The 72,089-nt window shown below is 46.2% G+C and overlaps 3 protein-coding genes across 3 annotated transcripts; 1 reads left to right on the top strand and 2 right to left on the bottom strand.

The window, feature by feature from the left end:
• The first annotated feature begins 14,682 nt into the window (after nucleotides 1–14,682).
• LOC142912344 (uncharacterized) lies at nucleotides 14,683–20,748 on the top strand. Its single transcript, XM_076060516.1, has 3 exons — nucleotides 14,683–14,879; nucleotides 17,246–18,460; nucleotides 20,734–20,748. Exons 2-3 carry the CDS (start codon nucleotides 17,297–17,299, stop codon nucleotides 20,746–20,748), a joined length of 1,179 nt encoding a protein of 392 aa, XP_075916631.1. The 5' UTR covers nucleotides 14,683–14,879; nucleotides 17,246–17,296.
• A 1,217-nt stretch (nucleotides 20,749–21,965) lies between these two features.
• Nucleotides 21,966–25,366, bottom strand: LOC142912378 (uncharacterized). Its single transcript, XM_076060541.1, has one exon. It carries the CDS (start codon nucleotides 25,358–25,360, stop codon nucleotides 23,723–23,725), a length of 1,638 nt encoding a protein of 545 aa, XP_075916656.1. The 5' UTR covers nucleotides 25,361–25,366; the 3' UTR covers nucleotides 21,966–23,722.
• A 13,138-nt stretch (nucleotides 25,367–38,504) lies between these two features.
• On the bottom strand, nucleotides 38,505–42,875 carry LOC142912377 (uncharacterized). Its single transcript, XM_076060540.1, has 3 exons — nucleotides 42,789–42,875; nucleotides 41,689–41,788; nucleotides 38,505–41,557 (listed from the first exon to the last, which is right to left on the bottom strand). Exon 3 carries the CDS (start codon nucleotides 41,541–41,543, stop codon nucleotides 40,614–40,616), a length of 930 nt encoding a protein of 309 aa, XP_075916655.1. The 5' UTR covers nucleotides 41,544–41,557; nucleotides 41,689–41,788; nucleotides 42,789–42,875; the 3' UTR covers nucleotides 38,505–40,613.
• Nucleotides 42,876–72,089: the final 29,214 nt, after the last annotated feature.

The following is a 72,089-nucleotide window of genomic DNA, read 5'->3' as shown; positions in this document are numbered from 1 at the left end:
GACGATGACGATCTGTAGCTCCTGGGCCAACGCCAGGAGCTTCTCCGTCACCATCGCGTCCACCCCTTCGCCGTCCATCCGCGGGAAAGCTGCTTTTGCGAGGGCCAGGAGAGCCGTGCGATACGCCAGCGGTGGCTCCTTCTGGCCCCTGCACCGCTCGTGGAAGAGTTTGCGGCAGTCCGACAATGGCCCGTAGACTATGGTGAGGACCTGGAGCGCCGACTGTAGCGTAGATCGCGTTGATCTGGGAGCTGTGATGAGCGTAGCAAGGGCGTCATCGTCCAGCATGGCCGGTAGCGCACTCAACGCCTCGTTGTCCGTCCAGCCGGCCATCTCTTGATGAGCGAGAAAGCGGCGTTGAAAGGCCCCCCAGTCGCCGCCGTCTGAAACGAACTCCTTCAACACCGGCGTTGTTGAAACGATGGCTTCGTCTCTGAGAGGTGCCGCGCGCCATTTCCGGCCTCTCCACCGGTGTTGGAGGGGCTGGGGACACCCATCAGCGGTCGCGCAGGTGATAACGATGCGCCCGCCGATTGGTCCTGACAGCGGGCGTCCGTTGGTGATGACGTCACCACCGCTGATTGGCCCACAGCGTCCACGTGGAGCTGCGACCCTCCAATCGCCGTGGCGGACACTGTCATGGCGGCAAATCCGAAATCTGGTGGCTGTGTTTCGGCGGGAATGGCCGTTGAACGACGTTCGTCTCTCTGCCGCCTTTGCGCCCGCAGCCCCGCGCGGTTGATTTCCTCCAGCGTGGAAGCCGCGGCATACAGCAGCTCAGCCAGTCGAGAGTGAGCCGCCTGCAACCCGTCCTCCATCGGCGGCCACTCCTCCAGCAGCGGCTGCTGTTGGGGCATCTGGGACATCCCAGGATCGTCGGCCGCGGCCTCTGGCGCAATCCCAGGCGAGCCGTCCTCCTCCTGGGGTTCCTGTGATCGGTTTGTACTCCTTGTGTCCATTTTAAGACCACTTCTGACACCAGTTGTAGTGGGTTCCAGGACACGGAGACGGCAGAATAGAAGCAGCACTATTTATTTAAACCTTAACAAGGGTTACACTAGAAGGGGTAGCGGCCCCTCCACCCGTATAACTCAGGAACACACCCCAGGCTCTCTAGCCTAAGCTCTAGGCTCCCAGTTCCTCCTGGTAGGGCTCTAAGGGAGGCTATCAGATCCGGCCCTGGTTAGGCACAGATCTCGGCACCCTGCCGACCAGACCAGCCCTTAGAAGGACTCTGACTCTGGGGCTCTGGGGCCGCACCACTGGCTTGCTGTGCCGGCCCTGAAAAGGGCAGCGGTCACAGGAGTTCCAGGGTCTCACCTAGCTGGCCTTCTTTCTTCACTGGTTGCTTCAGCCTCGGGCCCCACACTCTGCCCCGAGCTCCCTGGCTCCCCGCACTTTATACCCACTGGAGCCTTAGCGGACGTTGTTGTAGCCACCAAGGTGTGGGTGAACCACACCTTCCCGTGCCATGTGTTTATTCCCCATAGCACCCCTACACATGCTTATATCCAGGTTATCGTATGTTTACTCTTTGGTTCTTTCGGTAAAGTCACGTATGTAAAAATAAAATAAAACAAAAATAAAAACTAAATTAAATCACGACGTTTTGGGCGCAACACAAGCGTCAAATATTGCATTCACTTGCAGAGAGTTGTACCTGTACATGTCCACCCTGAGGCCAATACAGTCTTTTGATTTTGGAGAGCTTTTGTTTTTCTGTGAGGTTTACCTGAAATGGAATTGTGTAAAGTGTTGTGCATTTTTAACGCGAAGCTCTGTGTGTGTGTGTTTTTACGTAAATGTAATCACAGGCCGAGCGATATCAGACTTTTCGTCCTGAGACGGCGGTCTAGAGATTTGATCCAGACGTCTTGTCTCCTTGCACACCTCGAAAGAAGATGAAGCTACGCCTCCCGGTCCTGTTCCTCTCGCTGCTGCTGCTCAGCGTCTCATTGCTGCTGAGCGTCTGGTACATGTACAGCTGGACGGGCTTCCTCGTTCGCGACCTCGATGCACTCGGCAACTCGTCCGTCTTCAGGCCAAAGCTGGAGTCTGCTTCCGATAAAATCAACCACGTGACGCTGTGCGGGCAACGGGGAGCGCTGCAGAACACGTCGATGATGCGCGTGCGCGACACCAAGATATTCTTGGTGTCGGCGTACCACGACCAGCGCGAGGCCGGTAAGAGCACACGCATCATCGGCATCGCCAACCGGTATGAGCCGGACGTGCTCTCCTGCCACTTCTGCTGCCGAGGGCACTCGGAGATCCTGATGGTCACCGCCAGCGCCTACGTCCACTCGGATCACTTTGACTTCCCGTACGGCATGGCCGACTTCCTGTGCACGGAACCGCTGGACTGCGAGCCGGGACACGTGTCCGTCCAGCGCATGCGCACAATACCAGACGAGGAGGAGGCCGAGTGGGTCTTCATGCCCGTGCGAAATCGGCTCTACATGCCCCCCACCTTCACACAGGAATTCAGCGTCTGCATCTCCACGATCTTCGGGAACTACGGCAACGTGCTGCAGTTCGTGCAGGTGATCGAAATGTACCGCATCTTGGGTGCGGGCCGCGTGACGGTATACAACACAAGCTGCAGCTCTGAGCTGAACAAAGTGCTCCTCTACTACATCAAGACCGGCCTCGTCGAGGTCGTTCAGTGGCCCATCACGGACTACGTGCGGGTGTCCAGAGGGTGGCACTACCCCAAGCACCCAGGCGAGCTGCACTACCATGGCCAGATAGCGGCGCTGAACGACTGCGTGTATCGGCACATGTACAGCACGCGCTACCTGGTCCTCATGGACATCGACGAAGTGATCATCCCTTTGAAGCACACAAACTGGAAGGACCTCATGCGGTACTTGAACGACAAGTACGGCGTCGACATTTACACATTCGAAAACCACGTGTTTCCCTACACGGTATCGGAAGAGTTTGGGTCGAAGTTCCAGGCGTGGAACGCCATCCCGGGCGTCAACATCATGCGCCACATTAGACGGGAGCCAAACCAGCCGGAGGTCTTCAACCCGACCAAGATGATCCTGAACCCTCGCGCGGTGCTGCAGACGTCGGTGCACAGTACGCTCAACGCCGCTGGGCATCTCGCAGACGGTGCCCGGAGACACCGCGATCACGCACCACTACCGATCGCCCGAGCAGCCCGACCTGGCGCTCGACTCGCTGGTCGTGGACCTCACGCTGTGGAGATACAATGCCACTCTGATCAGAAATGTCAACAAGGTCCTCAACAGGGTCTTCTGGAATGAGTAGGCACAACGGGCGGCGGTGGCGGCGGCGTTGATTGTCGTCTTGCGTTTTTTGCGGTCTTGCAATTTAAGTTAAACACCGGTGTTTGTGAGTTTTCCGTTTGCGAATGTGGTCAATGTATGGGACATATTTATTTGCTAATCTTATGATTGCGTTTACAGTTAAAATTTGTTATCTTCATTTTTTTCTGCATTTTAATCCACCAGGGCACAATAGGGTTTGTATTGGTATGTCTTATGGAAGCTAGGGAAGTTAACATTGGTTTATTTTAAACCAATCCTAATTATTTCTATTGCTTTTGGGAGTACCACTCGAAATGTTTTCAGGTTAAAACATTTAAAATGTGGCACAAATTTATTTAAATAAATGTTCAGTGTGCATGTTCTACCAGTCTCTAATGAGCTTATTGTTTTCATGACTCATATCCACGGAGAAGAGTCAAATCCCAGAGTGTCAGGATTTTAAAAAGTAAATCCTGTGGTGATAAAAAAAAATGTACATACGATATTAAACTTTTAATTTGAGTGATAATTTGAATGACAGGTGTGTTTTGGGCCAAATGAGCTAGTAAAGACTCACATTAAACATTATAATAGATTCAGTAGGAATATATTTATACATCCAAATGTATATAGTTGTGTATTTGAATATGTAACAACACCAGCTGTTGATACATACAGCTCATTTTAAATTATAAAGCCATGTTAATGTATTCCTAAACAATACATGGAGTTGACATTTCTGAATTGTTGCATTAGATAGTTTCACGATGGATTATTCAGCAGAAATCATCATTATCACGTATTATCAATCTTGCAGACCAGTTTTAAACATATACAGCAAAATGCTATTACTATTCTTTATCTACATATATAATATCACAGATCTGTCCTGTCATTCTGTGACTGTGATTAACGCCCCCGGATTGGTTTAAGTGCGTCACGTGACCCCGAGCAAGCAGCCAACCAGAGGTGCGCCCCCCCCCCCCCCAAACATGTACGCCCCCGGATTGGTTTAAGTGTGTCACGTGACCACGAGCAACCATCCAAGCAGAGATGAGCCCCTCCCAAACATGTACGCCCCCCGATGCTGCCCTGAGGCAGAGCCGTGCTCGGGCCGCTGCTGCCCCGAGGGAGATGGGTGAGGAGACAGGTGAGTGACAGTGAGGAGAAGGGTGAGTGACAGGAGAAGGGTGAGTGAGAGTGAGGAGAAGGGTGAGAGTGAGAAGGGTGAATGAGAGTGAGAATGGTGAGAGTGAGGAGAAGGGTGAGTGAGAGTGAGAATGGTGAGAGTGAGGAAAAGGGTGAGTGACAGGAGAAGAGTGACAGTGAGGAGAAGGGTGAGTGAGCGTGATGAGAAGGGTTAGTGACAGGAGGAGGGTGAGGAGAAAAGTGAGTGAGAGTGGAGACAATATGTAATTTGTACGTGTTTATCTTAGGGATGATCCTTTGGTAGAATACTTCAATACAAAACTTCCATAAATCGTTAACAAGTTTATATGCTTAACCCAGATATCATGGCACTTATGTATTTGTAATGAGAGTGCGCCAGCTACAGGACGACCGGGGGGTTATTGCAGACACGTGCTATGTTGTCTCACATCCAATCAGTAAGGGGGATCCCATCTGGGTGAAAGGTAAATGGGTAGAGCTAGCGGGAAGCCTCGAGAGCCCTCTAGAATGTTCCGAGAGGGGCGTGGCTAGAGGCAGAGCTTAGCACCGCCGAGAGGGATATAAGCAGAAGCAGCAGAGGACTCGGTCGTCGGTGTGTGAAGAGCCCGGGTCCGAACGTCGTCACCACCTGCGCTACCACCCATCGGCCACGTGGCGGGCTCCACCAGCTGAGCCTCCCCTCTCTCCGACACGCCGTCAGCCAGCGGCGAGGCGGAGAGAGAGCGAGTGCCACGGCGGCGGGAGGCAAAGCGTGCGCCGCCGTCCAGAGAGCAAGAGAGAAGCCAGCCGCGAAGGGAGACACGTGCTGTACTGCATCTTGAGAATAAATACAACTGAAGTTTAACCCAGGTCGGAGACGCTGATTACATATTGATAAGTGAATTTTAATAAAACATGCAACTAGTCGTATTCAAAACCTTCTGTATTGTCATGTAACAATGTATCCTTTCACAAAAGTTAACATTTAAAATCATGACGTTTAACAATATTCACATGCAGCGGGTTGGCATTTTTACGTTTCAACTTTCCAGGCACTCGGGTTTGTTAATTCAGAGAGTGAAACAGCAAGGGACATTCTCGTCTCTTTGTCCTGTGTTTGCCCTCGGGTGCAGTGAGTTTATGGTGTTTTGCCATGGGTCCTCCCTTGCTCTCTCAGAAATTCCCTGAGTCACTCCTTGCCCATGGAAGAGTTATTCCTTTATGGCCTTTCATTAACGTTTCACCTTTTGCTACATGAGTTAGGTTTATTCCTGAGAAGCGAAATATTCGACGGCTTTAAGGCCCTCCTCATCTCTGGTTATTCTCATCATGCCCATCTGATCAATGTCTCTTGTATTATGTTTACCCGTTTCTCATTATAGTGCTGTTTTGGCTTCGTCATCTGGTTTTCCCAAGCTTCAGCATGCAGGGAACGCATATTTGTCTCCAAGGAGCCATGATATAAAAAATAGACAATATTACACAATAACATTTTTTTTGGAAGAGGCATATATACAACAGGTGTGGGAGCATGGCGCTGAGGTTTAGGAAACTGTAAGTCCCAGGCTTCTATGGTCTGGCTTTCCCATAAACAAAACGCGAGGAATGGTAATGGTGGTTGCTTACGCCTCAACCGACTATTAACACCAGTGGAGGGATGGTGGCAAGGCTGGTGAGTCAGATGCCTTCTATGACCTGTCACAAGTACTAGCTAAAGTCGCCCCTTGGGATGGAGTCATCCTGTCGGATGACTTTAATACCTGAGTGGGTCATGACACTGGCACCTGGGCCAGAGTGATTGGAAGGCATCGGCCAGAACAGCTCAATAATAACGGTAGGAGGCTGCTAGACTTCTATGCAGCACATTGGGCTTACCAACACGCTGTTCCGGCATCGGCGCATCCACACAGCATCATGGATGCACACTGGGTCCAAGCAGGAACATCTGCTGGACTATATAGTAACAGAACACCGAATGCGAGCCCATGTCCTTGACACCAGGACCTACTGTTGAGGTGATCTGCCCGCTGACCATATGCTTGACATCTGTAAGATTTTCCATTCCGGTGGTGGGTGTCCATCTAGGACACCATTCAAAGCCACAGTGGCCTGGTCTCAGCTAGCTGATGAAAGTTGCAAGTTAGAATGTCATCATCTCTTGCAGGAGAATACAAGTTAGGAAGCAGTAAAGTCAGAACACAGATCAGAACATTTAATTAAATGACTGCGTGTTGTCTTGGTGTGGTTTGGGACTGTTTTGTTGGTGTTTTACTGCCTTGCCCTAGCTTGCGTTCGGTATTGATACATCGGCAGGCATGTATGTACTCATTTAATTTGTACTTAGATACTATATTTATATTCGTACATTTTTAGTGACTTGCATTACTTTTTTCTATTTTGTACTCCTAACAAAATTGTATTGCTTGTTGTAACTTGATCTGCCCCTGCTGGACATTTGTGAAAAAAACCAGAAACCTTCACATTACAGGCATCGCAGAGTCCAATTCCAGTTGTCTCCAGACACTCAGACCGCCACACGCAAGCCCGCACTTTGTTGAAGGAACTGGTTCCCAGAGAGTTGGCTGCAACAATCCAATGCAACCGATTTAACGGGGTTCAGGAGTTACATGAGGTGCATCCGAAGTCAACGCTACATATTGACAGAAATAATTGAATCACGCTCTATTGGGGGGCAGTGGTGCACCAGAATGGGTATGGGATCGATTCCAGACTCGTGTGCTTTTTTAGGTGGGGTTGGCATGTACTCCCCTTGTTCTGCATGAGGGTGAGTGAGCGTGTGAGTGGAGTTGGAATGTACTCCCCTTGTTCTGCATGAGGGTGAGTGAGCTTATGAGTGAGTGGAGTTGGAATGTACTCCCCTTGTTCTGCATGAGGGTGAGTGAGTGAGTGGAGTTGGAATGTACTCCCCTTGTTCTGCATGAGGGTGAGTGAGCGTGTGAGTGAGTGGAGTTGGAATGTACTCCCCTTGTTCTGCATGAGGGTGAGTGAGCGTATGAGTGAGTGGAGTATGAATGTACTCCCCTTGTTCTGCATAAGGGTGAGTGAGCGTGTCAGTGAGTGGAGTTGGAATGTACTCCCCTTGTTCTGCATGAGGGTGAGCGTGTGAGTGAGTGGAGTTGGAATGTACTCCCCTTGTTCTGCATGAGGGTGAGTGAGCGTGTGAGTGAGTGGAGTTGGAATGTACTCCCCTTGTTCTGCATGAGGGTGAGTGAGCGTGTGAGTGAGTGGAGTTGGAATGTACTCCCCTTGTTCTGCATGAGGGTGAGTGAGCTTATGAGTGAGTGGAGTTGGAATGTACTCCCCTTGTTCTGCATGAGGGTGAGTGAGTGAGTGGAGTTGGAATGTACTCCCCTTGTTCTGCATGAGGGTGAGTGAGCGTGTGAGTGAGTGGAGTTGGAATGTACTCCCCTTGTTCTGCATGAGGGTGAGTGAGCGTATGAGTGAGTGGAGTATGAATGTACTCCCCTTGTTCTGCATAAGGGTGAGTGAGCATGTCAGTGAGTGGAGTTGGAATGTACTCCCCTTGTTCTGCATGAGGGTGAGCGTGTGAGTGAGTGGAGTTGGAATGTACTCCCCTTGTTCTGCATGAGGGTGAGTGAGCGTGTGAGTGAGTGGAGTTGGAATGTACTCCCCTTGTTCTGCATGAGGGTGAGTGAGTGAGTGGAGTTGGAATGTACCCTTGTTCTGCATGAGGGTGAGTGAGCGTGTGAGTGAGTGGAGTTGGAATGTACTCCCCTTGTTCTGCATGAGGGTGAGTGAGCGTATGAGTGATGAATGATCCGAGCGTGCTCCCTATTTCAAAGACGATGAGTTGCTCCAGAGGCAGACGCTTCGTGAAACACAAAAGTACCCTTTGACCTGTATCACAAGAACAACGGGTCTCACCCGAGTTCTCTGTACAGTTTACTTCGAAAACACACACACACACTTTGTCCTAACATCACTTATTCAATGTTTGACCCTCAGACAAAATGTTACATGCACGCGCACAATCAGACAAGTATTCATTCTAAATCATTGACGGGCATATTAACAAAATTGAATTTCTGCAGCGAAATTGACTGCATCACGTTACATCGTATTAACAAGAAGTTATTTTACAAATACGCACCGTCTGCTTAACAGTGTATGTACAACGTACGATTGTTGCGTCATTCAAAACGAGTAGGCCGTTGCATGCTAGCATCTGGGTCAAAATGTAGCAAATTCAAAACATTACGCTACAAATAATAGATGAGGGCGCTTCGATGGCAACACAAGCAATCGGCATCAGGTGGGACAAGCACAGCAGCAATAAGAACAAACTGCAGGAGTAGGCGCCTACTACTTCAGCAGTTTCTCTTGCTGTGGTTGTCCCACCTGATGACGATTGTGTGTGTTGTGATCTAAACGCCGTGATCTGTTATGTTTCTACCCACGTGGTGACTTTACCGAAATAACTCAAGAGTGTGGATTCCTGCAGTCACAAAAGCTTCGAATCAAGATTGCCTACAAACTACACAACTGAGATTACGCATCAATCATCGCCCCCTACTGACAGGCTCTTGTCCACATGCAGGCCGGTGCAGGGCCACCACCTTGTGCCACACAGGGGCAGCTGCTACTTGGGGATGCTCTTCGAGTGTTTCAGACGAGATACAAAACTCCGAGTTGCTGAGGCGGTTAAGCAAGCACCATGTAAAAGCAATTATTATAACATAGTGAATGCTTGGGGGCTTATTGGCTCTTGCTCCTGGTTAGAGATCTCCCCAACCCACGGGCCCACAAAGTGTTCAACTTCACATTCTTGTCATTAAAGGCCTGTGACAAAGGTGCATCTATTGGAGCAACATCGTCTCTGGCTTACACATCTACCGGGTCTCCACTTGACTTTGTATTGTCTAGGAGCAAGTCCACCCACACCTCCACTTCCACAAACTGCTCGGAGTTGCCTCACTCTGACTCACAGTCAGAATTCTTCTCCTGCTTCATGATGTGAAGGTCCCATTTTGGAGTTGAATCTTCATCTTCACATTTCACCATCACTTCTTCGCTCTTCACCATCACTTCTTCACTCTTCACCATCACTTCTTCACTCTTCACCATCACTTCTTCACATTTCACCATCACCTCTTCACATTTCACCTTTATACCTTTAAAAGTGTCCAAGCTGGTATTTTATTCTGGTTCTTGTTTCATGAGGGATGGGCTCATTGCGGCACTTTGACTTTCACAAGCTGATTTCAGACTCCGACTCCGCTCCTTGTGATGCTTTTGTGTTCTCTGGTGTACTTGAAGATTTGATGAATCTGCAAACGACTTCCCGCACAGAGTACACTTGAAGGGTTTCTCTCCTGTGTGTGTTCTCTGGTGTTTTACAAGAGCAGATGAACGTGCAAATGCCTTCACGCACACACTGCACTTGAAGGGTTTCTCTCCCGTGTGTGTTCTCTGGTGGGTCTGAAGAACTGATGGCCATGCAAATGCCTTGTTACACACAGTACATTTGAAGGGTTTCTCTCCTGTGTGACTCCTCTGGTGCCGTGTCAGATTTCCAGTACGGTCCGTGCTGTATGCACGCTGGTCGCATTGTTGACTTGTCGTACCGAGCTGCGCTGACTGCCTTTGCTCCATCAGACCAATTCTGCAGAGGAAGCGTCAGCTGCAGACAGAAAAAAAGAATATCCACACCATCTACACGTCAGGCACAGAGGAATGCACACGAGACTTACACGTCTATACTTATTAATATATTCATGATGTAATGAAAAGTTTCTCAAATTCATCAGATTTGATGAACGTGCAAACGCCTTCACGCACAGAGTGCACCTGAAGGGTTTCTCTCCACGGGCTGTTATGGCACACAATGAGAGGGAAAATGTCATAAATATGCCTGAGAGCCTTCATATCATATTCTTAGTTTTTTCGGTAAAGTCACGTTGAAGAGAAACAACAAAATAATAAAATATATATAAAACAATAAAAAAATTCTCACGACATTTCGACCATAACTCAAACGGTCGTCTTCAGGTGTGTTGGTTCGCGTACATTTATTTTTAAACGGGGCATTTATTTATTTATAAAAAAACGTTAGCGCCACGCGCAGCGATTTGGCAGTTTACCCAGGACTAGTCCATCTATATTCTGAAAAGAGGAGGGGGGAGACGAAATTTTGCAATCATTGAAGACTTGGTTCATCAAGGACTAAACACTGAGGTACCCCCCCTGGTGAGACACTGTTTAACCAATACATACTTCACTTGGAATGGAACTTTCTACAAACAAACTGAGGGCACACCAATGGGCTCCCCCCTTTCTCCAGTTATAGCTAACATTTTCATGGAGAAATTTGAGACTGACGCCATCCAGACTGCCACTCTGCGCCCAACCTTATGGAAGAGGTACGTGGATGACACTTTTGTCATCTGGCCACATGGCCGGCCTGCTCTAGACCAATTCTTCGACCACATCAATTCCATACACCCAGCCATCAGATTTACCATGGAAGTCGAAATAGATGGCAAGATACCTTTTTTGGATGTCCTAATTAAAAAGAGACCTGATGGTTCAATGAGCCACTCTGTCTACAGGAAAGCTACCCATACGGATGCTTATCTGAAACCGGATTCCCACCACCATCCATCACAGAAGAATTCTCTCATCAAGACTCTGTATCATAGAGCCCAATGCATATCCGACCAGGAACACATAAGCAGTGAACTCAAGCACGTACACCAAGCTCTTAGGGCTAATGGTTACTCCGACTATACAATCCGCAAAGCTATCACTCAAACCATGAAGAAGAACCCTCTTGAGGAGCCTTTCAAAACCATCACTTTACCCTACATTGCGGGGATCACAAAAAAGATCTCCAAAATCTTGAATAAACACAAGATCCAGGTCCGTTTCAACACATTACATAAAATCCGTGATCTGGTTCCGTCTGTAAAAGATGTGATTCCGGACATACAATACCCTGGTGTCTACAAACTAAGTTGCCTCTGTGGTAGTAGTTACATTGGAGAAACCAAACGCCATGTCTCGGACCGCATTCGTGAACACAAAGCAGACCTTAAACACGGTAGGACCAACACCTCGGCCGTAGCAGATCATTGTTCTAATTCAGTAGGCTCACATGCCATTGACTTTTCCAAGACAGAGGTTCTTTGTAAGCCATCTGGCTTCCATGAGAGATTCGTTCATGAGGCTATCCACATATACAAGCACAGAGACAATTTCAACCGAGAAGATGGATTCTATCTTAACAATCATTGGAAAGATTTGATAAACCATTTCAGTTCTTAATTGATTGTTCACACTTACAGTGGCTTTCAGACAGCATACATTATACAAATTTTCGTCTCCCCCCTCCTCTTTTCAGAATATAGATGGACTAGACCTGGGTAAACTGCCAAATCGCTGCGCGTGGCGTTAACGTTTTTTATAAATAAATAAATGCGCCGTTTAAAAATACATTTATGCGAACCAACACACCTGAAGACGACCGTTTGAGTTATGGTCGAAACGTCGTGATATTTTTTTATTGTTTTATATATATTTTATTATTTTGTTGTTTCTCTTCAACGTGACTTTACCGAAAGAACTAAGAATATGAATTACTGCAGTCACGAAAGCTTTAAATCAAAAGCCTTCGTATCTTCAAGATGAATGTTAACTCAAAACTCTAAGCACACAATTTCGGCTGTCTGACTACAAAAGGAATATTTATGACAGCTCAATTCGGCTGACATAGCAAAGGATGTTGAAAACAATACTATTTGTGTTATGCAGAAATTAATGTTCAATCGCAACTTAGAGGTGTGAATCCAGGCTCAGATGTCCTTAAATGCTGGGATGAACAGTTCCGACTTCAGCTGAATGTGTGTGCTGTGTTCACCTCCAGTTTCCATTCTTATAAAGAGTTCCAGAGGAAAACAAAAATAAACTATTGCTTTGATATAACCTTCGTGTTCAACAGAGTTAATAGACGTTACTGCAAACACAAACTGTATGCTGTCACTGGGTAAACAGGCGGTGGCGTGTCTAGAATCTGGCCACCTTCATCTGCTTGGCATGAATGCTTTCTCACTCCACCAAGTAATTAATTGAGGATCAACGACCATATCCGAGGCTAACTGGAGTTTGCGTGTCACTCTCCGTGGTGAGATGTTAACTACCTCACCTGGTATACAGGAAGTCGTGGGTTCGATCCCGACCCTGACGTCTGCTGTATATTTGGAGTTTGCGCGTCACTCCGTTTAGCATCTTTGACCGATAAGACATTGACACACGTATTCTTGTTGATTTCGGTAAAGTTACGTAGATAGAAAATAACAATAACAGATAATACAATTACATTAAATAAAGAGCACTTGTGTTGCGATCAAAACGACGTGAGTTTTTTGCTTTATTTACAATTATTTGTTCATTTTATTGTTATTTTTATTTAATTTTCTATCTACGTGACTTCACCGAAAGAACCAAGAATATTAATTCCTGCAGTCACCAAAGTTTTAAGTCAAAACATTCACACACGTTGACAAAGCCTCACCTTGTGTTGTTGTGGGCAGGTCGCTTCTGATAACAAGAGCGGTATAGCAGCTCAAGCGGGCTTGGCCTGGTAACAAAAGAAAATAAAAACTGCGTGAATATTTACAATAAAACAAAGTTACAAAGTGGCGAGCCGGGTGAAGACAAAGTAAACTTAAGCGAGATAATTAAAGTGAATGCAATCAGGCGAGGGCAGGAGGCAAGGCCCCGCGTGGCTAGGCCCTGCGTTGTAAAGTTCCAACCTGGACATCGATTCCCATGCTCGCTGCTACTCAACTGACATCCCTACGAGAGAGAGAGAGAGGCTCTACCTTGGTAAACAACAACAACAACCACAACCACCACCACAACAACCACAACCACAATGAGAATTTCTTACCTCGGATTTCAGTGCAGGAAGCGATAGCTTCCTGTTGTTACCTCGTGACGTCAAGCGGCAGCAGGTGACATGACGTCACTTCCGGGGAACGGGACACGCTCCTCCCACAATGAGCTTCTCCGTAAATAAATAAATTAGAGTATGAACAGAATCAGAATCAGAAAGGGTTTTATTCGCCATGTAAGTTCACACCGACACGGAATTTACTTTGGCAGGATGGTGCATACATTCAACATATAGGAATCTAAAATCTTAAATAAGTTTTAAACAAGTCTTACTATAATAAGGGTTAAAAGTCTAACACTAAGGGGCTGAAGTATATAAAATTAAATAAATATCGAATATAAAATAGCTTTAAGATATAATTTAAAAATAAAAAATACAAATAGGTTAACATAGTTAATATCGGCAAGGTGTCATTATGTAGATAACTCAGATTAAGGCCATCAGTCTAACTCCGTACTACAATAAACATTAACATGGCCTAAACCAAAAAAACTTTTCGAAATCACCAAAATAAAAGCCATAAATGCAATGTAACAGTGATCATAGGGAGTGTGACCGAATTTTTTACAATAAACTACATAAATAAATTATAATACCAAAATCTAGAGCCATATTTCAGGCCACTAAATAGCAGTGGCAGCTAGGGGTGTACAACTCCTCTAGAGCAGTTTTGAGTGAAGATCTCATAGGTGGTGATTCAAGTTGCAGTTTATTGGCAATAGCATTCCAGACCCTGGGGTCATGAATAGCAAAGGCCCTTCCTCCAGTTTTTGTACCGCAATAGGGAATGTGAAGCTGGTAAATGAGCGAAGACCTGAGGTCAAATTTGTTCTTTGAAACAGAGAGAAGATCCAGTAGGTAGTCTGCGGAATTTTTTGTAAGTACATCGTGAATAAATAAGATCTGGTGCACAAGCCGTCGAACATTAAGAGATGTTAAGTTTGACCCAATGTAGAGATCACAGTGGTGAGTCTATGGGGCAGTGTTGAGTCTATGGGCAGTGTTGAGTCTATGGGTAGTGTTGAGTCTACGGGCAGTGTTGAGTCTATGGTGCAGTGTTGAGTATATGGGCAATGTTGAGTCTACGGGCAGTGTTGAGTCTACGGGCAGTGCTGAGTCTATTATGGTGCAGTGTTGAGTCTATGGTGCAGTGTTGAGTCTATGGGCAGTGTTGAGTCTATGGACAGTGTTGAGTCTATGGGCAGTGCTGAGTCTATGGGCAGTGTTGAGTCTATGGGCAGTGCTTAGTCTATGGGCAGTGTTTATCAATTCTACAGAATCTGAGCCTCGCTCGCACTGCGTGTTCGCCTATCCGCACTACGGTTTATAAAAGCGCCCTGCTAAGGCCTCACGTGATAACAGCCCCGCCGAGTCGCCTGCCCGTGATTCGAGGCACGGAACGTCGAATCTCCTCCTCCACCACGACCACACGAGGACATTGTTTTGTTTGTAACCTCACCACGAAGGAGGATATAGCTGAAGACCCCCTCCCCAGACACCTACGCAGCGTTGCGCTGGTGAGTGCCGTGTTGAGGCCTATTCCGGGAGTGTCACCGGTCTCGGCTAGATTGCCCAGTCGGCCGAGGCGGCACTTTGGCCGGCTACAGATGCCGCTGTCATGCGATGGTCTCCATAGAGACCTGGAAGATGGTCTCTAGGTTATGTTGTGGGTTAGCAAGCTTCCAAAGGATGCGTGAAGGCTGCCGCTAGGCTTTTGTAACGAATCTTTGCTGCGTGTTTTAAACTTGAATTATTTGCAATGCACGCGGGTCAATGTGCTCTAGAGGAGTTGTACAACCCTAGCTGCCACTGCTATTCAGTGGCCTAAATTATGGCTCTAAATTTTGGTGTTATAATTTATTTATGTAGTTTATTGTTAAAAATTCGGTCACAGTCCCTATGATCACTGTTACATTGGATTTATGGCTTTCATTTTGGTGATTTCGAAAAGTTTTTTTTGTTTTGGCCATGTCTTTGTTTATTGTAGTACGGAGTTAGACTGATGGCTTTAATCTTAGTTGTCTTGTGGTTGTTGTTATTTGACTTGCATCCCACTGGGATTTTTGCACACAGCGTTGGTGTTCGGTGCTATTTCAGGAATATTTTGATTTTTTTTCCCTGTATTTTCTGTTTGCACAGTCACATAATCACTTTAAGATGTTTTCTTGTTCATGTTTTTTGTTTGTTGCGGTTGCACCCGATTCAAGAGCCGAATGGCTCACAGGGCTATACCAAATAAATGAACTATGAACTATGCGTCGCTCAAAGACTTCACTCGAGCGCGTCGTGTTCAAGCTCGCTTTGTCTACCTTAGGAGCTTACAAAGTGCCGCCCAATAATTTACCGTGCGTCTGCCTCTTAGACCCGAGTGAATCGCTTGAACAAGTGCACATTCAGAAGCGTAAACTCTGCGAGTATCTCGTTTTGAATTTTGATATGAAGCTTTCGTGACTGCAGTAATTCATATTCTTAGCTCTTTCGGTAAAGTCACGTTGAAGGGAAACAATAAAATAGTAATATATATATAAAACAATAAAAAATTCGCACGACGTTTCGACCTGATGACGACCGTTTGTGTTATGGTCGAAACGTCGTGATAATTTTTATTGTTTTATATATATATTATTATTTTATTGTTTCCCTTCAACGTGACTTTACCGAAAGAGTTAAGAATATCTCGTTTTATTCATAGACCGTGTTTCCAAGGACAAAAAAATTGCACGTTCTCATTACCAACACATCGACCTGGCTGGTGGTCACAGTTGCCAGGAGCCCCTTTCCCTGTCGGCTTGACATTGTTTTCAACTCAATTGTTTTTTTACACAGCTCTTGGACAGACGTGCGGCAGTGTTGGTTTATACCCTGGAAGGTGCTCTCACTCCAGGGGCTGTTTCATTGATGGGAAAAAAAAAACCTGAGCTGGGGCTGTAATCAATGTTTCTCATTGGTTTTTTTAATATAATTTTATTGTATTTCAACAATAAAATGTCTACATACGTGACTTTACCGAAAAAACCAATGAGTAATTTTATGCAGTCACGAAAGCTTTTATACTTTATTATGTAATCAATGTTGTTTTATTGATCTAGTTTAAAAAATCAGCACGAACATCGGTGCCAAACTAACACGATGTGAGGCGCTAGATTTGAAGCTTTCGTGATGTGCAAGGATTCATAGTCTTTAGCTTTTTTTCGGTAAAGTCGCGCTGGTAAAAAAAATAAAGTTAAACCCAAGTTAAACTTTAGCAGCCTTATAGTTTACAGCAGTATACCCTGCAAGGCAACCAGTTTGTCAGCTTAACTACTGCCTCCTGCCTCTGGTTCTTGTGTGTAACGCTCTTCAACCTGCACACGGCCATCTCTCCGTCCCCAACCCCCTGCAGCATAACAGAAGGCGGCTTAACTTAGCCCCCGCCCCACGGCCCTTCTTGTCTCTCCCCCCCCCCTTAACCTGTATACAATCTCGGGTGTCACTACCACCACCATTACACCACCACTACTACCACCACCACTAGCACCATCACCACCACCACTTCCACCACTTCCACCATTACCACCACTACTACCATACACTACCATCACTACCACCACCATTACCACCACTACTACCAGAAACGCTACCACCACCATTACACCACCACTACTACCACCACCACTAGCACCATCACCACCACCACTTCTACCGCCACTTCCACCATTACCAGCACCACTACTACCATACACTACCATCACTACCATCACCACCACCATTACCAACATCACTACAATCACTGACCACCACCGCTACCACTAATAACACCACCGCTACCGGGATGTTTGCGTGCTGAATGCTGGAATCTGATCCCGCGTCTCCTCCCTCTCCTCCGGCCCTCCCCCCTCACCAGCGGCCTCCCAGACGGCCTCCCCCAGCCCGGGCCCCGGCCCCGACCCCGGCCATGGCCACGGCCGCCCCCTCCGCGAGGGCTCGCTCCTCCTGGCCCATCCGGGTGCCCAAGCGCTCCGCGGAAGACGCCGGAGGAGGAGGAGCCGAGTCCCACGCGGCGCCCTCCAAGGTCGCTCGCCCGCTCCACGACGACGACGCTGGGGGGCCGGGGCCCGCGCCGGGGCCTCCCCGCCACGACCGTCATCTTCGTCGCCCCGTGACGTTCCGGGCTCTCGAGGGGGGGCGCCGCTGCCGGGAGACTCCGGCGGCGGCGGCGCCCCCCCAGGAGAGCTCCCGCGGCGGCGGCGGCGGCGGCGCCCGGCCGACGCCGGGAATCGGCCCGAGGGTCGCCCCGAAGCGCGGAGACGGCGGCGGAGAGTCGGGGCCGGCGCTCGGTGCCGACAAGTCGGCGGGCAAGGAGGAGGCGGAGGAGGCGGAGAGACGCAGGGAGGCCGCGGTTGGACCGCGTGCGGCGTGGAAGAGACACTTCGACTTTTGGTGGCAGGGCGTGGGCATGAGGGCGAGCAGCAGGAGGGGCGGAGGAGGAGGAGGAGGCGGAGCGAGAGGAGAAGGAGGGGAAGAGGAGGCCGAGGCGGTGATGAAGGCGGAGGAGGAAGAGGAGGAGGAGGTTTTGGCCGGGCGGTCGCCGCTAAGCAAGCGGCGGGAGGTGGCGGCGGCGGCGGATTGCCCGGCGGGACCGAATCCCGATCCCTGCCCGGGCTCCTCTACCTGCCGTGCTCCTCCGCCTCCTCCGCCTCCTCCGTCTCCTCCGTCGCCGCCGGCTCCTCTTCCGCCGCCGCCGCCGCCGGCGGTCGCGGGCAAGCGGCGCTCGGCCCCGCGTGGGGCGACGTTCCACTTCTCCTCGCTGATGCCGCGGCCGCTGGCTGAGCCGCCGCCGCCCACCGAGAGGCGCCGGGGTCGCGCCCTGGAGAAGCAGCGGCAGCGACGGAAACAAATTCAGCAACAATACCGGCAGCAGAGAGCGTCGTCATCGTCGTTCAGCTGTTGGTCGTTCTCGGACGCATCGTCGTCGTCGTCTTCATCATCATCATCGTCATCGCCGGAGGAGGTGGTGGAGGGGGACGAGGCGAAGGAGCGGAGGGACGACGAGGAGGAGGTGGTGGTGGAGGGTGACGAGGTGAAGGAGCGGAGGGACGATGAGGAGGAGGAGGGGGAGGTGGTGGTGGAGGATGACGAGGTGAAGGAGCGGAGGGACGACGAGGAGGAGGAGGGGGAAGTGGTGGTGGAGGGTAACGAGGTGAAGGAGCGGAGGGATGAGGAGAAGGTGGTGGTGGAGGGTGACGAGGCGAAGGAGCGGAGGGACGAGGAGGAGGAGGTGGTGGTGGATGACGAGGTGAAGGAGCGGAGGGACGACGAGGAGGAGGAGGTGGTGGTGGAGGGTAACGAGGTGAAGGAGCGGAGGGACGAGGAGGAGGAGGTGGTGGTGGAGGGTGACGAGGCGAAGGAGCGGAGGGACGAGGAGGAGGAGGGGGAGGTGGTGGTGGAGGGTGACGAGGTGAAGGAGCGGACGGACGACGAGGAGGAGGAGGTGGTGGTGGAGGGTGACGAGGTGAAGGAGCGGAGGGACGAGGAGGAGGAGGTGGTGGAGTCTACGGGGGGCGTCCGCAGGCTGCTGCTGAAGTTTCGCGCCAGCCGCCTGCAGCCGAGCGTCGACAGAGCACGAGACGAGGAGGAGGCGGCGGACAACGAGGAGGAGGAGAACGAGGAGGAGGAGAGGAAGACGAGGAGGAGGAAGAAGAAGAAGAGGAGGAGGAGGAGGGGACTACGGAGATCACGCAGTGCAGCCGATGATGGCGACTGCAAGTCGGGCGACGGGGTGGAGGAGGAGGAGAGGGTGGCGAGTCTCAAGAGGGTGGAGGAGTGCCGGATTCTCAAGCAGATAGACGACATCATGGCTGAGATACACCAGCTGGAGGGGAGATGCAGGGTGAGGAGGAGCAGATGAGGTGTAGGGTGGTGAGGAGGGGCTGGGTGGTGAGGTGTAGGGTGGTGAGGAGGGGCTGGGTGGTGAGGTGTAGGGTGGTGAGGAGGAGCAGATGAGGTGTAGGGTGGTGAGGAGGGGCTGGGTGGTGAGGTGTAGGGTGGTGAGGTGGGACTGGGTGGTGGGTCTTCCTCTGGATTTGGAAACTCGACAGATATAACATCGATTTGGATTGGATGATTTTTTTCTTTCAGCCAGATTAAAATATGAGCGTGGGGAAGTCATCTACATCATTAGACCTCCTTTGGCAGTACCAAAATATAATAATAGGGGTTTTTCCCCTTTTTTCTGGCAACAAACTGAAACCTTTTTACAAGGATTCATATTACAGCATTAACCACAATACCTGCAGTCAAAATGCAAGCAAAAAACACGCACTATGATAATATATATGTGGAATTGTCCTTGAAACCGCTTGTTCCACACCAAGGGACGGCTTTCTTGAGAGCCTCGACCCAATTGGTGCTCGACCAGAGGACGCCAAAAGGTTTCAGTTTTCTTGCCACAAAAAAAGGGGAAACCCCTATGATGTGGAAGTCCTCGTTTCTGCCACTCAGTTGAGTACATCCAGCATCGTTTCTCCAAAAAACACGACTCTCAGTGAATGCTCTCGATGAATTTGACTTGCTTTTGTCTGAACACCCTGGCTGTGAAGTCGTATCGACGGCTGGGTGTCTGGCCGAATGAAAGTTATTATTATTTTTGTTTTATCTCAGGCCAAGCTGGATTACATGTAAAGGTAATAAATAAGTCGGGGACATCCATACGCTTGAACGTATGACATGGCACCTTGAGCATATTTGTGCATGCGTCTAGGGCTTCCTGTGAACGTAGCAGACGCCTGGATGCTACAAGGGGGGGGGGGGATGATGTAACGCCATTGTTGGGCTGTATGCGTATTACCACGGGAGCTGACCTGTAATAGCGGACATGTGTCAGCAGGGGGTGGTGTACAGACCAGGTGTGACGAACAGGGCCCCCAGACCCCAAGATGGGGGGGGGGGGCTGGGGGATGTTCCAGGGCCCCCTAGAGAGTTCCAGAAGGCTTGGCCAGGGGCGGAGAGACCCTGGAACGGGGATAAAAGCCGGACCCCTGAACGGGTTTGGCGGTCCTCGTCCACCTGAAGCTCTGAAGAAGTCTCTGAGCGCTACCCTGAAGACCCTGAAGACCCTGAAGCGAAGAGCCCAGTGACCCTGGCTAGGGTCGGGTTCAGACATAACCAGTGTAGGGTTAGCGCTAGAACCAGAGTAAGGGCACCGTAGTGTGGAGGGACTGCCTCCTGAGGTTATCGGCTGTGAGGGGTCGTCACCCCTCTGTGCTGTGGTTCCCTTGTTGAATAAACGTGTTGCCTCCAGCGAACCGTCTCGCCTCGTCTTGGACCCATTACCACTACCTGTGGTAATGAAACCTCTTGTCGCAAAAAATTAGCGTCGTGCGAACGTGAAAGGTGTTAACGAAGTAAAAATAAATTTTGATTTTAAGCTTTCGTGACTGCTAGGAATTCATGTTCTTGGTTCTTTCGGTAAAGTCACCACGTAGAAGGGAAATAATACAATAATAAAAATATAAAACAATACAATTCTCACGACGTTTCAACTGCAACACAAGCAATCGTCGTCAGGTGTGAAAACCACAACAAGAAAAATAATAAAAATATAAAATAAAAATTCTCACAACGTTTCGACTGCAACACAAGCATTCATCATCAGGTGTGAAAACCACAGCAAGAAAATTTGAAAAAAGTGGCGTTTTTTTAACGTTAGCACCACGGAGAGCGATTTGACAGTCATTCAGATGGACGAGCCCATCTATGTTCGGGATAGAGGAGGGGGGAGACGAAAATAATGGATGCGGTCTGAAAGCCACCATAAGTGTGAACAATCATTTAAGACCCGAAATGGTTTATCAAATCCTTCCAATGATTGCTAAGCCAGAATTCCTTCCTCTCGGTTGAAATTGTCTCTGTGTATATGTGGATAGCCTCATGAACGAATCTCTCATGGTAGCCAGATGGATTGCAAAGAACCTCCGTCTTGGAGAAGTCAATGTTATGTGAGCCTACTGAATAATAACAGTGATCTGCCACGGCCAAGGTGTTGGTCCTACCGTTTTTTAGGTCTGCATTCTGTTCACGAATGAGGTCCGAGACATGGCGTTTAGTTTCTCCAATGTAACTACTACCACAGAGGCAACTTAGTTTGTAGACGCCAGGGTACTGTATGTCCGGAATCACATCTTTTACAGACGGAACCAGATCACGGATTTTATGTAATGTGTTGAAACGGAACTGGATCTTGTCTTTAGTCAAGATTTTGGAGATCTCTTTTGTGATCCCCGCAATGTAGGGTAAAGTGATGGTTTTGAAAGTCTCCTCAAGAGGGTCCTTCTTCATGGTTGGAGTGATAGCTTTGCGGATTGTGTAGTCGGAGTAACCATTAGCCTTAAGAGCTTGGTGTACGTGCTTGAGTTCACTGGCTATGTGTTCCTGGTCGGATATGCATTGGGCTCTATGGTGCAGAGTCTTGATGAGGGAATTCTTCTGGGATGGATGGTGGTGGGAATCCGGTTTCAGGTAAGCATCCGTATGGGTAGCTTTCCCGTAGACAGAGTGGCTCATTGAACCATCATTTTTTTTACCAATTCCACTTTACAGTAAAATTGTAGACACGGCACAATATATACTTCTGAATCTTTATTTTTACCAACATTTAAAAAAAATATTCTCCGTTAAGGCAAAATTCTGAAATATTGGATTTTTTACCAAGCCTTGTGAATTCACCTTGTATCTGAACAAGTTAAATTTGTGCAAATATTTGTTTTCAAACGTAAAAATAACAAAGACATTGCTTACAAATATCAGCTCTATGTTTTCAAGTAAATACATTTTGGGTAGTGAATAAATTATAGTCTAAATAAGCTACACATGACGAATTGTAGGCAATTATAGTTATAATCAAATACATTTTTAAACAATCACGTGGTCCCTGTAGTCGCCGTTAGAGACAATCTGCTTGAAACAGTTTATCAACATATATACGAATACATTGATTCGAATAAGCAGAGTTAATTTCCTATTTATGGCATGCCAGTTATGTGTCAGTTTTCAATATCAACATCACCTTATAAAAGAATAACATTTAAAATACGCACAGAGAAGTATTCATTCGTAATTATTGACAGGCATATTAACAAAATTGAATTACTGCAGTGAAATATACTGCATCAGGTTACATCGTATTAAGAAGCTATTTTAAAAATACGCACCGCCTGCTTAACAGTGTATGTACAACAAACTATTGTAGTGTCATTCAAAACGAGTAGGCCATTGCATGCTTGCATCTGGGTCAAAATGTAGCAAATTCTAAACATTGCCAACAAATAATAGATCACGGAGTTTAGATCGCAACACAAACAATCGTCATCAGGTGGGACAACCACAGCAGCAAGACAAAACTGCTGAAGTAGGCGCCTACTTCAGCGTCTTCTTCTTGCTGTGGTTGTCCCACCTGATGACGATTGCTTGTGTTGTGATATAAACGCCGTGATCTGTTATGTTTCTACCCACGTGGTGACTTTACCGAAATAACTTGAGAGTGTGGATTCCTGCAGTCACAAAAGCTTCGAATCAAGATTGCCGACAAACTACACAACTGAGATGATGCATCAATCATCGCCCCCTACTGACAGGCTCTTGTCCACATGCAGGCCGGTGCAGGGCCACCACCTTGTGCCACACAGGGGCAGCTGCTACCTGGGGATGCTCTTCGAGCATCTCAGACGAGATACGAAACTCCGAGTTGCCGAGGCGATTAAGCAAGCACCATGTAAAAGCAATTATCATTAGAACATCGTGAATGCTTGGGAGCGTATTGGCTCTCGCTCCTGGTCAGAGATTGACCCAACCCACAGGTCCACAAAGACTGGCCGCTCGCTCTTACTCTGCAGGTTAAACCTAGGAATTGAGTGTTCAACTTCACATTCTTGTCATTAAAGGCCTGTGACAAAGGTGCATCTATTGGAGCGACATCGTCTCTGGCTTACACATCTACCGGGTCTCCACTTGACTTTGTATTGTCTAGGAAGTCCACCCACACCTCCACTTCCACAAACTGCTGAGAGTTGCCTCGCTCTGCCTCACAGTCAGAATTCTCCTCCTGCTTCACGTTGCCTCCATCGATTAGAAGGTCCCATTTTGGAGTTGAATCTTCATCTTCACATTTCACCTTCACTTCTTCACATTTCACCATCACTTCTTCACATTTCACCTTCACTTCTTCGCTCTTCACCATCACTTCTTCCCTCTTCACCATCACCTCTTCATATTTCACCTCGATACCTTTAAAAGTGTCCAAGCTGGAATTTTCTTCCGGTTCTTGTTTAATGAGGGATGGGCTCATGGTGGCACTTTGACTTTCACAAGTGGATTTCAGACTCCACTACTTGCAGATCTTCTGATGCTTCTGTGTTCTCTGGTGTACTTGAAGATTTGATGAATCTGAAAACGCCTTCCCACACACACTGCACTTGAAGGGTTTCTCTCCCGTGTGTGTTCTCTGGTGTACTACAAGAGATGAACGTGCAAATGCCTTCACGCACACACTGCACTTGAAGGGTTTCTCTCCTGTGTGTGTTCTCTGGTGTTCTACAAGAAGAGATGAACGTGGAAACGCCTTCAAGCACACACTGCACTTGAAGGGTTTCTCTCCTGTGTGTGTCCTCTGGTGTATTACAAGAGCAGATGAATATGCAAACGCCTTTCCACACACACTGCACTTGAAGGGTTTCTCTCCTGTGTGTGTTCTCTGGTGTGCTACAAGAGTACATGAATGTGCAAACGCCTTCACACACACACTGCACTTGAAGGGTTTCTCTCCCGTGTGTGTTCTCTGGTGTGTTACAAGAGCAGATGACCGTGAAAATGCCTTCCCACACACACTGCACTTGAAGGGTTTCTCTCCCGTGTGTGTTCTCTGGTGTTCTACAAGAAGAGATGAACGTGGAAACGCCTTCAAGCACACACTGCACTTGAAGGGTTTCTCTCCTGTGTGTGTCCTCTGGTGTATTACAAGAGCAGATGAATCTGCAAACGCCTTCCCACACACACTGCACTTGAAGGGTTTCTCTCCCGTGTGTGTTCTCTGGTGTACTACAAGAGATGAACGTGCAAATGCCTTCACGCACACACTGCACTTGAAGGGTTTCTCTCCTGTGTGTGTTCTCTGGTGTTCTACAAGAAGAGATGAACGTGGAAACGCCTTCAAGCACACACTGCACTTGAAGGGTTTCTCTCCTGTGTGTGTCCTCTGGTGTATTACAAGAGCAGATGAATATGCAAACGCCTTTCCACACACACTGCACTTGAAGGGTTTCTCTCCTGTGTGTGTTCTCTGGTGTGCTACAAGAGTACATGAATGTGCAAACGCCTTCACACACACACTGCACTTGAAGGGTTTCTCTCCCGTGTGTGTTCTCTGGTGTGTTACAAGAGCAGATGACCGTGAAAATGCCTTCCCACACACACTGCACTTGAAGGGTTTCTCTCCCGTGTGTGTTCTCTGGTGTTCTACAAGAAGAGATGAACGTGGAAACGCCTTCAAGCACACACTGCACTTGAAGGGTTTCTCTCCTGTGTGTGTCCTCTGGTGTATTACAAGAGCAGATGAATATGCAAACGCCTTTCCACACACACTGCACTTGAAGGGTTTCTCTCCTGTGTGTGTTCTCTGGTGTGCTACAAGAGTACATGAATGTGCAAACGCCTTCACACACACACTGCACTTGAAGGGTTTCTCTCCCGTGTGTGTTCTCTGGTGTGTTACAAGAGCAGATGACCGTGAAAATGCCTTCCCACACACACTGCACTTGAAGGGTTTCTCTCCCGTGTGTGTTCTCTGGTGTGCTACAAGAGTAGATGAATCTGCAAACGCCTTCCCACACACACTGCACTTGAAGGGTTTCTCTCCTGTGTGAGTTCTCTTGTGCCGTGTCAAATCTCCAGTCCGATCCGTGCTGTATGCACACCAGTCGCATTGTTGACTTGTCCTACCGAGCTGCGCTGAGTGCATTTGCTCCATCAGACCAATTCTGCAGAGGAAGCGTCAGAGGAAGCGTCAGCTGCAGACAGAAAAAAATAATATCCACACCATCTACACGTCAGTATCGATGCACAGAGGAAAGCATACATACACAGTAACACGTGTGTCTATACTTATTCATATATTCATGATATAGTGGAAAAGTGTCCCAAATTCATCACATGGGCTGTTATGGCACACAATGAGAGGGCAAATGGTTATAAACATGCCTGGAAGCCCTCGTATCTTCAAAATGAATGTTCACCAAAAACTCCGAGCACACAATTATAGCTGTCTGGCTACAAAAGGAATATTTATGAGAGCTAAATTCAGCTGACATAGCAAAGGGTGTTGAAAACAATACTATTTGTGTTAGGCAGAAATTCATAAATTAATGTTCAATCGCAACTTAGAGGTGTGAATCCAGGCTCAGATGTCCTTGAATGCTGGGATGAACAGTTCCGACTTCAGCTGCATGTGCGTGCTGTGTTCACCTCCTGTTTCCATTCTTACAAAGAGTTCCAGAGGAAAACAAAAGTAAACTATTGTTTTGATATAACCTCCGTGTTCAATAGAGTTGATAGACTTTACTGCAAACACAAACTTGACACTGTCACACACTGGCGGTGGCGTGTCCAGAATCATACCTGGCCACCTTCATCTGCTCAGCATTAATGCTTCCTCACTACACCAAGTAATTAATCGAGGATCAACGAACATAGCCGAGGCTAACTGGAGTTTGCGTGTCTCTCTCCGTGGTGAGATGTTAACTACCTCACCTGGTGTACAGGAAGTCGTGGGTTTGATCCCGACCGTGACGCCTGCTGTATATTTGGAGTTTGCACATCTCTCCGTATAGCGTCTTTGACCGATAGACATTGACACACGTATTCTTGTTTCTTTCAGCAAAGTTACGTAGACAGAAAATAACAATAACAGATAATACAATTACATTAAATTAAGACCACTTGTGTTGCGATCAAAACGACGTCAGTTTTTTTAGCTTTATTTACAATTTTTAAAATTATTTTTATTTTCTGTTATTTTCATTAAATTTTCTATCTATGTGACTTTACCGAAAGAACCAAAAATATTAATTCCTGCAGTCACCAAAGTTTTAAGTCAAAACATTCACACACGTTGACAAAGCCTCACCTTGTGTTGTTGTGGGCAGGTCGCTTCTGATAACAAGAGCGGTATAGCAGCTCAAGCGGGCTTGGCCTTGTGAAAAATATAAAAACTGCGTGAATATTTACAACAAAACAAAGCTACAAAGTGGCGATCCGGGTGAAGGCAAATTAAACTTAAAGCGAGATAATTAAAGTGAATGCAATCAGGCGAGGGCAGGAGGCAAGGCCCCGCGTGGCTAGGCCCCGCGTTGTAAAGTTCCAACTTGGACATCGATTCCCATGCTCGCTGCTACTCAACTGACATCCCTACGAGAGAGAGAGGCTCTACCTTGGTAAACAACAACAACAACCACCACCACCACAACGACCACCACGATGAGAATTTCTCACCTCGGATTTCAGTGCAAGCGCACACACGGCAGCTTCCTGTTACCTAGCGACAGCAGGAAGTAGTATGACGTCACTTCCCTACCACAAGCGGCTCTGTAACTGAATAAATTATGTTAATGAAGCCTATCCATATATCGAGGGATGGGGGCGTGGGCGCTGAACCCATCGCAACAAACTTGCGACGGCTTTAACGGACACATTATGTTAATGAGCCACCAGTCACTGGGCGTATCTTTGCCCAAATAAGGATTGGCACTGGAACGATAACGGCAGTGACCCACGCGGAGGTGACGTCACGTTCAAGAGCGCGATGGACGGATGAATACCTTGGTGACATGACGTCACTAGCGAGGTACACCTCCCCCTGGCGTTTCACGCCGATGAAGTAATGCTGAGTGGTGACGTCACAAGCGGGGTTGGAGTTTAAGTTGATTTAGATTCATTTTCATTGCTCCCTCCCTTGGGTGCGTGGGCTCAGCTACAACAACGTGGACACTTTTGTGTATACACTGTGTGTGTGTGTACACTGTGTGTGTACACTGTGTGTATAAACTGTGTGTGTGTGTGTACACTGTGTGTGTGTGTACACTGTGTGTGTGTGTGGACAGTGTGTGTGTACACTGTGTATATACTGTGTGTACACTGTGTGTACGTATATACACTGTATGTACATACACACTGTGTATACACTGTGTGTGTGTACACTGTGTGTGTGTGTACACTGTATGTATAAACTGTGTGTTTGTGTACACTGTGTGTGTGTACAGTGTCTGTGTGTACACAATGTGTGTGTGTACACTCTGTGTGTATACACACAGTGTGTATACACACAGTGTACACACAGTGTACACTGTGTCCGGCAAAACAACCCCCTACCTCCTCGCGGTGCCGGACGGGCAACTCTGTCGTGGACAGCGCTGTGGGGGGAGATCCAATTTTGATTGGCTCCTCTCCTCATGGCATATGTGTCCACCACAGGGGCTAAACGGGGGCTCTGGACGGGTGCGAGGGGCTGGTAACCCCTCCACCTTCAATTAATTACCACGAAACCACGAATTAAACTGAAATATGTAACAACTAAGCTTGTACCGGAGGCCCCGGGGGGCCAGGCGTCTATGACGTCTCCTGGCCAAACCCCAATTGGCGGAGCCAGGAGATTGAATACCTACACTCGGGGCTACTCCAGAAACAACGAAAAGCCACTACGGGTGGCCACGTGGAATGTTCGAACGCTCACTGCAGAGGAGAGGCTGCCACTCCTCTGTCGGGAGCTGGACCGGTACCGCCTGGATCTATGCGGCATTCAGGAGGTCCGGTGGACCGGCTCTGGCTCCTGCCACCATGAGGGATGGACAGTCCTCTACTCGGGGCAGCAGACTGCCAAACAACAGGGTGTGGCTCTTCTTTTGAACAAAAGAATGAAGGGGGCGTGGGAGCGTGGCGGTGAGGTGTGGGAAGCTGTAAGCCCCAGGCTACTTTGCGCTAGCCTTCCCATCAACCGGAGGCGAGGAATGGTGGTCGTGGTTACTTATGCCCCCACCGAAGATGAACATCCGTGGAGGGATGCAGGCAAAGCCGATGAGTCAGATGCCTTCTATGACCTCCAGTCACAGGTGCTGGCTAAAGTGGCCCCTCGGGATAGAGTCATCATGTTGGGTGACTTTAATGCCCGAGTTGGTCATGATACTGGCACCTGGTCTGGAGTGATTGGAGGGCATGGGCCAGATCAGCTCAATAACAACGGTAGGAGGCTGCTAGATTTTTGTGCAGCCCATGGGCTTGTAATTACCAACACGCTGTTCCGGCATCGGCGCATCCACACAACATCATGGATGCATGCCGGGTCTAAGCAAGAACATCTGCTGGACTACATAGTGACGGACCAGCGAATGCGAGCCCATGTCCTTGACACCAGGACTTACCGTGGAGATGATCTGCCCTCTGACCATCGACTAGTCATCTGTAAGATGCGCCTGCCATTCTTCCACTCCGGTGGTGGGTGTACACCCAGGACCCCATTCCAACCTAAAGTGGCCTGGTCTCAGTTATCTGATGAAAGTTGCAAGCGAGAATTTCATCATCGCTTGCGGCTGGGATTGGCATCGTCCCCGACTCCTCCTGATGTCGAGGGTAAATGGGCGAGGTTTAGGACTGTGACTCATGCAGCTGCAATGGCTGCTTTGGGTACGCGGTCCAGACCTCCCCAGACACCCTGGATGACAGAGGAGTTGTTCAGGATGGTTGAGAAAAAGCGACAGGCCCACTGTCATCGGCTACAGAATCCCACGTCAGAGAATGAGGAGGCTTACCGCAGCCTTCGCTCGGAGGTTCGGAGAGCCGTGAGGCGCTGCAAGGATGGGTGGTGGTCGCGGGTTGCTGAGGAGATGGAGTCTGCCTCAGTGGCCCGTGATCACAAATCTCTATTTAACTCCATCAAAAAAGTAACCTGCAGCGCCACACCTATTACCATCATTAGGGGAAAAAACGGTGATCCAATTTCCGACCCCCAGGAACAGGTTCGCAGATTTGCTGAGCATTTCTGTGAGGTCCTGGGGGAGGGAAAATCCGTCAGCCATGAAAACATCGTGGCACAAAGTGAGGATGACCCTGCTGAGGCTGCAGTGCCTCAAATATTGGATGAAGTCACCCCCTGTGAGTGGCTGGCTGAGGTGCCATCTGCTGAGGAAGTATTGGAGGCGATCCGGAGTCTGAGACCAGGAAAGGCAGCGGGCAGAGATGATCTCCCAAGCGAAATGCTGAGGGAGGGTGGCGTTTGTGCACAGACTGCTCTATATGACATCATAACAACAGTCTGGACCACTGGACGGGTTCCGCAGGATTGGAAGGATGCCCTGGTGGTCCCCCTTTTTAAGAAGGGGGACCGCACAGATTGTAACAACTACAGGGGCATCTCACTCCTCAGTGTGCCGGGAAAGGTCCTGGCAAGGATTATTCAGCATCGCCTTGCCAGGCACGCTGAGGAGAGGCTTGCGGAGCCCCAATGCGGTTTCAGGAAAGGGCGGTCCTGCACAGATGCCATATTTTCTGTCCGTCTGCTACAGCAGAGGTGTAGGGAATTCCAACAAGACCTACATCTCTGCTTTATTGACCTGGTCAAGGCCTATAATACCATCAGTAGGCCTGGGCTCTGGGTCGTTCTTCGTGCTTTTGGAGTACCTGACCCTCTGCTCACGATCATTAAGGACCTTCATGATGGTGAGCGGGCCCGGGTAAAACTACGTGGCCGGGAGTCAGAGTCATTCCCTGTACACCTTGGGGTGCGACAGGGATGTCCTCTGGCTCCCACATTATTTAACATCTATTTTGACCACGTAGTTCGTGAAGCCTTCAATAGCTGTACCGGGGGAATCTCCATATGGTACAGATATAATGGGAGGCTAATCGATGCCCGGGTGCGGTCAAGGGATGGCTCCCTATTGCTCAACCACGTTATGTATGCTGATGATTTGGTAATAGCTGCTCAGTCAGAGGAGGAGTTGGAGACGCTGCTGCTGAGACTGGAGCGTGCCACTAAGAGGTGGGGCCTTACCATCAGCCCCACCAAAACTAAGCACCTGCCTGGGTATTTTGTACCATCGGACACTCCACCCCCACAACTCCCAATCGGTGATGGGGCAGTTGTGGAGAGAGTGGAGAGTTTCCCATACCTGGGCAGTGTGCTTATGACTGGCTGAAGTTTAACAGCAGAGGTCTCACTCCGAATCAGTCGAGCGGCAATATCTTTTCATCGGTTGCGTAACGCTGTGTGGAAGCTACCTGGTCTGTCGCTCCGCACTAAGCTTCAGGTCTTCTCGGCCACGGTCATTCCCTCCCTTCTCTACGCTTGCGAAACGTGGACCCCCCTAATGGAACATCTTCGCCGGTTAGAAACATTTAGGCTGGCCTGCCTACGATCCATCCTGGGTTTAACCAGGCTGGATTGTGTGAGGAGCTCACAAATCCTTGAAAGATCTGGGCAGGGTCCCATCGGTGAGCTCCTCCGGCAGGCAAGGCTGCGATGGCTGGGTCATGTAGCCCGCATGCCCAGCCACCGCATGCCGAAACAGCTTTTGTTTGGCCGGATTGAGGGGGCTAAGCGGGCGCGGCACGGGCTAGAGAAGAGATGGAGTGATGTGGTACAGGAGGACGTGGAGCTGAGTGGACTTGCCGATGACTGGTACCAGCGGTGTCAAGATCGGCCTCTGTGGAGGAGGCTCGTGAAGGATGCTACTGGGCAGTTGGAGGCAGTCGCCCTCCAACAACAACGGAGGGCGGAGGAGCGACGCTCACAACAGCGAGCGGAGCGCCGGGTGGCTAAAGCACAGCAGGTTGGCACAGTAGGGGGCATAGGTGGTGCATCAGCCAGTCATCTCAGTCAGTCGACCCGTGGCACCTGGGTCTGCCCCGTGACCTCCTGCCAGCGGGCGTTCGACACTTCACGTGGCCTCAGGGTGCACATAGCCTGGCACAAGCGTCGTGGTGACGTCACCGCCACTTAGTGGCGAATGGCGGTTGTTGTTGTTGTTGTATACACTGTGTATACAATGTGTGTGTGTACACTGTGTGTGTGTGTGTACACTGTGTGTATGCACTGTGTGTGTGTACACTGTGTGTGTACACTGTGTGTGTGTGTACACTGTGTGTGTACACTCTGTGTGTGTACACTGAGTGTGTGTAGGTGTTCACGCCACGTCCCTTTCTCTGTGTGTGTACACTCTGTGTGTGTGTACACTGAGTGTGTGTAGGTGTTCACGCCACGTCCCTTTCTCTGTGTGTGTGTACACTCTGTGTGTGTGTACACTGAGTGTGTGTAGGTGTTCACGCCACGTCCCTTTCTCTGTGTGTGTGTACACTCTGTGTGTGTGTACACTGAGTGTGTGTAGGTGTTCACGCCACGTCCCTTTCTCTGTCACCATTTTAATTCTGGGCCAAAGAGGTCCCGCAAACGTAAACATTTTCTGTTTAAAATGTAACACGAACATAACAATGAATTATATTCTTGGTTCTTTCGGTAAAGTCACGTTGAAGGGAAACAATAAAAAATATATAAAACAATAAAATTCTCACGACGTTTCGACTATAACACAAGCAGTCATCATCAGGTGTGAAAACCAACGGCAAGAAACATTTGAAAGTAGTGGCGGCTTGTATTTATTTATAAACGTTAGCATCATGGAGAGCGATTTGGCAGTCATTCAGAAAGACGAGTCCATCTATGTTCTGAAAAGAGGAGGGGGAGACGAAAAATTAATGTATGCTGTCTGAAAGCCACCGTAAGCGTGAACAATCAATTAAGACCCGAAATGATTTATCAAATCCTTCCAATGATTGCTAAGCCAGAATCCATCTTCTCGGTTGAAATTGTCTCTGTGTTTGTATATGTGGATAGCCTCAGGAATTGGCTAAACCCGCCGGCCGTGGCCACAAATTTTACAGATGAATTTAACTTGTTTCAATTAATAAATGTCCCCACAAGACCCAACCTAAAAAATCCGGAACAGTCAACTCTGCTTGATGTCCTATTGACAAATGCCCCTCACAATTTTGCACTGACTGGTGTTCTGGGTAATAACCTTAGTGATCACTCCTTCATTTTTGGTGTGAGATCATCAACCAGACCCAAAGCCCCCCTAAAATTGTTGAGAAGCACTCTTTGAGGCACTTCAGCACTCAGGCATTTACAAATGATGTGCTTCACTCGGATATTGATAAGGTCTGTGATATCCCCAACCTGACTACGGCTTGGGAGACTTTCAGGTACACGTTTCTCCAAATTCTTAACAAACATGCTCCGTTGGTTAGATTTAAAACTAAAGGCAACCGCCCACCATGGTATGATCCTTTGATTACAAAGCTCATGAAAACTAGGGACAAGGCTTGGGCATGTGCTCAGAAAAGTGATTTGGTAAATGACTGGCTAGAATACAGAATTTTAAGGAATAGATGCGTAAAAAAATATGGCATGCAAAAAATGCCTATTTTTCCTCCACGCTCCTGGAATCACATGGAAATGCCAGGATTTTTTGGAAAACAATCAAATCTATCGAAAAGGCATCCAAAACAGAAAATCTGCCCGTTGAGCTTCACCGAAATGGGGAATATTTTTCAGATCCCAAAAAAATACTTGACAATTTTAACCTTTTTTGATTTAAAGCTTTCTTGACTGCAGTAATTCATATTCTTACTTTTTTCGGTAAAGTCACGTTGAAGAGAAACAACAAAATAATAAAATATATATAAAATAAAAAAATTCTCACGACGTTTCGACCATAACTCAAACGGTCATCTTCAGGTGTGTTGGTTTGTATAAATGTATTTTTAAACGGCGCATTTATTTATTTATAAAAAACGTTAGCGTCACGCGCAGCGATTTGGCAGTTTACCCAGGACTAGTCCATCTATATTTTGAAAAGAGGAGGGGGGAGACGAATTTTTTTTAGAATGTATGCTGTCTGAAAGCCACTGTAAGCGTGAACAATCAATTAAGAACTGAAATGGTTTATCAAATCTTTCCAATGATTGCTAAGATAGAATCCATCTTCTCGGTTGAAATTATATCTGTGCTTGTATATGTGGATAGCCTCATGAACGAATCTCTCATGGAAGCCAGATGGCTTACAAAGAACCTCTGTCTTGGAAAAGTCAATGGCATGTGAGCCTACTGAATTATAACAGTGATCTGCCACGGCCGAGGTGTTGGTCCTACCGTGTTTAAGGTCTGCTTTGTGTTCATGAATGCGGTCCAAGACATTGTGTTTGGTTTCTCCAATGTAACTACTACCACAGAGGCAACTTAGTTTATAGACACCAGGGCACTGTATGTCCGGAATCACATCTTTTACAGACGGAACCAGATCACGGATTTTATGTAATGTGTTGAAACGGACCTGGATCTTGTGTTTATTCAAGATTTTGGAGATCTTTTTTGTGATCCCCGCAATGTAGGGTAAAGTGATGGTTTTGAAAGGCTCCTCAAGAGGGTCCTTCTTCATGGTTTGAGTGATAGCTTTGCGGATGGTATAGTCGGAGTAACCATTAGCCTTAAGAGCTTGGTGTACGTGCTTGAGTTCACTGCCTATGTGTTCCTGGTCGGATATGCATTGGGCTCTATGGTACAGAGTCTTGATGAGAGAATTCTTCTGTGATGGATGGTGGTGGGAATCCGGTTTCATATAAGCATCCGTATGGGTAGCTTTCCTGTAGACAGAGTGGCTCATTGAGCCATCAGGTCTCTTTTTAATTAGGACATCCAAAAAAGGTAGCTTGCCATCCTTTTCGACTTCCATGGTAAATCTGATGGCTGGGTGTATAGAATTTATGTGGTCGAAGAATTGGTCTAGAGCAGGCCGGCCATGTGGTCAGATGACAAAAGTGTCATCCACGTACCTCTCCCATAAGGTTGGGCGCAGAGTGGCAGTCTGGATGGCGTCAGTCTCAAATCTCTCCATGAAAATGTTAGCTATAATGGGAGATAGGGGGGAGCCCATTGGGGTGCCCTCAGTTTGTTTGTAGAACGTTCCGTTCCAAGTGAAGTATGTATTGGTTAAACAGTGTCTCACCAGGGGGGGTACCTCAGTGTTTAGTCCTTGATGAATAAAGTCTTCAATGATTGCGATGGTGTCAGGTACAGGAACTGACTGGTGTAGCTAGCCTGGTGGTCACCACCTGGCTAGCTACACTAGTCACGTGATAACTAGTGTAGCTAGCCTGGTGGTCACCACCTGGCTAGCTACACTAGTCACGTGATAACTAGTGCAGTTAGCCAGACACAGATACAACAGGGGATACAGAGATAGACGGGGGGAGCACACTAATTGTGTTTTGACCGACCGTCGTGTTGCGTTATATGGTTTCCAAATTTTGCTAAACCTTGTTCGATTTAGTGTGCTCCGCGGTTATGTCTCCTCTCTCTTTAGCTCTTCTGTACCTGATGATTGCTTGTGTTGCAATCGAAACGTCGTACGCTATTATGGAATTTTTTATTACTTATTTCTATGTGACTTTACCGAAAAAAACTAAGAATAATTCCTGCAGTCACGATATCTCCAAATTCAAGTGATCGACATAGGCGAGGCCATAACCGATTCAGACAATCGTCACTGGTCTTTGCCGTGAGCGGGGAATCCAACTGGTTGGCCGGCTTCGTGGCGAAGTGTGTTCATCACGACACTACCGCTTCCCACATTTACACACTCACGCAAAGACAAATATCCCGCAGCACCTGCCCCGAGCACCTTAACAGACTGTTGGGGCAGGTACTGTTAGTGAGCACCTGCCCCGAGCACATTAACAGACTGTTGGGGCAGGTGCTGTTAGCGAGCACCTGCCCCGAGCACCTTAACAGACTGTTGGGGCAGGTGCTGTTAGCGAGCACCTGCCCCGAGCACCTTAACAGACTGTTGGGGCAGGTGCTGTTAGCGAGCACCTGCCCCGAGCACCTTAACAGACTGTTGGGGCAGGTGCTGTTAGCGAGCACCTGTGCAGGCCAGCACGGCTTGGTGAATGAGTTCTTGTGTGCGTGAGAACTTGAGAGGGTGGGTAGGTGGTTTTGTGAGCGATTGATTGGTATAAATAAATATTCTGATGAATTTGCAACTTGGTATCTGAATTCAATATTTGGACGGCAGAACATGTATTTACATTCGTATTCATGCGTGTCATGTATGAAGTGTATTTGTTGGGGTGTGTGTGTGTGCACCTTCTACCACGAGAGCACAGATGCCACAGACACCGCGCAGCTGTTAATTGTTTTGCGGGGAGTAGATGATAATTTTTGCTGTACGGAGGAACTGCTTGATATGATGAGCCTAAAAGGCACAACGACGGGTAGAGATATTTTTGAAGCTGTGTCAGAGGCAGTTGAAAAGATGGGGCTTAAATGGGACAAGCTCTGTGGAGTAACAACGGATGGAGCTCCGGCCATGACGGGCGAGCGCAAAGGAATGGCATCGATGGTGTGCGCCAAGGTAAAAGAGAGCGGAGGTGAGGCTGTTAGGATGCACTGTATAATCCACCAAGAAGCAGTGTGTGCCAAGACTGTCCAGCTGGGCGATGTGATGAACCATGTTGTAAAAACTGTCAACATAATTCAAGCTAGAGGTCTGTACCACAGAGAATTTCAAGCTTTCCTGTCTGATGTGGATGCTGAATACGGGGACGTACTCTACCACTCTGATGTGCGCTGGCTCAGCCGCAGCTCTGTGCTGCAGCAGTTTTATTCGCTGAGATCAGAAATCGACCAGTTTTTGAAAGAGAAGGGCCGGCCTCTTCATGAACTGAGTGACCCTCTGTGGCTGGCAGACCTGGCATTTTTAGTTGATCTTACTCATCATCTGAATACACTGAACAAGAACCTACAAGGCAAAGAACACCTGTATGCGCACATGAAAGCCTTCTGTGTAAAGCTCCGCCTGTTTGAGACACAACTACGAAGCTTTAATGCTGCACACTTCCCTGCGCTGTCTGAAATCAAGTCTGCTTTTCCAAAGGGCGACCTTTCTGCTAAAAAGGAGAAATATCTGTCTGTGATTGTACCTCTCGTGACAGAATTCAACCAGCGTTTCCAAGATTTTTCTGTCATTGAAAAACAAATCAAGCTGTTCTCGACCCCCTTCCTGGTGGATGCAGAAGAAGTGGAAGAGTCTGCAGTTAGAACTGATTGAAATGCAATGTGATGATTCTCTGAAGAGTCAACATCAGCTTCTCTCCCTCCCTGACTTCTATCAGAGTTTGGATAATGCCAAGTTTCCTCTGATGAGACGCCACGCAAAAAAATGATGAGCCTGTTCGGCTCAACATACATATGTGAACAAACATTTTCTCTGTTAAATCAGAACAAAAGCCATCTCTGTCAAGTCCTTCGTGTCTAAACCACCAAACTTTCTCCTGACATGTCAGCCAGCCTTCAATCCAAAGGACAGCATCACTGCTCCCACTGAGTGCAATTTTCTTCACATTATAGGTGAGTTAGAAATACACACAGTATTCATGTGTCAACATGTCACCTCTAGTGTGTGGCCCGGCCTTTTGTTTATTTTTCTGTATTTGGCCCTCACTAAAAAAACTTTGGACACCCCTGGTGTAGTGTATAGTAGTGTAGAGTATAGTGTAGTGTATAGTGTAGTGTATAGTGTAGTTTATAGTGTAGTGTATAGTGTAGTGTATAGTAGTGTATAGTGTAGTGTATAGTGTAGTGTATAGTGTAGTGTATAGTGTAGTGTATAGTAGTGTAGTGTATAGTAGTGTAGTGTATAGTGTAGTGTATAGTTTAGTATACTAGTTATCACGTGACTAGTGTAGCTAGCCAGGTGGTGACCACACTAGTGTGTGCATCTCCACTCGTCCGTGTTTGCAAGTAAGCGCTTGTGTGTGTATGTGCACCCGCGTGTTTGTTCGTGTCTGTATGTACGCACACTGTTGCACATGGTTCGCTCGTGTGGGTGTGTAGTGGAACGCACTGCTCATGAAAACATTGCCTCGTTACGCGGTAAATGATGCGGCACAACAGGAGGGAACTGCAGGGATGAGGCTCTTCGCTCTTGGTGCTGTGAATTAAAACAGCGCCAGGGCAGAGAGTCCTGATCCCTACAGCTCGTAGCTGTGACGGAGCGAGAGTGATCAGCGGACAGCCACCATGGTTGCCAGGTAAGGGGAGACTTCACCCGGAACTCGCCTCCACACGTGTTCCCCGTGAACATTGTCGCAATAAACGTACGATCAGGAATCTTTAAAATATCCGACCTTTGTTGTTCCGCAAGAATGTTAACGCTCAAACTCGTATCGAACTCTTCATGAATTCACTTGGTCAAACAGTTCAGGTACTCGGCAAAGCATTTCACCACCCGGTATGCAACAGTTAAACAATCTACTCCAAATCAACACCGAAATGTCAAATTATCATCCACCATTGACTTCCACATCGATGGAAGCCATTTGCCATGACGTCCAAGCCATTAAACACCGGAACAACGAACGTGCCATTCAAGTACATCTTGAAACCCACTATCTGAAGAAGTTTGTATTAAACAATAACTAAATAATAGAAACACGTTTACAATACTGAGCGAAGTTATAGTCACGGACTTTTTCCAACTTTAGCTCAACAGGACCACAAAAGCTCAGATATGTGGTGCATAATAAATTAATCAATCTGATTGAAATCATCAACTGGCTAAACACTTTTCGATTTCAACATCACCTTATAAAAGAATAACATTTTAAATATAAGCACACAACTTTATCTATCTGTGATGAGCGCTGCACTTTCCGTTGTTTTCATGCAGGGGGTGCTGCAAACCGACGCACCCCCTGCATGGACAACGGAGGTGCAGGGACAGACGTTTGATTACGTTGGAATCGATCTGCAGACGGCCGTCTTCTCGCACGGCCAGCTCCGTGTCGCCTTATCTCGATCCCGCAATCCCAAACAGGTGAAAGTCCGCATCGAACCGAACCCCCGGCAAGGCCGTCTACTTAACGTTGAGAGAAAATTCACACGAAATGTCCTTTTCAATGAAGTCTTCCAGATGTAAATTGAAACAAGCTTTTAATGAAGAAATAAAATCATCTAATTCAAAACACAACACAATTCAAAGATGTTTCATTTTAAAACTTCAAAACGGAGCATGGGGTACTTGCGTGAATGCGTCCTTCATGTGCAAATGTTGTGACTTTCCTGGCCTGAAGGCCGTCAATGTGTTGGACCATAAAATGGTGCACAGCGTCTCAACAACAGCAGTGGGGTTTGCTTCAACCGATGGTCACGAACATCCAGACGTGAATCAGCAAGGTGCATTTCTAGTCCCAGTTAGACAAAATCGACGTCAACACTTAAGACAAAACTACAATTCGTGTTGTAGAGAATGTACCTCCTCCTATATACGTGTAACTTTCAAGTGGTATGCCTTGTAACTGATGAATGATCCGAGCGTGCTCCCTATTTCAAAGACGATGAGTTGCTCCAGAGGCAGACGCTTCGTGAAACACAAAAGTACCCTTTGACTTGTATCACAAGAACAACGGGTCTCACCTGACTTCTCTGTACAGGTTACTTCCAAAACACACACACACACACTTTGTCCTAACATCACTTATTCAATGTTTGACCCTCAGACAAAATGTTACATGCACGCGCACAATCAGACACGTATTCATTCTAAATAATTGACGGGCATATTAACAACATTGAATTACTGCAGCGAAATTGACTGCATCACGTTACATCGTATTAAGAAGTTATTTTACAAACACGCACCGTCTGCTTAACAGTGTATGTACAACGTACTATTGTTGCGTCATTCAAAACGAGTAGGCCGTTGCATGCTGGCGTCTGGGTCAAAATGTATCAAATTCTAAACATTGCGCTACAAATAATAGATCACGGCGTTTCGATAACAACACAAGCAATCGTCATCAGGTGGGACAAGCACAGCAGCAAGAAGAAGAAACTGCTGGAGTAGTAGGCGCCTACTACTTCAGCAGTTTCTCTTGCTGTGGTTGTCCCACCTGATGACGATTGCTTGTGTTGTGATCTAAACGCCGTGATCTGTTATGTTTCTACCCACGTGGCGACTTTACCGAAATAACTAAAGAGTGTGGATTCCTGCAGTCACGAAAGCTTCGAATCAAGATTGCCTACAAACTACACAACTGAGATGACGCATCAATCATCGCCCCCTACTGACAGGCTCTTGTCCACATGCAGGCCGGTGCAGGGCCACCACCCTGTGCCACACAGGGGCAGCTGCAACTTGGGGATGCTATTCGAGCGTTTCAGACGAGGTACGACACAAAACTCCGAGTTGCCGAGGCGATTAAGCGAGCAAAGCGTAAAAGCAATTATCATGAGAACATCGTGAATGCTTGGGAGCTTATTGGCTCTCGCTCCTGGTGAGAGATTGACCCAACCCACAGGTCCACAAAGACTGGCCACTCTTACTCTGCAGGTTGAACCTAGGAAATCAGTGTTCAACTTCATATTCTTGTCATTAAAGGCCTGTGACAAAGGTGCATCTATTGTAGCGACATCGTCTCTGGCTTACACATCTACCGGGTCACCACTTGACTTTGTATTGTCTAGGAGGAAGTCCACGCACACCTCCACTTCCACAAACTGCTGGGAGTTGCCTCGCTCTGCCTCACAATCAGAATTCTCCTCCTGCTTTACGTTGCCTCCATCGATGTGAAGGTCCAATTTTGGAGTTGAATCTTCATCTTCACATTTTACCTTCACTTCTTCGCTCTTCACCATCACTTCTTCCCTCTTCACCATCACCTCTTCACATTTCACCATCACCTCTTCACATTTCACCATCACCTCTTCACATTTCACCTCGATACCTTTAAAAGTGTCCAAGCAGGGAGTTTCTTCTGGTTCGTGTTTCATGAGGGGTGGGCGAATTGCGGCACTTTGACTTTCACAAGCTGATTTCAGACTGCACTCCTTATGGATCTTCTGATGCTTCTGTGTTCTCTGGTGTACTTGAAGATTTGATGAATGTGCAAATGCCTTCCCGCACACACTGCACTTGAAGGGTTTCTCTCCCGTGTGTGTACTCTGGTGTGTTTTAAGAGCAGATGAATCTGAAAATGTCTTCCTACACACACTGCACTTGAAGGGTTTCTCTCCCGTGTGTGTTCTCTGGTGTGTTTTAAGAGCAGATGACTGTGAAAATGCCTTCCCACACACACTGCACCTGAAGGGTTTCTCTCCTGTGTGTGTTCTCTGGTGTTTTTTAAGAGTAGATGAATCTGAAAATGCCTTCCCACACACAGTGCACTTGAAGGGTTTCTCTCCCGTGTGTGTTCTCTGGTGTTTTTTTAAGAGTAGATGAATCTGAAAATGCCTTTCCACACACAGCGCACTTGAAGGGTTTCTCTCCTGTGTGTGTTCTCTGGTGTGTTTTAAGAGCAAATGACTCTGAACATGTCTTCGAACAAACACTGCACTTGAAGGGTTTCTCTCCCGTGCGTGTTCCCTGGTGTCTTTGAAGATGAGATGAATCTAAAAATGCCTTTCCACACACACTGCACTTGAAGGGTTTCTCTCCTGTGTGTGTTCTCTGGTGTTTTTTAAGAGTAGATGAATCTGAAAATGCCTTCCCACACACACTGCACTTGAAGGGTTTCTCTCCCGTGTGTGTTCTCTGGTGAGTTTTAAGAGCAAATGAATCTGAAAATGTCTTCCCACACACAGTGCATTTGAAGGGTTTCTCTCCTGTGTGTGTTCTCTGGTGTCTTTGAAGATGAGATGAATCTGAAAATGCCTTTCCACACACACTGCACTTGAAGGGTTTCTCTCCTGTGTGTGTTCTCTGGTGTGTTTTAAGAGTAGATGAATCTGAAAATGTCTTCCCACAAACAGTGCATTTGAAGGGTTTCTCTCCCGTGTGTGTTCTCTGGTGTACTTTAAGAGCAGATGACTGTGAAAATGCCTTCCCACACACAGTGCACTTGAAGGGTTTCTCTCCTGTGTGTGTTCTCTGGTGGGTCTCAAGAACTGATGGCCATGCAAATGCCTTGTCACACACAGTGCACTTGAAGGGTTTCTCTCCTGTGCGAGTTCTCTGGTGCTGTGTCAAATTTACAGTCCGATCCGTGCTGTGTGCACGCTGGTCGCATTGTTGACTTGTCGTACCGAGCTGTGCTGAGTGCATTTGCTCCATCAGACCAGCGTCAGCTGCAGACAGAAAATAAGAATATCCACACCATCTACACGTCAGTATCGAGCCATGGAGGAATTAATATATACAGTCACACGTGACTTACACGTCTATATTCATTCATATATTCATGACTAGCTGTACTAACCGGCTTTGCCCGGGACTTGGATCCATCACGTCCGGCCGCCTTTGTCTCCCCAGTGGCGATGTTCACACCGCAACAGTTACTCGTTTGAGGCTGAGTCGACCTAGGGGAGGCCCAGAAGCGGTTCAAATAATCGTCACCGGTGGTGGCCGTGAGCGGGAATCGAACTCAGGTCGCCGGGTTCGTAGTGCGGTGTAGCGCTAACCGATACACTACAATGAGTTACTCTTCCACACACACACACACAGATACACACACAGACACACAGACACACACAGACACACACACACACAGACACACACACAGACACACACACACAGATACACACAGACACACAGACACACACACACATACACACACACAGATACACACACAGACAAACACACAGACAATGCTAACCGCTACACTACAATGCGTTCCTCTTCCACATGCGAGGGTCACGTGACAGATTTGACGTCACAGCTCACTTGCCGTGCAAAAAATCTATACATTATTGAGCTCCCCTCCCCCCCTAAAAAAAACACAAAAGTGTATTTGGATAATGTTTGCACGGTGTACAGTCTGGAAAGTACCCACATGGCAAATTTCCAGTTTGTTGCATGTCGGGAAGTACGCTAAACATTTTGAACAGACAACACACACAATCACAACTTTGCCTTTTATATAAATTTGGAGATGCAGTGAAAAACTTTCCCAAAATTCATCACGCGGTTTCAGTTTTTTGATTTTCAGTTTTATTTATTTTGGTTATAGTCCCGTGAGCCATTCGGCTCTTGAATCGGGTGCAACCACAACAAGCAACAAAACAAAAACACGACCAAGAAAAACATCTTACAGTCACTATGTGTGACTGTGCAAACAGCACTGTCATGGCACGCAATGAGAGGGCAAATGTCATAAATATTCCTGTAAGCCCTCGCATCTTCAACATTAATGTTGCCATAGAAACGTTGTGGGGTTTTTTGCTTCATTTAAAAAAAAGAAAAATTATCTGTTATTTTATTTTCTATCTACGTGACTTGACCAAAAGAACCAAGAATATTAATTCCTGCAGTCACCAAAGTTTTAAGTCAAAACATTCACACACGTTGACAAAGCCTCACCTTGTGTTGTTGTGGACAGGTCGCTTCTGATAACAAGAGCGGTATAGCAGCTCAAGCGGGCTTGGCCTGCTAACAAAAGAAAATAAAAACTGCGTGAATATTTACAATAAAACAAAGTTACAAAGTGGCGAGCCTGGTGAAGACAAAATTAAACTTAAGCGAGATAATTAAAGTGAATGCAATCAGGCGAGGGCAGGAGGCAAGGCCCCGCGTGGCTAGGCCCCGCGTTGTAAAGTTCCAACCTGGACATCGATTCCCATGCTCGCTGCTACTCAACTGACATCCCTGAGAGAGAGAGGCTCTACCTTGGTAAACAACAACAACCACCACAACAACAACCACCACCACCACAACGATGAGAATTTCTCACCTCGGATTTCAGTGCCAGCGCGCACACGGCAGCTTCCTGTTGCCTCGCGACAGCAGGAAGTAGTATGACGTCACTTCCCTCCCACGAGCGGCTCTGTAACTGAATAAATTATATTTTGATTTAAAGCTTTCGTGACTGCAGTAATTCATATTCTTAGTTTTTTCGGTAAAGTCACGTTGAAGGGAAACAACAAAATAATAAAATATATATAAAACAATAAAAAATTCTCACGACGTTTCGACCATAACTCAAACGGTCATCTTCAGGTGTGTTGGTTTGCATAAATTTATTTTTAAACGGCGCATTTATTTATTTATAAAAAACGTTAGCGCCACGCGCAACGATTTGGCAGTTTATTTAGGACTAGTCCATCTATATTCTGAAAAGAGGAGGGGGGAGACGAAATTTTTTGTCTGAAATCCTGCGTCCTTTCACTGGAAAGACCACCTCTGCGGTACAAAATTCTACTCACCTGGTATCGACAATCAAGGGTATTTCCCTGTCCCCAGACGACCTGCTTGTCAGTTTTGATGTAGTTTCCTTATTCACCAAGGTTCCTGTACCTGACACCATTGCAATCATTGAAGACTTGGTTCATCAAGGACTAAACACTGAGGTACCCCCCCTGGTGAGACACTGTTTAACCAATACATACTTCACTTGGAATGGAACTTTCTACAAACAAACTGAGGGCACCCCAATGGGCTCCCCCCTTTCTCCAGTTATAGCTAACATTTTCATGGAGAAATTTGAGACTGACGCGTGGATTGTCTCGGAGGAAGTCCACCCACACCTCGACTTCCACAAACTGCTGGGAGTTGCCTCACTCTGCCTCACAGTCAGAATTCTCCTCCTGCTTCACGTTGCCTCCATCGATGTGAAGGTCCCATTTTGGAGTTGAATCTTCATCTTCACATTTCACCTTCACTTCTTCCCTCTTCACAATCACCTCTTCCCTCTTCACCATCACTTCTTCCCTCTTCACCATCACCTCTTCATATTTCACCTCGATAACTTTAAAAGTGTCCAAGCTGGGATTTTCTTCCGGTTCTTGTTTCATGAGGGATGGGCTTATTGTGGCACTTTGACTTTCACAAGCTGATTTCAGACTCCACTCCTTGTGGATCTTCTGATGCTTCTGTGTTCTCTGGTGTACTTGAAGATGTGGTTGCTGTGCAAACGCCTTCCCGCACGGAGTGCACCTGAAGGGTTTCTCTCCCGTGTGTGTTCTCTGGTGAATTACAAGAGGAGATGACTGTGCAAACGCCTTCCCACACACACTGCACTTGAAGGGTTTCTATCCCGTGTGTGTTCTCTGGTGTATTACAAGAGCAGGTGACCGTGAAAATGCTTTCCCACACACACTGCACTTGAAGGGTTTCTCTCCCATGTGTGTTTTCTGGTGTTCTACAAGAGTAGATGATTGTGCAAACGCCTTCCCACACACACTGCACCTGAAGGGTTTCTCTCCTGTGTGTGTTCTCTGGTGTTCTACAAGATTAGATGACTGTGCAAACGCCTTCCCACACACAATGCACTTGAAGGGTTTCTCTCCCGTGTGTGTTCTCTGGTGTGCTACAAGAGCAGATGAATGTGCAAACGCCTTCCCACACACACTGCACTTGAAGGGTTTCTCTCCTGTGTGAGTTCTCTGGTGCCGTGTCAAATCTCCAGTACGATCCGTGCTGTATGCACACTGGTCGCATTGTTGACTTGTCATACCGAGCTGCGCTGAGTGCCTTTGCTCCATCAGACCAATTCTGCAGAGGAAGCGTCAGAGGAAGCGTCAGCGGCAGACAGAAAAAAATAATATCCACACCATCTACACGTCAGTATCGAGGCACAGAGGAAAGCATATATGCACAGTAACACGTGACTTACACGTCTATACTTATTCATATATTCATGATATAGTGGAAAAGTGTCCCAAATTCATCACACGGGCTGTTATGGCACACAATGAGAGGGCAAATGGTTATAAACATGCCTGGAAGCCCTCGTATCTTCAAAATGAATGTTCACCAAAAACTCCGAGCACACAATTTCAGCTGGCTGGCAACAAAAGGAATATTTATGAAAGCTAAATTCAGCTGACATAGCAAAGGGTGTTTAAAATAATACTACTTGTGTTCGGCAGAAATGCATAAATTAATGTTCAATCGCAACTCAGAGGTGTGAAGCCAGGCACAGATGTCCTTGAATGCTGGGATGAACAGATCCGACTTCAGCTGCACGTGTGTGCTGTGTTAACTTCCTGACTCCATTCTTACAAAGAGTTGCAGAGGAAAACAAAAATAAACTACTGTTTTGATATAACCTCCGTGCTCAATAGAGTTAATAGACTTTACTGCAAACACAAACTTGACACTGTCACACACTCAGAGGCGGAGCCAGGATTTTCAGGTAGGGGGGGCAACCCCTCCAGCAATGACATGATAGGAGTTGTTAGTAAGTAAGGAGTTGCTACTAAGGAGTTATTAGTAAGTAATGACTTGTCCCTTGCTTTTTATTCGACGCGTGTGATCGGCATTGCGCTCGCTGAAGGTGTTTGCCTTCAGGGAAGTCGTGTACTGTATACGCAAATGCGCAAAATTCTGTGAGTCACTTACAACTGCTTTGCCGTTACTTATTGCCAATTATGGACTCGGACTGTTGTCCTCTCATAGAGTCCCTGGCACGTAATAATATGCCACACGGTGGCAGTGGGGGACGCAAAATGCTGCTTTATATATATGAAAGGGAAATGTGTGGATACGTGTGTCTGTTCGAAATGTTTAGCATACTTCCCAACGTGCCACACACTTGAAATATGGCATGTGGGTATGTTCCATACTGTACACAATGTAAAAAATATAGAAAGTCTTTTAATCAAAGAAACTGAGTAAAATTGTGAAATGTAATGCAATGCAACACAGAGAGTCGGTCAACACACAATAAACGCATAGCCTGGTAGATTACTTTCTTACAAAGATTGCTCAACTAAGTGAGATAATTGAAGCAAACGCGATCAGGCGAGGGCAGGAGGCAAGGCCCCTCGTGGCTAGGCCCCGCGCTGTAAAGTTCCAACCTGGACATCGATTCCCATGCTCGCTGCTACTCAACTGACATCCCTACGAGAGAGAGCGAGGCTCTACCTTGGTAAACAACAACAACAACCACAACAACCACCACCACAACCGCGATGAGAATTTCTCACCGCGGATTTCAGTTCACGCGCGGAGCGGCAGATTCCTGTTACCTCGTGACGTCACGCGGCAGCAGGAGGTGACGTCACTTGAGTGGTACAAGAACACTCCCCTCCCGCAACGAGTGGGACCTAATTTAAATAAATTATGTTAATGAGCCCGGCCCATACGTGGAGGGATGGGGCGTGGGTGCTGAAACCCTTCGCAAAAAACTCGCGAGGGCCTTCACGAATATATTATGTTAATGAGCCGCCAGTCACCGGGCGTAGCTTTGCCCAAATAAGGAGTGTACTTGAACAGATAACGGAAGTGAACCAGGCAGAGGTGACGTCACGCTCAAGGGCGCGGTAGACGGGGTGGGGTGAATACCTTGGTGACATGACGTCACTAGCGAGGGACACCTCCCCCTGGCGTTTCACGCCGATGAGGTGATGCTGAGTAGTGACGTCACAGAGCGGTGTTGGAGTTTAAGTTGATTTACATTCATTTTCAATTGCTCCCTCCCTTGAACTCAGCAACAACAACGTGGACATTGCATCCCACTGGGATTTTTAGCACACAGCGTTGGTGTACGGTGCTTTTTTCAGGAATATTTTGTTGTTTTTTTTCATGGATTTTCTGTTTGCAGAGTCACACACAAAGTAGTCACTTTAAGATGTGTTTCTTGTTCGTGTTTGTTGTGGTTGCACTTGATTCAAGAGCCGAATGGCTCACAGGGGTATACCAAAATATATAAACTGAAATTATTGTGTACACTGTGTGTGTACACTGTGTGTGTACACTGTATGTGTACACTGTGTGTGTGTACACTGTGTGTACACGTACACACTGTGTGTACACTGTGTGTGTACACTGTGTGTGTACACACACTGTGTGTGTGTGCACTGTGTGTGTGTGTACACTGTGTGTGTACACGTACACTGTGTGTGTGTACACTGTGTGTGTACAGTGTGTGTGTGTACACTGTGTGTGTGTGTGCACTGTGTGTGTACACTGTGTGTGTGTGTGCACTGTGTGTGCACACTGTGTGTGTGTACACTGTGTGTACTGTGTGTACACTGTGTGTGTGTACACTGTGTGTGTACACTGTGTGTACACTGTGTACACTGTGTGTGTGTACACTGTGTGTGTGTACGCTGTGTGTGTGTACACTGTTTGTGTGTGTGTGTACACTGTGTGTGTGTGTACACTGTGGGGGGCAGTCATCTCAGTCGACCAATGGGCATCTTTTCATCAATTTATTACTTTCCAATTTTTCTTATCTACGTGACTTTACCGAAAGAAGCAAGACTGTAAATGTTAACGAGCTGCACCACGCTGTGTGGGAGCTGCCTGGCCTGTCGCTCCGCACGAAGCTGCGTGGAGCCTCTGCGTGAAAGTTCTGCGCCGGTGAGAAACTCTCTCAGTCTGACCCCCACCCCCATGCCTCCACGCAGATTGAGGCGAGCCGAGTGGTGGCGCATTCTGTTTTGACTCAAAACGTTCGCGACTGCAGGAATTAACGTTCTTGGTTCTTTCCGTCAAGTCACGTAAATTAAAAAAATGTTACATTGAAGAAAAAAAGAAATTGACGATTTAAATAATAAAAATAAACGCGTTTTTTCCTTTCTTTTTGTTTTCTATTTACGTGACTTTACCGAAAGAACCAAGAATGTGGTAGCACATTCTCTATTTATTGCAGAGGTTCAAGGTTAAAATCCGACAGGAACACCTGGCTACCCCAGCAACATTCACCACAATATGCGCAGTCTGCTAAACGGCAGATGTAAAATATAACGTTGTGTCATTCACAACGCACAGGTCATTGCATGTTGGTCTCACGGTAAAAATTGGGGTAATTCCAAACATTATCGAGAAACTCCACAACGGAGAAACGCACCCCATGTACCAACGACGGAGGCGCAGGGACAGACGCTCGATTACGTTGGAATCGATCTGCAGATGGCCAGCAGCTCCGTGTCGCCTTATCTCGATCCTGCAATCCCAAACAGGTGAAAGTCCGCATCGAACCGAACCCCCGGCAAGGCCGTCTACTTAACGACGAGAGAAAATTCACACGAAATGTCCTTCTCAACGAAGCCTTCCGGGTGTAAAATGAACTTTTAAGCTTTTAATAAAGAAATAACAATCATCTAATTCAAAACACAACACGATTCAAAGATGTTTCATTTTAAAACTTCAAACCGGAGCACTGGGTGCTTGCGTGAATGCGTCCTTCGTGTGCAAATGTTGTGACTTTCCTGGCCTGAAGGCCGTCAATGTGTTGGACCATTATTGGTGCACAGTGTCTCAACAACAGCAGTGGGGTTTGCTTCAACCGATAGGTACGAACATCCAGACGTGAATCAGCAAGGAGCATTTCTAGTCCCAGTTAGACAAAATCTACATCAACACGTAAGACAAAACTATAATTCGTGTTGTAGAGAATGTACCTCCTCCTATACGTGTAACTTTCAAGTGGTATGCCTTGTAAATGATGAATGATCCGAGCGTGCTCCCTATTTCAAAGACAATGAGTTGCTCCAGAGGCAGACGCTTCGTGGAACACAAAAACACTGTTTGACCTGTATCACAAGAACAACGGGTATCACCTGAGTTCTCTGTACAGGTTAGTTCCAAACACACACACACACTTTGTCCTAACATCACTTATTCAATGTTTGACCCTTATAGATCAAATGTTACAAGAATGCACAAAACCAGACAAGTATTCATTCTAAATTATTGACAGGCATATTAACAAAATTGGATTACTGCAGTGAAATATACTGCATCACGTTACATCGTATTAACAAGCTTTTAAAAAAAAGCTGCAGTCTGCTTCACAGTGTATGTAAAACATAATGTTGTGTCATTCAAAATGAGTAGGCCATTGCATGCTGGCATCTGAGTGAAAATTGAGCAAATTCTAAACATTACCTACAAACTACAGAACTGAGATGACACATCAATCATCGCCCCCTACTGACAGGCTCTTGTCCACATGCAGGCCAAGGCAGGGCCACAACCTTGTGCCACACAGGGGCAGCTGCTACTTGGGGATGCTCTTCGAGCGTTTGAGATACAAAACTCCGAGTTGCTGGGGCAATTAAGCAAGCACCATGTAAAAGCAATTATTATGATAACATAGTGAATGCTTGGGGGCTTATTGTCTCTCGCTCCTGGTTAAAGATCTACCCAACCCACGGGCCCACAAAGTGTTCAACTTTGCATTCTTGTGATTAAAGGCCTGTCACAAAGGTGCATCTATTGGGGCAACATCGTCTCTGGCTTACACATCTACCGGGTCTCCACTTGACTTTGTATTGTCTAGGAGCAAGTCCACCCACACCTCCACTTCCACAAACTGCTGGGAGTTGCCTCACTCTGACTCACAGTCAGAATTCACCTCCTGCTTCACGATGTGAAGGTCCCATTTTGGAGTTGAATCTTCATCTTCACATTTCACCTTCACTTCTTCGCTCATCACTTCTTCACATTTCACTATCACCTCTTCATATTTCACCTTGATACCTTTAAAAGTGTCCAAGCTGGGATTTTCGTCCGGTTCTTTTTTCATGAGGGATGGGCTTATTGCGGCACTTTGACTTTCACAAGCTGATTTCAGACTCCGACTCCGCTCCTTGTAATGCTTTTGTGTTCTCTGGTGTCTTCGAAGATTTGATGAATCTGCAAACGGCTTCCCGCACGGAGTACACTTGTAGGGTTTCTCTCCCGTGTGTTCTCTGGTGTTTTACAAGAGCATATGACTGTGCAAACGCCTGCATGCACACACTGCACTTGAAGGGTTTCTCTCCAGTGTGCGTTCTTTCGTGTACTTTAAGATTTGGTGAAACTGTAAACGCCTTCCCGCACAGAGTGCACCTGAAAGGTTTCTCTCCCGTGTGTGTTCTCTGGTGTTTTACAAGATCAGATGAATGTGCAAATGCCTTCACGCACACACTGCACTTGAAGGATTTCTCTCCCGTGTGTGTTCTCTGGTGTGTTACAAGATAACATGAATCTGAAAAGGCCTTGCCGCACAGAGTACATTTGAAGGGTTTCTCTCCTGTGTGAGTTCTCTGGTGCCGTGTCAAATTTCCAGTCCGGTCCATGCTGTATGCACACTGGTCGCATTGTTGACTTGTCGTACCGAGCTGCGCTGAGTGCCTTTGCTCCATCAGAACAATTCTGCAGAGGAAGCGTCAGCTGCAGACATAAAAAAAGAATATCCACACCATCTACACGTCAGGCACAGATGAATGCACACGTGACTTACACGTCTATACTTATTAATATATTCATGATGTAGTGAAAAAGTTTCCCTAATTCATCAGATTTGATGAATCTGCAATCACCTTCCCGCACAGAATGCACCTGAAGGGTTTCTCTCCACGAGCTGTTAGGGCACACAATGAGAGGGAAAATGTCATTAATATGCCTGGAAGCCTTCATATCTTCAAGATGAATGTTAACCCAAAACTCTAAGCAAACAATTTCGGCTGTGGTTACAAAAGGAATATTTATGAGAGCTAAATTCAGCTGACATAGCAAAGGGTGTTGAAAACAATACTATTTGTGTTATGCATAAATTAATGTTCAATCGCAACTTAAGAGATGTGAATCCAGGCTCAGATGTCCTTGAATGCTGGGATGAACAGTTCCGAATTCAGCTGCATGTGTGTGCTGTGTTCACCTCCTGTTTCCATTCTTACAAAGAGTTCCAGAGGAAAATAAACTATTGTTTTGATATAACCTCCATGTTCAACAGAGTTAATAGACTTTACTGCAAACACAAACTTGACACTGTCACACACTGCCATGAGTAAACAGGTGGTGGTGTGACCAGAACCATGCCTGGCCACCTTCATCTGCTCAGCATTAATTCTTCCTCACTTCACCAAGTAATGAATCGAGGATCATCAACATAGCCGAGGCTATCCGTGTCTCTGTCTCTCTCCCCGTGGTGAAGGTGTTCCCCTCCACACATTCAGAGTCAACAGCGGCACGCGCTTAGCGTCTTTGATCGATAGATACATTGACACACGTATTGTTGGTTCTTTCAGTAAAGTCACGTAGATAGAAAATAAAAATAACAGATTAAATTTAATAAGATAAAGACCATTTGTGTTGCGATCGAAACGTCGTGGGTTTATTACTTTATTTTAAAAAAAATATTTTTCATTTATTTTTGTTATTTTATTTTCTATCTACGCGACTTTACCGAAAGAACCAAGAATATTAATTCCTGCAGTCACCAAAGTTTTAAGTCAAAACATTCACACACGTTGACAAAGCCTCACCTTGTGTTGTTGTGGGCAGGTCGCTTCTGATAACAAGAGCGGTATAGCAGCTCAAGCGGGCTTGGCCTGCTAACAAAAGAAAATAAAAACTGCGTGAATATTTACAATAAAACAAAGTTACAAAGTGGCGAGCCGGGTGAAGAGAAATTAAACTTAAGAGAGATAATTAAAGTGAATGCAATCAGGCGAGGGCAGGAGGCAAGGCCCCGCGTGGCTAGGCCCCGCGTTGTAAAGTTCCAACCTGGACATCGATTCCCATGCTCGCTGCTACTCAACTGACATCCCTACGAGAGAGAGGCTCTACCTTGGTAAACAACAACAACAACCACCACCACAACAACCACCACCACTACCATGATAATTTCTCACCTCGGATTTCAGTGCAAGCGCGGATCAGCAGCCTCCTGTTACCTGGCGACGTCACGCGTGTAAGCAGGTAACATGACGTCACTTCCGGGGTAAGAGACACGCCCCTCCCACAATGAGCTGCTCTGTAACTGAACAAATTATATTTTTTGATTTAAAGCTTTCGTGACTGCAGTAATTCATATTCTTAGTTTTTTCGGTAAAGTCACGTAAAGTCACGTTGAACAAATTATGTTAATGAGTCCGGGCCAAATGTCGAGAGATGGGGCGTGGCAGCTGAACCCGTCGCAATAAACTCGCGACGGCTTCAACGGACACATTATGTTAATGAACCGCGAGTCACTGGGCGTAGCTTTGCCCAAATAAGGATTGCCACTGGATTGATATCTGCAGTGACCCAAGCGGAGGTGACGTCACGCTCAAGAGCGCTGTGGACGGGGTTGGGAGAGTGTGAATACCTTGGTGACATGACGTCACTAGCGAGGTACACCTCTTGCAGGCACTTCATGCCGATGAGGTCATGCTGAGTGGTGACGTCACAGAGCGGGGATGCAATTTAAGTTGATTTAGATTCATTTTCCATTGCCCCCTCTCTTGGGTGCGTGAACTCAGCAACAACAACGTGGACATCATTGTGTGTACAGTGTGTGTGTGTACCTACACACTGTGTGTGTGTAGTGGGGGGCAATGGCGGTGCATTGGCCAGTCATCTCAGTCAGTCGACCCTCATAGGCCAAATCGCTTCTGAAAAATAAGTTAATAGCAGCTCACTGGGCTTTGCCTGGTAGGATGGGGATGGTTTAGTTGCGTGCGTGTGTGTGTTTGGGCGATTTATTTACCATTTTTGTACTTTGCACTACCATCACGTATTCTACTTTGTGTTGTTTTAACGTTCTCACCCCGTGCGCCTACTGGACATCTGTGAAAAAGAGCTTCATAGCTCATCGGATTTCTCCAGTGTAAAACATTCTGCTTCCGAGGTGCTCACTAACGGGCACTTGCTCCAACAGTCTGTTAAAGGTTACCACGGGGGGGATCTGCTTCTTTTGTTGCCCGGGCTAATGCTACGTTAATTCCCGATGCTTCAGACACATTGCACACGAGGTTTCTTTGCTAGTGGGAGTCATCAAGTGAGTACCTCCCAGTCAAGCGTCTCAGCCGTGCCGCTGCAAACTGCAAGGGAGGTCCCCCCCCCCCACGAGACTTGCAGGTCAATTCATCGCGGTGTGGCACGATATTTGTTGCGATATTTCATATTTGTTCATGCGTGTTTGATTTTCGCGAATGTGTATTGCGTGCACATATTTGGAATACGGTTCGTTTTTCGAGAGAGAGTGAGAGGAAAATATAAAATGACGTATTTAATTTGTTGTTGATAGCTGAGGATATATTTGACGCGGTTTGTTGGCGGAAATTAAAAACTCTAACTGATGTAGCAGAGCAACACTGAGTGTACGGCGTCTCGCTGCACGTGGTCTGTGCCCGCCAGACCAGAGACACGTGACTAGTGTAGCTAGCCAGGTGGTGACCACCAGGCTAGCTACACTAGTTATCACGTGACTGGTGTAGCTAGCCAGGTGGTGACCACCAGGCTAGCTACACTAGTTATCACGTGACTAGTGTAGCTAGCCAGGTGGTGACCACCAGGCTAGCCACACTAGTTATCACGTGACTAGTGTAGCTAGCCAGGTGGTGACCACCAGGCTAACTGCACTAGTTATCACGTGACTAGTGTAGCTAGCCAGGTGGTGACCACCAGGCTAGCTACACTAGTTATCACGTGACTAGTGTAGCTAGCCAGGTGGTGACCACCAGGCTAGCTACACTAGTTATCACGTGACTAGTGTAGCTAGCCAGGTGGTGACCACCAGGCTAGCTACACTAGTTATCACGTGACTAGTGTAGCTAGCCAGGTGGTGACCACCAGGCTAGCTACACTAGTTATCACGTGACTAGTGTATCTTGCCAGGTGGTGACCACCAGGCTAGCTACACCAGTCAGTTCCTGTACCTGACACCATCGCAATCATTGAAGACTTTATTCATCAAGGACTAAACACTGAGGTACCCCCCCTGGTGAGACACTGTTTAACCAATACATACTTCACTTGGAACGGAACGTTCTACAAACAAACTGAGGGCACCCCAATGGGCTCCCCCCTATCTCCCATTATAGCTAACATTTTCATGGAGAGATTTGAGACTGACGCCATCCAGACTGCCACTCTGCGCCCAACCTTATGGGAGAGGTACGTGGATGACACTTTTGTCATCTGACCACATGGCCGGCCTGCTCTAGACCAATTCTTCGACCACATAAATTCCATACACCCAGCCATCAGATTTACCATGGAAGTCGAAAAGGATGGCAAGCTACCTTTTTTGGATGTCCTAATTAAAAAGAGACCTGATGGCTCAATGAGCCACTCTGTCTACAGGAAAGCTACCCATACGGATGCTTATATGAAACCGGATTCCCACCACCATCCATCACAGAAGAATTCTCTCATCAAGACTCTGTACCATAGAGCCCAATGCATATCCGACCAGGAACACATAGGCAGTGAACTCAAGCACGTACACCAAGCTCTTAAGGCTAATGGTTACTCCGACTATACCATCCGCAAAGCTATCACTCAAACCATGAAGAAGGACCCTCTTGAGGAGCCTTTTAAAACCATCACTTTACCCTACATTGCGGGGATCACAAAAAAGATCTCCAAAATCTTGAATAAACACAAGATCCAGGTCCGTTTCAACACATTACATAAAATCCGTGATCTGGTTCCGTCTGTAAAAGATGTGATTCCGGACATACAGTGCCCTGGTGTCTATAAACTAAGTTGCCTCTGTGGTAGTAGTTACATTGGAGAAACCAAACACAATGTCTTGGACCGCATTCATGAACACAAAGCAGACCTTAAACACGGTAGGACCAACACCTCGGCCGTGGCAGATCACTGTTATAATTCAGTAGGCTCACATGACATTGACTTTTCCAAGACAGAGGTTCTTTGTAAGCCATCTGGCTACCATGAGAGATTCGTTCATGAGGCTATCCACATATACAAGCACAGAGACAATTTCAACTGAAAAGATGGATTCTAGCTTAGCAATCATTGGAAAGATTTGATTAACCATTTCAGGTCTTAATTGATTGTTCACGCTTACGGTGGCTTTCAGACAGCATACATTAATTTTTCGTCTCCCCCCTCCTCTTTTCAGAACATAGATGGACTCGTCCTTCTAAATAAACTGACAAATCGCTGCGCGTGGCGCTGACGCTTTTTAAATAAATAAATGCGCTGTTTGAAAATAAATAAATTTATGCAAACCAACACACCTGATGACGACCGTTTGTGTTATGGTCGAAACGTCGTGAGAATTTTTATTGTTTTATATATATTTTATTATTTTATTGTTTCCCTTCAACTTGACTTTACCGAAAGAGCTAAGAATAAGAATTACTGCAGTCACGAAAGCTTTAAATCAAAATTTAACCCCCAACCTTAGCCAAAACATATATTTGTTTAATTGTCTACTTGACCTCCGCCCTTCCTCTCTTACCTAAGTTTGGTTCTTCTAATCATATTTACAGGTGTATGGAACCAGAACGCTTTTGGAACTCACAGGAATACCTCTGACGCATGAACAAATCAGCTCCAGAGCAGATTTGTGCTCCCAAAAGGAAATAATGAAAATGAGATGTGTGTGTGCGCTTGTCCAATCAAATTCCCCAGGAGTTTAAAAGCGATAACTTTAAGTCATAGATCGATAGTCATTAGAAGTGCAGTAGTAAACACAAGTTTAGAACACGGTGGCAGCCAATCATCCCACTGCTAATGTACCAAGGGTAGGTTATATCACACATATATAAGCATGCCAACCTTGGATGGTACATTACAACTCAACTATTACAACTATTTATTATTTTACCAGGTAAGGCCCAGTGAGCTATATAGCTCTATTTCAGAAGCGACCTTGCTATCTCAAATTAAAGCTCAACGAATTAAGATTGTACGTGCAAATTTGTAGCAGCCAAAAACTAAACATTAATCTTGCCTTTTTAAAGCTTTCGTGACTGCAGGAATTCATCTTCTTGGTTCTTTCAGTAAAGTCACCACGTAGAATGGAAGTAAAATAATAAAATAAAACATAATAAAATAAAATTCTCACGACGTTTCGGCCACAACACAAGTAGCCTTCCTCAGGTGAAGAAACAGAACTGTCGGGAAGACAGCGCTTAAGTTAATGTTTTATTTTTATTATTTTATTATTTTATTCCCATTCTAGGTGACTTTACCGACAGAACCAAGAAGATTAATCTCGCCATCCCGATTGCTTGGGTTGCCGATTGAAAGCGTCCCAAACATTACGAATAACGCCTGGCCTACGTAACATCGGCACCAACGTCACGTGGCAATATGCCCGCAGGAGCTCATCGTTCAAACAGGCGTCTGGCTTTAACGAAAGACTCCTTGAAAACAAAGCTCCATGAGCGTCCCGGTCTCATGACGGTTCCCATTGCGCACACGGACAGCTGCTCTTCCGCTCCGGTGCTGGACGAAGGCCTCCCCATGCCGCACGATGCGCGAGGTTTCAGCGAGTAGCCTGCACCGCGCGGGACGCCGGTTTGTGTCGCCGTGTTGAAGGCCAGGAGCGTAGACACGGGTTAAGTTCAGGTCATTACGAGACCTCCTTAGCCAGTAGCAAGATACGCCTTTTGGTGTCGTCTGGTCCAACACCAGTGGAGACTGGGCTCTAAGAAATGCCGTCTCGGGCGTGGACCAATAAACTTCAAGGACAGTGCCAATATCATTATCAGAGTTGTCTCTTTTTCGTTTGCATTTTGACTGCTTGTGTTGTGGTTATTGCAAACATGATCCCCTTGTATAAAGGTGTCAGTTTTGGTGCCAGATAAAAGGGTAAAACCTATTACTAAGTTCAGTTCAGTTTATTTAGTGTAGCCCTGTGAGCCATCAACAAACACAAAAACAAAAATAAGAACCCATAAAACCATCTTATTACAATGGGGGAATTGTAATAAAAATAATTGCCATTTTTAATGCGCAATTCGTCCAGGGATCACGCTACAACAATGGATTCTACGACATGTAATTGCTCGTTATTTGGCCACACTGCATTGGCAGTGTGGCAGTGACACAATCGTGTGACGTGTTGCTTTCTTGTTAATGGCTCGACACGGGGCTGCGACGTGACTGTGCGGGACGTGTCACGTGACGGCAACACAATCGCGTATCCGTGACGGCCCGTGTGTTCCAATGACACACGGGCCTTGTTAGACTGATGGCCGTAATCTTGGTTGTCGTTGTTGTTGTTGTTTGACTTGCATCCCACTGGGATTTTTGCACACAGCGTTGGTGGTGTACGGTGCTATCTCAGGAATATTTTGATGTTTTTTTTTCCTGGATTTTCTGTTTTCACAGTCGCACATAGTCACTTTAAAATGTTTTCTTGTTCACGTTTTTGTTTTTTTGTTTGTTGCGGTTGCACCCGATTCAAGAGCCGAATGGCTCACAGGGCTATACCAAATAAATGAACTATGAACACTCACTCACTCCACTCACTCCACTCACTCACTCCACTCACTCACTCACTCCACTAACTCACTCCACTCACTCCACCCACTCACTCCACTCACTCACTCCACTCACTCACTCCACTCACTACACTCACTACACTCACTCACTCTACTCCCCCCCCCCCTCCCCCCGGTGCTGGTCCGTCATGGTCCCCACCCGCTCCTGGTCCATCATGGCCCATGCACCTCCTACGTACATCGTGCTCATTGTTATGCTAATTCCTTTGTCAAAGCGTTTTGCTTCCTCCCACACAGCTTAAAGGACACGACCTGGGCTTGGCTGATTTCACTCCAACGCTGTCCTCATGACAGCACGGTCCCTTCACCTAACACTGTGTGTGGAAGGGGATGCACGGACGATGCTGAAGTAAATCGGAGTGTCCGAGTTGGTGGAGCACGGAGAGAATTACTGTGTGTACGGAACGATGGAATAAAAGTGATGGCGGAAAAAGAGACGGTTGTCGTCCGAGTGAATTCACGGCACTACATTTAGTAAAACTTTTATAACATCACAAAATATACAACCTCAATCCAGATTGTATGTTACATTTCCATATTTAGTAAAACTTTTATAACATCACAAAATATACAACCTCAATCCAGATTGTATGTTACATTTTTATATTTAGTAAAACTTTTATAACATCACAAAATATACGTCAATCCAGATTGTATGTTACATTTTCATATTTAGTAAAACTTTTATAACATCACAAAATACACAACGCCAATCCAGATTGTATGTTACATTTCCACATTTAGTAAAACTTTTATAAGATCACAAAATATACAACGTCAATCCAGATTGTATGTTACATTTCCATATTTAGTAAAACTTTTATAACATCACAAAATATTCAACCTCAATCCAGATTGTATGTTGCATTTCCATATTTATTAAAACTTTTATAAAATCACAAAATATACAACACCAATCCAGATTGTATGTTACATTTCCATATTTATTAAAACTTTTATAACATCACAAAATACACAACGCCAATCCAGATTGTACGTTTCATTTCCATATTTAGTAAAATTTTTATAACATCACAAAATAAACAACGCCAATCCAGATTGTATGTTACATTTCCATATTTATTAAAACTTTTATAACATCACAAAATACACAACCTCAATCCAGATTGTATGTTACATTGCCATATTTATTAAAACTTTTATAAAATCACAAAATATACAACACCAATCCAGATTGTATGTTACATTTCCATATTTATTAAAACTTTTATAACATCACAAAATACACAACGCCAATCCAGATTGTATGTTTCATTTCCATATTTAGTAAAACTTTTATAACATCACAAAATATACAACCTCAATCCAGTTTGTATGTTACATTTCCATATTTAGTAAAACGTTTATAACATCACAAAATATACAACCTCAATCCAGATTGTATGTTTCATTTCCATATTTAGTTAAACTTTTATAACATCACAAAATAAACAACGCCAATCCAGATTGTATGTTACATTTCCATATTTATTAAAACTTTATTAACATCACAAAATACACAACCTCAATCCAGATTGTATGTTACATTGCCATATTTATTAAAACTTTTATAAAATCACAAAATATACAACACCAATCCAGATTGTATGTTACATTTCCATATTTATTAAAACTTTTATAACATCACAAAATACACAACGCCAATCCAGATTGTATGTTTCATTTCCATATTTAGTAAAACTTTTATAACATCACAAAATATACAACCTCAATCCAGTTTGTATGTTACATTTCCATATTTAGTAAAACTTTTATAACATCACAAAATATACATCTCAATCCAGATTGTATGTTTCATTTCCATATTTAGTTAAACTTTTATAACATCACAAAATAAACAACGCCAATACAGATTGTATGTTACATTTCCATATTTAGTAAAACTTTTATAACATCACAAAATATTCAACCTCAATCCAGATTGTATGTTACATTTCCATATTTATTAAAACTTTTATAAAATCACAAAATATACAACACCAATCCAGATTGTATGTTACATTTCCATATTTGTTAAAACTTTTATAACATCACAAAATACACAACGCCAATCCAGATTGTATGTTACATTTCCATATTTAGTAAAACTTTTATAACATCACAAAATATACGTCAATCCAGATTGTATGTTTCATTTCCATATTTAGTAAAACTTTTATAACATCACAAAATAAACAACGCCAATCCAGATTGTATGTTACATTTCCATATTTAGTAAAACTTTTATAAGATCACAAAATATACGTCAATCCAGATTGTATGTTACATTTCCATATTTAGTAAAACTTTTATAAAATCACAAAATATACAACACCAATCCAGATTGTATGTTACATTTCCATATTTATTAAAACTTTTATAACATCACAAAATACACAACGCCAATCCAGATTGTATGTTACATTTCCATATTTAGTAAAACTTTTATAACATCACAAAATATACGTCAATCCAGATTGTATGTTACATTTTCATATTTAGTAAAACTTTTATAACATCACAAAATACACAACGCCAATCCAGATTGTATGTTACATTTCCACATTTAGTAAAACTTTTATAAGATCACAAAATATACGTCAATCCAGATTGTATGTTACATTTCCATATTTAGTAAAACTTTTATAAAATCACAAAATATACAACACCAATCCAGATTGTATGTTACATTTCCATATTTATTAAAACTTTTATAACATCACAAAATACACAACGCCAATCCAGATTGTATGTTTCATTTCCATATTTAGTAAAACTTTTATAACATCACAAAATAAACAACGCCAATCCAGATTGTATGTTACATTTCCATATTTAGTAAAACTTTTATAACATCACAAAATACACAACCTCAATCCAGATTGTATGTTACATTTCCATATTTAGTAAAACTTTTATAACATCACAAAATATTCAACCTCAATCCAGATTGTATGTTACATTTCCATATTTATTAAAACTTTTATAAAATCACAAAATATACAACACCAATCCAGATTGTATGTTACATTTCCATATTGATTAAAACTTTTATAACATCACAAAATACACAACGCCAATCCAGATTGTATGTTTCATTTCCATATTTAGTAAAACTTTTATAACATCACAAAATATACAACCTCAATCCAGTTTGTATGTTACATTTCCATATTTAGTAAAACTTTTATAACATCACAAAATATACAACCTCAATCCAGATTGTATGTTACATTTCCATTTTTAGTAAAACTTTTATAACATCACAAAATACACAACCCCAATCCAGATTGTACGTTACATTTCCATATTTAGTAAAACTTTTATAACATCACAAAATATTCAACGCCAATCCAGATTGTATGTTACATTTCCATATTTAGTAAAACTTTTATAATATCACAAAATATACAACGTCAATCCAGATTGTATGTTACATTTCCAAATTTAGTAAAACTTTTATAACATCACAAAATATACAACCTCAATCCAGATTGTATGTTTCATTTCCATATTTGGTTAAACTTTTATAACATCACAAAATATACAACCTCAATCCAGATTGTATGTTACATTTCCATATTTAGTACAACTTTTATAACATCACAAAATATTCAACCTCAATCCAGATTGTATGTTACATTTCCATATTTAGTAAAACTTTAATAACATCACAACACGTACCACACTCCAGGCTTGTTGACACCCCAGGCTGTACACGTTACATCTTCACGTTGTGTGGTGAGCGCCGTGTCCTGGCCATGGCAGGAACCACCTGACAATCCCACACCACCCAATGGGGGTGAGTCAGCTGTGGGTAAATCACCTGGGGGGGTAAGTCACCTGGGAGGGGGGTGAGTCAGCTGTGGGGGGTGAGTCAGCTGGGGGGGGTGAGTCAGCTGTGGGGGATGAGTCAGCTGTGGGGGGTGAGTCAGCTGGGGGGGGGGGTGAATCAGCTGTGGGGGTGAGTCAGCTGAGGGGGGTGAGTCAGCTGTGGGGGGTGAGTCAGCTGGGGGGGGTGAGTCAGCTGTGGGGGGTGAGTCAGCTGGGGGGGGTGAGTCAGCTGTGGGGGGTGAGTCAGCTGGGGGGGGTGAGTCAGCTGTGGGGGTGAGTCAGCTGGGGGGGTGAGTCACCTGGGGGTTGAGTCAGCTGGGGGGGGTGAGTCAGCTGTGGGGGTGAGTCAGCTGTGGGGGGTGAGTCAGCTGTGGGGGGTGAGTCAGCTGGGGGGGTGAGTCAGCTGGGGGGGGTGAGTCACCTGGGGGGGGTGAGTCAGCTGGGGGGGTGAGTCAGCTGTAGGTAAATCACCTGGCGTGGTTGAGTCAGCTGTGGGGGTGAGTCAGCTGTGGGGGGTGAGTCAGCTGGGGGGGTGAGTCAGCTGAGGGGGGTGAGTCAGCTGGGGGGGTGAGTCAGCTGAGGGGGGTGAGTCAGCTGGGGGGAGGTGAGTCACCTGTAGGTAAATCACCTGGCGTGGTTGAGTCAGCTGTGGGGGTGAGTCAGCTGGGGGGGGTGAGTCACCTGGGGGTTGAGTCAGCTGGGGGGGTGAGTCAGCTGGGGGGGTGAGTCAGCTGGGGGGGTGAGTCAGCTGTAGGTAAATCACCTGGCGTGGTTGAGTCAGCTGGGGGGCGTGAGTCAGCTGTGGGGGGTGAGTCAGCTGTGGGGGGTGAGTCAGCTGGGGGGGGTGAGTCAGCTGTGGGGGGTGGATCACCCAGTGGTACTGGATCTGGGGGTTCATCATCCAGGGGTGACTCAGCTGCTGAGCCAGCTGTGGGCGGCTCACAAGCTGGGGGTGACTGACAGGAGCCTGGCGATACACCGCCTGGGAGCGACTCCCCCAGGGGGGGAGATTGACCCCAGGTTGAGTCAGGCCGCGTTGACTCCTCACCGGGCGGTGAGTTAGCTGGGAGGGGAGTGGGGACAGAGGGGACAGAGAGAGAAGATGAACATCAGGTAGGTCACCACCACACTCACCACCACACTCACCACCACACTCACCACCACCACACTCACCACCACCACACTCACCACCACCACCACACTCACCACCACCACACTCACCACCTGCTTCTGCTGTTGGCGCTCTCCTTCTTGTCCTCCCACGGTGGTGGTGGCCCCCAACCCCCCCACCTCCTCTAGCTCCTCCTCCTTCACCTCCTCCTTCATCTCCTCCTTCACCTCCTCCTTCATCTCCTCCAGCTCCTTCACCTCCTCCTCTTCCAGCTTCTTCACCTCCTCCTTCACCTCCTCCTTCATCTTCTCCAGCTCCTTCACCTCCTCCTCCTCCAGCTGCTTTACCTCCTCCAGCTCCTCCACCTCTTCCACCCCCTCCTCCTCCACCTCCTCCTTCACCTCCTCCTTCATCTCCTCCTTCACCTCCTCCTTCATCTCCTCCAGCTCCTTCACCTCCTCCTCCTCCAGCTGCTTCACCTCCTCCAGCTCCTCCACCTCCTCCACCCCCTCCTCCTCCACCTCCTCCTTCATCTCCTCCTTCACCTCCTCCTTCACCTCCTCCTCCTCCTCTTCCAGCTCCTTCTTCTTCACCTCCTCCTTCATCTTCTCCAGCTCCTCCACCTCCTCCACCCCCTCCTCCTCCACCTCCTCCTTCACCTCCTCCTTCATCTCCTCCTTCACCTCCTCCTTCATCTCCTCCAGCTCCTTCACCTCCTCCTCTTCCAGCTCCTTCTTCTTCACCTCCTCCTTCATCTTCTCCAGCTCCTTCACCTTCTCCTTCACCTCCTCCTCCTCCAGCTGCTTCACCTCCTCCAGATCCTTCACCTCCTCCCACGTCTCCCCCCTGCACCTGCTGGTGTCTCTGTAGCACGTCACCGATCGTGGCACCACCATAGACACCAAATAGCCACCACCAGAGACACCTCCGCTATAGCTATCACCATGGACACCACCATAGACACCTCCGCTATAGCTACCACCATAGCCACCACCAGAGACACCTCCGCTATAGCTACCACCATAGACACCACCAGAGACACCTCCGCTATAGCTACCACCATAGCCACCACCATAGCCACCTCCGCTATAGCCACCACCAGAGATACCTCCGCTATAGCTACCACCATAGCCACCACCATAGACACCACCATAGACACCTCCACTATAGCTACCACCATAGCCACCACCATAGACACCTCCGCTATAGCAACCACCACCACTGCCATCATAGCGCCACCAGGCCCCCTCTCTGGCAAGTGCACACCACCCTCCCCAACCAGCCCACATCCACGCCCAAGCTTCTTCACCTCCTCCAGATCCTTCACCTCCTCCTTCACCTCCTCCAGATCCTTCACCTCCTTCCACGTATCCCCTCTGCACCTGCTGGGGTCTCTGTAGCACGTCACAGATCGTGGCACCACCACCTCCACCACCACCATAGACACCTCCACTATAGCCACCTCCACCACCACCTCCACCACCATAGCCACCACCATAGCCACCACCACCACTGCCATCATAGTGCCACCAGGCCCCCTCTCTGGTAAGTCCATGCCACCCTCCCCAACCAGCCCACATCCTCGCCCAAGCTTCTTCACCACCTCCACCACCTCCACCACCTCCTCCACCACCTCCACCACCTCCACCACCTCCTCCTCCTCCCCTTCCTCTCCGATGGTCGCCACCTCCGGCCCTCCTCATCTCCTCCTCCATCCTCGTGGTCCGAGGGGCACCTGGGAGCGAGACAGAGAGATACAGACTTCAAACATTCAGTAGCAGCAGCAGAAGGTGTCGCCAGGGTCGGGATCGAACCCACGGACCTCTGTAGACCAGGCGAGGGAGTTAACATCTCCTAGCCAACCGCGTGGCGAGGATCTCTCACATTGCTACATTTTAAGTTGTCGTGACGTAAAAGGTAAAAAAACAACGAGCCTACTTTTTTCCTACCTTTTACCTTACCACAATACAATCACTCTATCTACCTTTTACCCTTCAGCAGGTAAGGAAAAAGGTTAAAAACAACGAGCCTACCTTTTCCCTACCTTTTACCTTACCACAATACAATCACTCTACCTACCTTTTACCCTTCAGCAGGTAAGGTTAAAGGTTAAAAACAACGAGCCTACCTTTACCCGACCTTTTACGCTTACCCTATACAAATGACTCCATTACAGGGTAGTAATTACTGGGGTACTACTACACATGCAGGTACACGCTAGGTAGAGTGCTTTATTCATATAGAATACTCTCAATGATACTTGAATTTGGAGCTTTCGTGACTGCAGGAATTATATTTAGTGTGCTCCCACGTTTCTCTCTCTCTGTATCCCCTGTTGTATCTGTATCTGTACATATATCTGCGGTTACGTGTCTCCTCGCTCTCGTAAATTTAGCTCTTCTGTACCTGATGATGATTGCTTGTGTTGCAATCGAAACGTCATACACTATTATCTTATTTTATTATTTCTACGTGACTTTACCGGAAAAACCAAAGAATACTCTCACTGATTCCAATTGTACACGCTTTCTTTTAACTCACTCTGTCTGTCGTTGTATCTTCAAATCTTGTAACTCAATTTTAACCCACTTCCCAATGTGGTATCGACTGCAAACTCGGTATACTTATGTCATACTGATGACAATACCATATTCTATCATTAAAATAAACATATATCTTAAACATTATTTTGTACATGTTATGTTTCGGCTTGCGTCTAATTGCCCACGGCCCCTTACGTCGTGGCGAGCTCGGGCCCACTGCCCGGAGTCGTGGTGGAGTTCTCATAGTTAGTTCATAATTTCATTTATTTTGGTATAGCCCTGTGAGCCATTCGGCTCTTGAATCGGGTGCAACCGCAACAAACACAAAAAAACATGAACAAGAAAACATCTTAAAGTGACTTTGTGTGACTGTGCAAACAGAAAATCCAGGGAAAAAAACCCATCAAAAATATTCCTGAAATTGCACCGAACACCAACGCTGTGTGCAAAAAATCCCAGTGGGATGCAAGTCAAACAACAACAACCACAAGACAACTAAGATTAAGGCCATCAGTCTAACTCCGTACTACAAAAAACAAAAACATGGCCAAAACCAAAAAAAACTTTTCTAAATCACCAAAATAAAGCCATAAATGCAATGTAACAGTGATCATAGGGACTGTGACCGATTTTTTTACAATAAACTACGTAAATAAATTATAACACCAAAATCTAGAGCCATATGTTAGGCCACTGAATAGCAGTGGCAGCTAGGGGTGTACAACTCCTCTAGAGCAGTTTTGAGTGAAGATCTCATAGGTAGTTCTGACATTACTACTCGCACATTTCATTAAAGCGTGTTTTTAATCAAACATTTTTTTAAATATTACTTATTAAATGTAGGCCACGGACAGGGCCACGGAGCTTTGTGGCGGTAAACAAGGCACCGTATTTACCGGGTGATAATACTTCACCTTTACCTTTACACTTTTACCCGGTGACAAAGGTAAATTACCTCACCTTGCCCAAGCCAAGTCGCCAGGTTCGTAGCGCAACGCAGCGCTCACCACTACACCCACCGCTCCCCAAACAAAACAATGGATAATCGATTCGTGGAATCGATGATAGTTTCATATAATCGATTCCACCGCCCACCTTTGTTGAACGGTGGAAGAATCGATTTATGTTTAATAGGAATCGAGCATCGATTACTAGAACGTGCTGGTGGACAGTACGTGCACCTAGCCTGGCACCTACAGTTGGACGTTCGGCCGAGAGCTTCCGACCCCCACACTTTACCCCCCCGCCCCCCTAACCAACACCACCGCCTGGCCCATCGTGGACTCTACAGAAATGCCTCTAGCAGCCCTTAACGTGAGCTACACCTCGCGGGGCGAGTAACAAGCAGCAGCAGCCCGGTACCTGCGTGTGGCGCCGAGAGAGACAAAGGCGGCCGGGCGGGAGTTGTCATTGTGGGTCCCCTTCCTGGTCGTGTCAACAGCTGGGCCATCTTGCTCAGAGCCACTTGCCACGTGCTCTACGGCCACTCCCCCCTCCACTCTAAGCCTCTCCCCCTCCACTCAAAGCCACTCCCCCCTCCACTCTAAGCCACTCCCCCCTCCACTCTAAGCTACTCCCCCTCCACTCTAAGCCACTCCCCCCCGGAGGGGTCACTTGCCCACGTGCTCTACGCCACTCCCCCCTCCACTCTAAGCCACTCCCCCTCCCGGGGGTGGGGGGAGGGTCGAAATCCCCGGGCGCTGATTGGCCGAAGCAGCAATATTAAAAATGAAAGCAAAATCCCTAATGAAACGCAGCTGTCGTGAATGTTAACACACGGCAGACTGCATTTTGATCTGATTCTGGAGACTGCAGTACGTCCATTGCCTGGGCTGCAGCCATAAGAAGACACAGACACGTGCCTGCTAGCCTTCACGGCCTCAGCAAGGTGCTGTCTGACATGGCGTTCAAGGTCTGTTTTACCAATCCCCTTGTCACTGTTAACTCTGCACCGTCGCAGATTGAGATCCTTGGTGGAATTCTGGAATTGCAATCAGTTCAGTTTATTTTGGTATAGCCCTGTGAGCCATTTGGCTCTTGAATCGGGTGCAACCACAACAAACACAAAAAACAAAAACACGAACAAGAAAAACATCTTAAAGTGACTTTGTGTTGACTGTGTAAAAACAGAAAATCCATGGGGAAAAAAAAACAGCAAAAACATTCCTGGAAAAAGCACCGTACACCAACGCTGTGTGCTAAAATCCCAGTGGGATGCAAGTCAAACAACAACAACAACCACAAGACAATTAATTGTTATTTTTTTTTGTTATTTTATTTTCACCTACGTGACTTTACCCAATAGAACCAAAGAGTATGGATCCTAGCAGTCACGAAAGCTTTAAATCTAGAAAAGACAACTTAGATTGAGGCCATCAGTCTAACTCCGTACTACAATAAACAAAAACATGGTCAAACCAAAAAACTTTTCGAAATCACCAAAATAAAGCCATAAATGCAACGTAACAGTGATCATAGGGACTGTGACCGAATTTTTAACAATAAACTACATAAACAACATGTAACACCAAATCCTAGAGCCATAGCTGGCTACATGAGTTACTCCACAAACAACAGGAGCATTGGTCGGAGTATCACATTTCTCAATGCACCTTTAAGATCGGCACGCTAAATCAAAACGCAGATAATACTTTGCGGCCGTTCATCCGGAGCGAAACATTTTATTTTTCGATTTAAAGCTTTCGTGACTGCAAGGATTCATCTTATTTGGTTCTTTCGGTAAAGTCACCACCACGTAGAATGAGAATAAAATAATAAATTGATAAAATAAAATAACACAATAAAATTCTCACGACGTTTCGGCCACAACACAAGCGGCCTTCATCAGGTGAAGGGACGAGACTGTCTGGAGGACAGCGCTGGAGTGAACAAAGCCACGCTCAGATGCCGCGACTCTAAGGCGCTTTGTTTCTTCTCACACAGCTTAAAGGTCGCGATCTGAGCGTGGATTTTTCACTCCAGCGCTGTCCTCCAGACAGTCTCGTCTAGAGCAGTATCCACGGGTCCATCACCACAGTGAATGAATCAAGAGATCGCGTGTGGTGGAGTAAACCGCGTGGTACTGCCACCGCCTCCAAGACATCTGACCAACGTGGAAGAGGCAGCTTGGGAATCCCCTTTAGAGGGGGTCTACAGAGCTCCACCCTCCATACTCTTTGGTTCTATTCGGTAAAGTCACGTAAAAGACAACAAAAAATAAAATAACAAAAAATCACGACGTTTCGGCCACGACACAAGTGGCCTTCATCAGGTGAAGGGGACCGTGCTGTCACGAGGACAGCGTTGGAGTGAAAACAGCCAAGCCCAGGACGCGTTCTTTAAGCTGTGTGGGAGGAAGCAAAACGCTTTGACAAAGGAATTAGCGTAGAATTGAGCACGATGTACGTAGGAGGTGCATGGGCCATGATGGACCAGGGGTGGGTGGGGAGCAAGACGGACCAGCAGTAGCACGAGGGGCTGCACCCTCCTCCTCGAGTGAATCCACTGACACCGCTAAGGCGGGTGTGCCATCAACGTCAAGTGCCGAGAAAGCAGCGAGCTAGGCGTCGTCACTAAACTGTATTACACTTTATATATGCGTAGCGATGTATGACGTCACTGCCGTATCGGGTCCGGTGCGCGCGTGACGTCACTGCTGTGTTGTGTCTGTACACACATGACGTCACTGCTATGTTGGGTCTGTAATGCTTGACGTCATTATGTTGGGTCTGTTACGTGTGACGTCAATGCCTGTTCCGTGTGGAGGCTGTTGACAGTTAGGGGCCGTCCGTAAATGACGTCACGCACCTAGGGGGGGGGGGGGGTCAGACATTTGTGACGATGTGTGACAAGGGGGGGAGTGGGGGGTTTGAGAAATGTGACGTCACATCAAATTGCGCAACTTTAAATAGACAAAACGTTCTACTTAATTAAATAACTTTTTAATGTTTTCTACCTACAACATCAGAGTGCAGCGCCACATTAACTACGCACTTCAATGACAACAATAGTTTAAAGCGATTTGAATCATGTTTTATTTTTTTTTGGGGGGGGGGCCGAGTTTTGTCCTGGGCTCCCCACGTGATCGCCTCACGCCCACGTGTGCACTGCCCCCTGCCGTCAGCGGCCCTGACACCGTCACAAACCCGCGTTATTACACTACACTATACACTGCAGTACACACTATAGTACACACTACACTATAGTATACACTACACTATAGTATACACTATAGTATACAGTACACACTACACTATAGTATACACTATAGTATACACTATAGTATACAGTACACACTACACTATACACAGCAGTACACACTATAGTACACACTACACTACAGTGCACACTACACTATAGTATACACTACACTATAGTATACAGTACACACTACACTATAGTATACAGTACACACTACACTATAGTATACAGTACACACTACAGTACACTATGGTATACAGTACACACTACACTATAGTACACACGACAGTATAGTATATAGTACACACTACACTGTAGTATACAGTACACTATAGTATACACTACACTATAGTATACACTATAGTATACATATAGTACACAATACACTACAGTACACACTATACTATAGTATACAGTATACACTACACTATAGTATACAGTACACACTATAGTATACACTAAACTATAGTATACACTACACTATAGTATACAGTACGCACTACACTATAGTATACAGTACACACTACACTATAGTATACAGTACACACTACACTATAGTATACACTACACTATAGTATACACTATAGTATACAGTACACACTACACTATAGTATACACTACACTATAGTATACAGTATAGTATACACTATAGTATACAGTACACACTACACTATACACAGCAGTACACACTATAGTACACACTACACTACAGTGCACACTACACTATAGTATACACTACACTATAGTATACACTATAGTACACAATACACTACAGTACACACTATACTATAGTATACAGTATACACTACATTATAGTATACAGTACACACTATAGTATACACTAAACTATAGTATACACTAGACTATAGTATACAGTACGCACTACACTATAGTACACACTACAGTATAGTATATAGTACACACTGCACTGTAGTATACACTACACTATAGTATACACTATAGTATACAGTACACACTACACTATAGTATACAGTACACACTACACTATAGTATACAGTACACTATAGTATACAGTACACACTACACTATAGTACACACGACAGTATAGTATATAGTACACACTACACTGTAGTATACAGTACACTATAGTATACACTACACTATAGTATACACTATAGTATACAGCACACACTACACTATAGTATACAGTACACACTACACTATTGTACACACTACACTATAGTATATAGTACACAATACACTGTAGTATACAGTACACACTACACTATAGTACACACTACACTATAGTATACAGTACACTACACTATAGTACACACTACAGTACACACTACACTATAGTACACACCACACTACAGTACACACTACAGTACGCTATAGTACACACGACACTATAGAACACACTACACTATAGTATACACTATAGTATACAGTACACACTACACTATAGTACACACTATAGTACACAGTACACACTACACTATAGTATACAGTACACACTACACTATAGTACACACTACACTATAGCATATAGTACACACTACACTGTAGTATACAGTACACTACACTATAGTACACACTACAGTACACACTACACTACAGTACACACTACACTATAGTATATAGTACACACTACACTGTAGTATACAGTAGACTACACTATAGTACACACTACACTATAGTACACGCTACACTATAGTACAAACCACACTACAGTACACACTACACTATAGTTCACACTACACTGTAGTATACAGTACACTACACTATAGTACACACTACACTGTAGTATACAGTACACTACACTATAGTACACACTATACTGTAGTATACAGTACACTACACTACAGTACACACTACACTATAGTACACACTACACTATAGTACACACTGCACTATAGTACACACTACACTGTAGTACACACTACACTATAGTGCACACCACACTACAGTACACACTACATTACAGTACACACCACACTACAGTACACTATAGTACACACGACACTATAGTACATACTATAGTATACACTACACTATAGTACACACTACAGTATAGTATATAGTACACACTACACTGTAGTATACAGTACACTACACTATAGTATACACTATAGTATACAGTACACACTACACTATAGTACACACTACACTATAGTATATAGTGCACACTACACTGAAGTATACAGTACACTATAGTATACACTACACTATAGTACACACTATAGTATACACTACACTATAGTACACACTACACTATACACTACACTATAGTATACACTACACTATAGTACATACTACACTATAGCATATAGTACACACTACACTATAGTATACACTACACTATAGTACACACTATAGTATACACTACACTATAGTACACACTACACTATACACTACACTATAGTATACACTACACTACAGTACACACTACACTATAGTATACACTACACAATAGTACACACTACACTACAGTAAACACTACACTATAGTACACACTACACTATACACTACACTACAGTATACACTACACTATACACTACACTACAGTAAACACTACACTACACTACTGTAGCGACTCACTCCGAGACGGGGTTCTTAAAACACCGCCTTCATTTCTACACGTAAGGGAACCCCAGACGTCCTGCGCGCTGACTGCAAGTCAGCCGCACGTCCATCGCGTGGAGGTACTGCCTCGCTAGCACAGTCGGCAGGCTGCCTGGCCAGCCAGCTAGCGACGTCGCCTAAAGGTGGTCGAGACCTGGGACGTGCGGTCACGGGAGGCAGGGGAGGCAGAGCCTTTACCTGTCAT

The sequence above is a fragment of the Petromyzon marinus genome, unplaced genomic scaffold (genome assembly GCF_048934315.1).
Source record: "Petromyzon marinus isolate PM22_M1 ecotype Great Lakes invasive population unplaced genomic scaffold, UKy_Petmar_22M1.pri1.0 PM_G_Scaffold_2, whole genome shotgun sequence".
Taxonomy (NCBI): domain Eukaryota; kingdom Metazoa; phylum Chordata; class Hyperoartia; order Petromyzontiformes; family Petromyzontidae; genus Petromyzon; species Petromyzon marinus.
This window is presented reverse-complemented; position numbering and strand designations above follow the sequence as displayed.

Coding starts and splice junctions, on each gene's coding strand:
- LOC142912377 (XM_076060540.1), bottom strand. CDS start 41,543: ATGGAGCAAATGCACTCAGCACAGCTCGGTACGACAAGTCAACAATGC.
- LOC142912378 (XM_076060541.1), bottom strand. CDS start 25,360: ATGGAGCAAATGCACTCAGCGCAGCTCGGTAGGACAAGTCAACAATGC.
- LOC142912344 (XM_076060516.1), top strand. CDS start 17,297: ATGGCCACGGCCGCCCCCTCCGCGAGGGCTCGCTCCTCCTGGCCCATC.